General features: G+C 36.4%; 5 protein-coding genes across 8 annotated transcripts; 4 read left to right on the top strand and 1 right to left on the bottom strand.

The window, feature by feature from the left end:
• The first annotated feature begins 31,354 nt into the window (after positions 1 to 31,354).
• Positions 31,355 to 33,556, top strand: LOC113295358. The gene is made up of 3 exons (XM_026543699.1): positions 31,355 to 31,479; positions 31,645 to 31,851; positions 33,050 to 33,556. The coding sequence occupies exons 1-3, from the start codon at positions 31,434 to 31,436 to the stop codon at positions 33,370 to 33,372; spliced, it is 576 nt and encodes a 191-aa protein (XP_026399484.1). The 5' UTR covers positions 31,355 to 31,433; the 3' UTR covers positions 33,373 to 33,556.
• Positions 33,557 to 33,607: 51 nt separating this feature from the next.
• On the top strand, positions 33,608 to 38,582 carry LOC113295356. 4 transcript variants are annotated; one of them, XM_026543695.1, is made up of 14 exons: positions 33,608 to 33,712; positions 34,124 to 34,148; positions 34,240 to 34,293; positions 34,397 to 34,448; positions 34,547 to 34,620; positions 34,719 to 34,849; positions 34,960 to 35,092; positions 35,249 to 35,385; positions 35,463 to 35,588; positions 35,699 to 36,760; positions 36,886 to 37,599; positions 37,708 to 37,821; positions 38,016 to 38,074; positions 38,155 to 38,582. In XM_026543695.1, the coding sequence occupies exons 2-14, from the start codon at positions 34,124 to 34,126 to the stop codon at positions 38,156 to 38,158; spliced, it is 2,685 nt and encodes an 894-aa protein (XP_026399480.1). In that variant the 5' UTR covers positions 33,608 to 33,712; the 3' UTR covers positions 38,159 to 38,582. The 4 variants fall into 4 exon arrangements, with proteins under 4 accessions (XP_026399480.1, XP_026399482.1, XP_026399483.1 ...); XM_026543697.1 differs by having other exon boundaries at positions 33,706 to 34,148; positions 35,258 to 35,385; XM_026543698.1 differs by having other exon boundaries at positions 33,706 to 34,148; positions 35,490 to 35,588.
• Positions 38,583 to 50,561: 11,979 nt separating this feature from the next.
• On the top strand, positions 50,562 to 57,561 carry LOC113295354 (probable serine/threonine-protein kinase SIS8). Its single transcript, XM_026543693.1, has 14 exons — positions 50,562 to 51,469; positions 52,010 to 52,447; positions 53,270 to 53,373; positions 53,665 to 54,368; positions 54,532 to 54,822; positions 55,137 to 55,177; positions 55,277 to 55,345; positions 55,446 to 55,546; positions 55,764 to 55,842; positions 55,959 to 56,057; positions 56,231 to 56,299; positions 56,474 to 56,523; positions 56,625 to 56,801; positions 56,889 to 57,561. The coding sequence occupies exons 1-14, from the start codon at positions 51,011 to 51,013 to the stop codon at positions 56,968 to 56,970; spliced, it is 2,763 nt and encodes a 920-aa protein (XP_026399478.1). The 5' UTR covers positions 50,562 to 51,010; the 3' UTR covers positions 56,971 to 57,561.
• Positions 57,562 to 60,153: 2,592 nt separating this feature from the next.
• LOC113294053 (F-box protein At3g07870-like) lies at positions 60,154 to 61,356 on the bottom strand. Its single transcript, XM_026542479.1, has one exon. It carries the CDS (start codon positions 61,354 to 61,356, stop codon positions 60,154 to 60,156), a length of 1,203 nt encoding a protein of 400 aa, XP_026398264.1.
• Positions 61,357 to 64,355: 2,999 nt separating this feature from the next.
• Positions 64,356 to 65,523, top strand: LOC113294052. Its single transcript, XM_026542478.1, has 4 exons — positions 64,356 to 64,493; positions 64,578 to 64,642; positions 64,774 to 64,837; positions 65,041 to 65,523. Exons 1-4 carry the CDS (start codon positions 64,356 to 64,358, stop codon positions 65,521 to 65,523), a joined length of 750 nt encoding a protein of 249 aa, XP_026398263.1.
• Positions 65,524 to 72,089: the final 6,566 nt, after the last annotated feature.

Below are 72,089 nucleotides of genomic sequence, written 5' to 3'. Positions count from 1 at the left end.
TTATCCACACAAGATAGGTAGTATTTAATAAGAATGCAAGTTAAGGGATGAAATCAAAAGGCTCACTATCATACTTTAACTATTCACATAGGGTAGGTAGTTTTAGATAAGTGTACTTATCCACACAAGATAGGTAGTATTTAATAAGAATGCAAGTTAAGGGATGAAATCAAATTTATTGTTGCAACTTCTAATGTTTGTCTTTCTTAAAGCAGGTACTTTAATTCGTTTGACCATGACAACTTGTATTTAGCTTATTTTAATGTAGTATTGTTGTTTAGCCGTAGAAATGCGAATATATATATATGAGGAGCGTTAAAGGTATATCAAAAAGAAACATGCATTAAGCTTCAAACGTACTAACATTAGACAACAAGTTCATATTTAACCTTAACCGTTGGATTATCCAAAAGGTAACCAGTCGGCTATTATTTGTACCCGCCTTTAGGAATCATGTTACATGAACCAAAATACAACATATATCGTATATCCAACAATAATAGGTGACTCATCCTTGAAACCCCAAAACGCCCAACATTGTAAAAACCTCAAGAAAGTGAGGCCAAACATGTTGGAAAAAAATTGAAATGAATATGGAAAGCTCTGTATACTTTTTCTCATTTCCATTGTCATTATTTTTCTCTTTTAGTAATAAATTATGGGTATCATCGAGATGGATCATCGATTGAACAAGATGAATCAAACATAAATAATAAAAAAACACATGAGAATTAAAGTGGTTCGGCACTAACGCCTACGTCCACTAAGAAACCCCGAAGGGTGAAATGTTATTGATCTTCAACTCATACTGCGATTACTTTATATTTACACTAGAATTCTATTTATAGAGTTAAATAAATCTAAACCTAAGAGATAATACAATATCTCTTGTTTGACTAGATATACCGTAAATCTAGAAAACTAATTACATAATATTCAAGATTTAATGTTGGACTTGGTCTTCACTTCACGTGCAATGACCACTGTCACCTTATTTCCTCTTTATGTGTGTACGGTCTTCTTGTGCACACACGGTGTGATTTATGGGTATCATCGAGACGGATCATCGATTGAACAAGATGGATCAAACATAAATAATAAAAAATACATGAGAATTAAAGTGGTTCGGCACTAATGCCTACGTCCATTAACAAACCCCGAATGGTGAAATCTTATTGATCTTCAGCACATACTGAGATTACTTTACATTTTCACTAGAACTCTATTTGTAGATTCAAGTAAACCTAACCTAATAGATATTATAATATCTATCTAGAAAACTAATAACATAATATTCTAGATTTAATCTTAGACTTGGTCTTCACTCCACGTGCAATGAGAATTGTTACCTAATTTCCTCTTTATGTGTACGGTCTCCTTGTACACGCATGGTGTGATATTCCAATACGCTCCCTCAAGTTGGACATGGAAATGTTTGAAGTGTTCAACTTGAACAATCAAAGATGGAAGAAATTCTTGGAAACACACCTTGTACTTGAACTTCGTACGCAACACTTGATACGGAACTTGAACTTCAATCACGACACTTGAAACTTGAAACATGAAACATAGTATAATACAGTTACGGAGTGACGTAACTGCAAAAATAGGTCTTGACTTTTAATTGAAATAGAGTGAAATGGCTAGAACGGGCTTGACAAGGTGGATGGTAAGCCGGTAAGCGGGTTTTGACTGAAAAGGTAAAACAAAGCCCAAATTTTTGTTTTGCTTTCGTCCCTTTTTTTTATCGGTCAAAGAGAATAGATTAATAGGCACACAAGCCGTGTGTTGTCGGAAACAACTGTCAAGGAGTGAAACATCCCACACAAAAAGCAAGAATACAAAAACAAAGTTAAACTAAAGAATTTCGTAAGAGTACAACGAGTATCGTCCGAAGAAGACACTTGTGAGGCCTAGAATACAATAACGACTTATAAACCAGTAGACCTCTTCCTATTGTCAATTAGAAAACTCCTCAATATCTTCTATAGCTAAATCGTTGTGATTTTTTGCAAGATCTTTAAACATTTCTTCACGATCAGGCTTTCGAGTTGGGAAATCTAAGCCCAATGAATAACCAAAATCTAACAATTTATCTGCCGAGACTTTGTTTGGATGAATTAGAAATCTTTTTCTTTTTTAAACTTGAAAGAGAACCACTGGGAAACATACCAGTACCTTTGGACTTTATTCTTAATCTCGTACAAATTCCTGTAGATGGTTTGGATGTAAACGGCTTTGCGATGCTTACCTTTGAGTCTTCCAAAACTAACTGGGAAGTGGCTGCCTCACCTTCTTCTTCTTCTACTTCTTCGAATCCATGAAACCTGTAATGGGTCTCAAAACCAGGGGGATGGAAGGATCAGTAGATGAGGTGTTTGCATCATCTAAAACTGGTTGACTTTTTATTTCTTTATATCCATCTTCTTATCTTCTTTTTGTTCATTTTCCTTGATATTCTCTTGTCTAACTTTCCTTGGTTTGTTCTTTTTACTAGAGCTAACCTTCCAAACTCCATCTGACGTTTCAGTGGAAGAATCAAATGCATTCCCTTTGTCGCTGGCTCCGGGAAATTGCATAATCCTATTAAAATCACTAACCATTCAAATCACTAATTCCATTCAAATCACTAACCCATGCAACAGAGTTAACTCATGTAGTACTACATGGTGTTTCTGTATGAATCCTATTAGTCTTATATTCCGGAGCAATAACACACTTGGATTCCCAAAGCTTCTACAATTTAGAGAAAGCAATAGGTTTCCAAGGATACTTAGCCTTCACCTCAAACCTCTCATTATCAATTTGAAAAGGAAGAACACTAGGAAAATAACAATTAGCATCTATTTCCACATATGGGTTTGTTCATCCTAGTTTTCAAGAAAGTTTGTTCATCTGTCATTATGGGTTTCTCCACTAGGCTAGATATCCTTGATAACCCTAATTCATTCCATAGATGAAATGGGACATCACTAAGATTCATACAAACAAGGATAGTTTTAATTGATCCAATTTGTTGCTCAATAAAAGGTGACCAAGGTCTAATTATAAACAACTTATTAGCAATAAAAACAGAACATGTCTCTAGGATTCTAGCTCTATCTTCTTCCTGCATAAACTTGAAGAAGAATGCATTCTCTCCATGAATGGGCATTGAGAAGTCGCCTTTGGTTTTCCATAGAGATGTTAATCTCTCTTTGACAAAAAGGAAAAGACGGCTTGTTCCCCACAAAGTACCCTACTACAAACACTACACCAAATTCTGGGATTAGAAACAGAACTGAGCCGTTACTAAAACGGGTTGTAACGGCTTTTTTCTGTTGCAAAAATGGCGTTACGTTTTTTTTGTAACGACAATGGGGCCGTTACGAAATTTGGTTGTAAAGGCTCTAGTAACAAGTCACGGCCGTTACTAATTTTCAGGTGGTAACAGCTACGGGCCGTTACGATTTTTTTTGTAACAACGTGGTCGTGACATCCTACAGCCGTTACGAATGTTTTAGTAACGACAAAAAAATTACTGCTACTCAACATTTACCTGGTCAATATTGACCAATTTGACCAGGTCAAGGCTGACCGGCAGTTTATTTTCTGCCTGAAATAAGCCGGGCATTTCAAATATCCAGCATACACCTACATTCCATCCATAATCCACGTTCAATACTTTCTTCAATCAATTCATTTCAACATTCAATCAATTCATAAAAGAATACAAACTCAAAATGAATACAAATTCTTTCAAGTACAAAAAAAAAATCTGTTAAGTATCAAATTATGAGGGAAGTCATAGAAGCCTACTAAGTTCCTAAGTTCAGCTCATTCTCACTTAAATCACTATAAGAAGAAACTACATGGAAACTTACTCAAAACTTGCAGTTGCTAAGGGACATAATGGCTGCCATTTAATGGTAGAACCTCTTGCTTGAGATCTGCCATCGCATAGCTGAGGAGATATGAAAACAACAGTAAGACATCTGAGACAGATACAATGTGCCGTCAAATTCATGTATATTTCTAAGCCACGAGTATTTATAACAACTATGTTGTTGCAACCGAGAAAATAACCACAAAACTATACAATCATGTAAAGCACAGCCATTGAGAATCTACAACAAAATTATGTGACAGAAACTTGGCAGATATCAATTAGTGGCCAACAACGCAAGGATGAAAGATCGAACAAGAGTACATTACGTCTACCTAATAGCATTTTAAACTTTAAAATATTGGAAACCCAAAATGCCCAGTGACAATCAATGAAAAGAGAAAAATAAATGAGGAGTTTAGTAGTAGACAGTATAAGAACACTTACTATTAGAACCCCAATTGGAGCCAATCATTCAATCCCTTAAGCTTTGATCATTTGGTTAAGATTTGATCACTCCAGCTGCATCAAGCAATGCCTTCCATGCATCTCCTATGAAAATTGTAATCACATTGAATTAGTTTAAGTTACATAAAATCTCAAGTAAGGAATCAATATAACGGATAACTCAAACCAACATGTCATTTTAAAAAAGAAAAATGGACTAAAGCATCAAACGTACTAAATTTTTAAACAGATAAATTAGTTTCTATTTCATATATGTATCCCTGTAAACGGAATATGAAGGATATATCACTTTTCTTGAAACGTTCCTTCAAAGAAACTATTATTAACAACTATTGAAATGCATAGAAAATAGAAATAGTCAAGTAGAAGGTAGATTTAACATTTGTATAGACGTTTTCGAAGAAACAGTAGATGTGGTGCCTTAAAGAATTTCAGTAACACACAATCATCCAAGAGCCAAACATAATGCAGGAAGATGAAGGAAGCTATTTATACCTGTCCAAGGAGTATTTCACTCAACTCACTCATTGAAGGAGTTCTTTCAACAGCATGAACCAGACAACATATTAACATTTTTTTTGTCAACCACGATAAAGTATAAATGCAACAAAACTTAGACTGTCTTTTAACTCCATTGACGCGTGATTCTTTCCTACCAGCTGTGAGGTTCCTCAATTCCAAGACCTTTCATGTCAATTTAGTTGCTAAGTTTCTAATGTGTACGTTAGTTAAGTGGTAATAGATAACTTGCTTGTATAACATCCGTTGATTAGCTACGTGTTAAGGTATTTTCTCCTCTTTGGCATTTTAGTGGTAAAAGTAGAAGCATGCTCGAGCATTTCTAATACTTCTCAATTTCTTAGAGAAAAACACATATCTTGATGTCCCACGACGGTCTAAAGCTCTATCCACATGATAATCACCACAAAGCACAAACATGCATGCTTTCTTCTAAAAAATGTGTTGTATTGAGTGCACTCATGGAAATTAGGTACCAATTGAAAATTAAACAAAGAGTATATAAATTAGAAGGAAGTAGCCTAAGACAGAATGTCCTAATTCTATTATCGTAGGCAGGATAAAGTGAAATATACATAAGATTTTAGCTACCTATAAATTTGCACCTACTTACAAACAATCAGGCGAAATAAAATACATAAGAAATCTAATTGGATCAATCCTTCTTTACATAATAATAATACTGTGATTGTGTATTCTTCTAAAGATATATACTAGTGGAATAAAAAAAACTGCAATATTTTAAAAACAACGTACCAATGACAGAGACCGAAACCTTGCCCATTGTCCTTTCAAGCTAGTTAACACCTCTGGGTTGTAACTTGTAAGTAACTCTTTTGACCTCCACGGGTGGTGACCGTCCCTACAATGTTCATCTAGTTGCAATCCCATCTGCAACTGATTCTTCTATTCCCAACAATTCACAGCCGAACAACCACCATAACTCAGCCATCAGTAACACAACAACACCACTTTTTGACCTAGCCATCCTTCCTTATGATCTCAAACTGCATCACCAGAACCAACATCCTCTTACCTTTGACAACATTAGATTAAACCCATTTCCATCTGCAATCAACAATAACAGCTCAACTAATTTAACCAATCTCCGTCTTCTATTGCTTGAACCAATTACCGAAAACAACCAATCTCCGTCTTCTATTCATGAAACATACCTTCCATACTCAACCTTTCTGCAATTTCAGTTCACCACCTAACTCAGCTATAAATGCTCAAACAAGCACCCATTTCAGCTACCTCCTTCCATCATCACAGCAAACAACTCACTTCCTTGGAAGCCTCTTGTTCTTGACCATCTCCTCCATTTTCTTCTTCCACCACTGCAACAAACTCAAACCATAATTTCTTCTCAGAATCCAATTTACCTTCAACCCCATCAAGAACAAATATATACAAACTGAAAGCTATCTAAAATCAAATCAATTCTATGGGTACTAGATATTTAACGCTTCTGACTACAGATTTAAAGACCAATTTTTGATCAAGATTAAAGATAGAAATTTTTTCCAGATTTTAAGATCAAGAAACCCTAGAATTTTTTTTTGAAATTTTTCGAGATTTTGATCTCAAAAGTAAGATTGATATGAGATAATAACCGATATAAGATCTAACCATAATTTGATAGAGCATTTTTATATGAAATCAACGATTTTAGTTTTCGAAACTCTAAAAAAAAAAAAAACTGAAACCCTAAAAACAAAACAAAGAAATCCTAAAATCGAAAAACTATGAAACACTTACCCAGGTCGAAACACTGATTGTGATTGAACATCTTTTATGATTAAAACAAGATCTCAGCTGCAATCGAAACCCAAAATCTGAGAGGGAAGATAAGGAGAGGCAGGAGGAGAAAAAAGTGAGAAATGAAAATGAAGAGAATACTCGAGAGAGAAGGGGAGGAAAAAACTAACAGGGGGTTAGTCCTCGAGTGATTTCGGGGGAGTTGAGTGTATTTTAAATCTCAGAGAGTTTGAGAGAGTTTGAGAGAGTGTAGGGAGTTTGAGAGAGTTTGGTGTTTTTGAGTTCAGGGAGTTTGGGGGAGTGTAGGGATTTTGAGAGAGTTTATTAGAGGGAGTTCGGGGGAGTTTGGGGGAGTTTGAGAGAGTTTACTCCTAACTCATTCTCTTTTAAGAAACAATAAACCCTCATTTGCAAATAACATTGATCTTTAATCAAAAGAAAAAAATAAATGAAAATGATCATATCTCTGTATCAATAGTATATTATTTTGTGTAACGAGATATTTTTTTCCCTTCAATTTAACGGTCTCCATACAATTCTAACTCCCTTTGTTCACGAACATTTTCCCACATATCATCCGCTATACTCTTTCTCCATGCATTAGCTTCTTGACGTTGTTGTTCTTGAGTTTGTTGTGTCAAAATTTCGTCGTCATTTACAAGCGTTGATGGATGGCTATCTTCCTCTTCCTCTTCCTCGACCGGAAACTCATCTGAACGGCATTCTTTTCGTAAGAAGTTGTGTAGGCCTGCACAAGCTGTCATTATCTCCGCTTGCACCTGATACGGAAATGGAGGTTGAGACTTAAAGATCAAGAAACGAGACTTCACAACACCAAACAATCTTTCAACTACATTCCTCAAGAAGCATGACGCATGTTAAAATAATTCTTCAGCCTTTTTCGCATGATTACCCGTACCAGAAAATTCTTTCAAATGATAACGTTGGCCACGAAATGGTGTTAAACAATATCGTCGGTTTGCAAAGCCACCATCCCCCAAGTAATATTTACCTGAATAAAACACAAAAAGAAAACTTCGTCAAGTAGAACCCGAAAATAACTTAACCAAAAAACTCAAAACTTCACATTAGATAAAAGTAAAATTACCTTGCGATATTTTCAGTCCATTTCTTTTTGTCATTGCGTCGTTAAGTATTTTCGAATCATGAGCAGACCCTTCCCATCCACTGAGCACGTATATGAACTCCAAGTCGAAGTTGCAAACCGCTAACACATTTTGAGATGTAATTCCATGTCGATTCCGATAAACGGCTGCATTTCTTTTCTCTACCATTACTGGGATATGTGTACCGTCCATAAAAATCATTGTGTGATGGAATTCAACAAATTTGGTCTTGTTGCAAAGCTAAGAAACTCCTCTTTAACATAAAAATTATATCGCAAAGGAATGAGTTTTATAGATATGTCAGAATCATCTCGACAAACAGGGCGGAAATCACGTTTTCAGGACTTGAATACTTCTTCAGAAAATTTTAGATTTCACAATCTTTACTCAAAAAATCATACAAAAATCATTGTGTGATGGAATTCAACAAATTTGGTCTTGTTGCAAAGCTAAGAAACTCCTCTTTAACATAAAAATTATATCGCAAAGGAATGAGTTTTATAGATATGTCAGAATCATCTTGACAAACAGGACAGAAATCACGTTTTCAGGACTTGAATATGTCGTCAGAAAATTTTAGATTTCACAATCTTTACTCAAAAAATCATAAAAAAATCATTGTGTGATGGAATTCAACAAATTTGGTCTTGTTGCAAATCTAAGAAACTCCTCTTTAACATAAAAATTATATCACAAAGGAATGAGTTTTATAGATATCTCAGAATCATCTCGACAAACAGGGCAGAAATCACGTTTTCAGGACTTGAATACGTCGTCAGAAATTTTTTAGATTTCACGGTCTTTACTCAAAAAATCATACAAAAATCATTGTGTGATGGAATTCAACAAATTTGGTCTGGTTGCAAATCTAAGAAACTCCTCTTTAACATAAAAATTATATCACAAAGGAATGAGTTTTATAGGTATGTCAGAATCGTCTCGACAAACAGGGAAGGAATCACGTTTTCAGGACTTGAATACGTCGTCAGAAATTTTTTAGATTTCACGGTCTTTACTCAAAAAATCATACAAAAATCATTGTGTGATGGAATTCAACAAATTTGGTCTGGTTGCAAAGCTAAGAAAGCCCTCTTTAACATAAAAATTATATCACAAAGGAATGAGTTTTATAGGTATGTCAGAATCGTCTCGACAAACAGGGCAGGAACATGTTTTTCAGAAAAATCTATACGAAAAACACTATTAGGGTTTTGACCGAGAGAGAGTACGCCCAAAAAAAACTATACACAATCAATGTAAACAATTATGGAGATCAAAGATATGAAAAACAATCAAAATAGTACACAAATCAAACTATAAACAATCATGGAGATCAAAGAAGAAAAAAAAACATACCTGGAAAAAACGTTTCCTCTTCTTTCTCCTATGGTTTTCTACGCACCAAACTCCTTCCCAAATCTCTATTCTTTTGAGAGATTTGTTGTGAGACCAAAATACACTAAAAACTCCTTCGAACTCCCTAAAGCAACCAACTCCCTAGTATTGTAGGGTTTTATGACTAACATGGAGTTCAAGAGCTTTTTTTAAACTCCCCAACGACTAACAGGTGTTTTCTAGGGAGTTTAGGAGACTCCTCTAAACTCCCCCACGACTAACGGGGATTTGGAGAGACTCCCTCAAACTCCCCCACGACTAACAGGAGAAAACACAAATACATTAAAATCTCTCGAACTCTCCCACGACTAACCCCCCGTAAGTTAGGGGAAGAAACATCCTCTAGTTGAAATGAGCATGGGGTGGAAATTTTTTTCACGCATGTGAATGGCACGCGTACAAACTTCGGGTGTTACGATCCAGGTGTGACCAAGCGTGTGGCTGGCACGCCTATAAAAAATTTCGTAACGTCTGACGCGTGCTACGAATTATTAAAACATTCGTAACGACTACGGCCTGTTACAAAATTTTCGTAACGGTAATTTGTAACGGGACTTTTGTAACAGCCAATAAGCCGTTACGAATTCCTGTTACTAATCCGGGAATTTGGTGTAGTGAAAAGATTCAAATATATTTATCAAGGGTTTGAATTCACCTGATGAGAATAATTCCCTGGTTTCACCTTCAATTTATTTAGGTTCTTCATGAATCAGTTTCATTGATGTTGTTGGAGAGCTGATTCTTGGGGAGATACCTGATCAACACTTAGGATTTTGAGATTCAACATTTTTTCCACCAAAAGAACCAAGTGAAGGATGAGCCTTCAACAAAGGAAAGTTTCCAATCCCAAGATTGAAATCGATTGCGGAAGTAGAATTAGACGATTATGCACTCTGATTATTGATTGGAGATGAGATTAAAGTATGGATAGCGCCACCATCCGTGGTGAAGACTAGAGAAAATTTTAACCTAAAAAAATCGCCCCTGATTCCTTGCCACATCATCATAGCGTTTTTTTTTTGTTTTGCTTTCGTCTTAGACTAACAACAAGACATAGGAGTCCTTAACCCATTTTGATTAAGGTTTGTTTCAATCATGAAAATCAACCATGAAAGGCTTGTGGTAATGAAGAAGACTTCATAAATGATACACAAAAAATGATTATAGATAATATTTTGAGTAAAACCATTATCGGTTTCAATAAAATGTAAAACTAACATAAGAGTTCATTAGAAAACAACACAGTGAGTTGTTGCTTGTCTGAAGTTGAAAAACTGCACCATTTATGAACACAAAAATGCAACGAATAAAAGGCGTCACATACGGATGAGATGTAAAGTTGGCACAGAAAATGTTGGCTCGCCGGGCAAAGAAATGTTGAAACACAAGAGTTGATATCCAAAAAAATGGAATATCACTATTTCCGGAATTTCCAAAGCATCACCATTGGTTTTAGCAATATGTATGCAAACAGAAACAATGATTTTAACTTTTGAGGATAGGAAAAGTTAGAGACCCGCATCAAAACGATACATAAATATATAAATGAATTAACCTTGTTAAGGAAAAGGATTGTGACATAGAATCATATATCGATTAACCAGTGCAATGGATATAGATGAGGACCATTGCTGATCTGTGGTGGAACACCATGAATGGAAAGCAAATAATCGTTACTGCTAATTTAAATGCATAAATTAAACAAAAATGATATGAATCTGTGATTAGCCTGTGAAGATCAACAAAACAAAAAAGAACAAGTTCGACAGCACGAAACTTATGTTCTTCAAAGAATATAGTTTCCGAAAATTTTCAGAAATAAAAGATGGATATCTAGAATAAGATGAAAATTATAGAAAACATTTCCAAAAGAATTGATTGCCAGAGAATGGTAAGAATCGATGTTTAGTTGACAGTAAAATGATAACTAAATATTCGAGGAATATTAGCTCATAAAAACGGAGCAAGATGTGAATAGTAAGATAAAGATCTATAGAAAAGATATACTAATCAAAGAGAGTTTTTACGAGTGAAAACTGATTTTTTTATTTTATTTTATTTTATTTTTGGAAATTAGATCGGAAAATATCATGTATTCTCGGATACAAATGATGTTACCAAAAATAAATATATTTGGCGTGATATTAGTCGGCAATTGTTAGACAAAGAAAAGATCTTTGATAAGCTTGGACAACTCAACAATAATATATCTGGCGACCAGTAAAAACAAAAATCAATGGAATCACATACGAATGTGTATGAAGATTGATAAGATAATGTATCAAAGCATGATCGATAAACAACTTTGTTATCGAAATATATTCACGTTCACATAAGTGTTAACAAATGAACAAATAACAATGAGATTTTGTAGACAAAAATGAGTTTGAATAACTCATCTGATGACTAACTGGTCATGGAGCGAAATGAAAAACCAATTTGATTAAGGATATGATATACTATTACAACTGAGATTGGTGAGATAGAAAAAATCCACCAACTACAGCATTCCCAAACTTAAGAAGCAAGAAAGTAACTGATTTGAATTAGAACAGTGTGACAGTAAGAAAAAAACTGACTGATCGAAAAACAAAGTTTAAATCTTGTAGCGGAAGCATATCGACCAGATCTCCCCTCTCTGATACCATAATGAATTATAGGTATCATCGATACGGATCATTGATTGAACAAGATGAATCAAACATAAATAATAAAAAACACATGAGAATTAAAGTGGTTCAGCACATACTGAGATTACTTTACATTTACACTAGAACTCTATTTATAAAGTTAAGCAAAGCTACACCTAGGAGATAATACAATATCTCTTGTTTGACTAGGTATTGTAAATCTAGAAAACTGATTACATAATATTCTATATTTAATCTTGGACTTGGTCTTCACTTCACGTGCAATGAGCATTGTCACCTGACTTCCTCTTTATGTGTACGGTCTCCTTGTACACACGCGGTGTGATTTATGGGTATCATCGAGACGGATCATCGATATATTGAACAAGATAAATCAAACATAAATAATAATAAAAAAAAATGAGAATTAAAGTGGTTCGGCACTAACGTCTACGTCCACGAAGAAATCCCGAAAGATGAAATGTTATTGATCTTCAGTACATACTGGGATTACTTTAGATTTATACTAGAACTCTATTTATAGAGTTAAGTAAACCTAAGCCTAGGAGGTAATACAATATCTCTTATTTGACTAGGTATTGTAAATCTAGAAAACTAATTACATTATATTCTAGATTTAATTACATAATATTCTAGATTTAATCTTGGACTTCGTCTTTACTTCACGTGCAATGAGCACTGTCACCTGATTTCCTCTTTATGTGTACGGTCTCCTGGAACACACAGTGTGATATTCCAATATTTAGTTCACACGATGTTTAGCAGCAATCCTCAACTATGTTTTCGCATTTCACTGTCTTTAAGACATTTGACCATTCAGGTATGAGCCCAATTCTCATACCATGTAAAATGTTTGAGCTTCCGACTCAAAGCCAATAGGAAATAAATGGAGTGGTTCTTTCATGCTATGTAGTGTACAGAGGTTAGTGGTTTTGTCAATATGACACCATTGACATTAATCCGAACAGAATCTAAGCCACTCCATATGTGGAAAAACTGTGGAAGATCAAGTCTAATGGTCTCTAATAAGATTCACGATTTTCTTGTATAAACCGGTCAACCGTTAGTTCTATTCATGCTCAACACTAATACAGAGGTAGGTCAACAAGTCTCTCAACGTTCAGCATTATTTCTCTTCTTCTATCGGAAGATCAGATGTGACGGGACGTAAAATTTCACCTATCGCGCATCAATTTTAGTCTTGTTGGTTGCTTAGATTTTAAAAAGGTATCTTTTGACGAAGCAACGAAAGATTTGCATGATCAATACCATGCTTGTAGATATCAGGACATTGAATTCAAGAGCTTCTTTCAAACTTTATGAAGCCTTCAAAACATGTGTACACTTCTGAAACTCAAACTTCAACCCTTGAGCAGCATGCCTTATTAAGACTTACTTTTAAAGAATCAAAATGTAATTAATTTCCTTGAGCATTGATTCTCAGATTTATTTGATTTTTTTATCATGGACAGGAATGAAGCCACATTTTCTTATGCTGACAAAAAAAAACGTAACCGGGTGAAGATGTTACAAGTAAAATTTCGCAACGGCGTCCTGGCGATTGTAAATAAACTGCAACACCGTGTTTCGCAATCTGCCTTTCGCCGTTGCATGCACTTTCGTAACGGCAGTGAGCCGTGGCTAAACCCTAATCTTGGTGTACTGCATTCTCAACTTCAGACCTGGCCTAAAGTGAGACTATCTCACAAAACTGGTCCTACAAGCAAAACCATTTTTGGGAAGGAGTCTGATACACACTTTTACTATAAATGAACCAGGTTAATTATAGTAATTGCCATTTATGATTGCAAAATATGGCATTTCATTATAGCATACACGCATTTAAGTTTGCATTTAAGTTGTATATATAAACCATGTTAAATACATCGCATGATATGATTCATATATCATTCTCTCTCTCTGTTTGGGATCAAATCAAAGAATGATGCTGAGACAATAGAAGCCGGAGGCACCTGATTATTTAAGCTCAATGGTACTACCAAGAACGTAGTATACACCGTGTGTACCCATTTCAACATTTTTCAACTCACCAGATAGTGCTCTGTGGCCAATTGATTCTGTTGATCAGAAAGGTACGTTTTTCAACATTGATAATTAAGTTTGTGTAGTTTGGATTAGTATACAATGGAATTAATCATGGCACAACGTACATATATGATTCGGATGTTGATTTTAGTCTCCCTGACAGGCCTTTTTTTTCTTTCAATTTTTCCTTCTAGAAGTCTGAATAACAATTTCTCAAGGCGTATCCAAATACCCCTTATAAATAAAAAGCAAATCGAAAATCCTAACATTAGAAAGACGCTTTATTTCTTCTATAATGTTTTTATACTAGTCCAACTAAAGGAACCATCAGTGGATGATTGAATAACTAGTTTCGCACTAGCTTCTATTCAGGGGCAGAGCTAGGGCTCGCCTTCCCCTGGCTCAAGTCCCTCCCCAAAGTCCAAAATGTGATGTATCTACCTAAATTAATTGGGCTAAAATGCTATAGCCTAAAATTAGGCCTGAACCTACGTAGTGATGAAAATTTGCAATTCTGTTGTCGTTTATATATGTCATGATGGTGTAGATGAAGCCTAAGAATCAACATAAATACCTTAAAAAAGTTCCTCTCTCACGTTTTGGAAAAAAAGTGAAAATCACAACAATGATGTTGATTGTTACGCTTCTCTCTTTCGGAAAAAAAGAACAAAAACAAAAGACAACTGACTTGCACCCAACTTCTACTTCTCTTCGCCTTAACTCTTCGTATAACTTTTCCCTCTCTCTCTTTCCCCCTCATCAAATTATGAGATACTCCCTCCGTCCCAATTTAGATGATGTTTTGGAAGTTTTCACGCAGATTAAGAAATGGAGAGAGATACAAAAAAATTCTATTTATGCCCTTGAGAAAAGTCTTCAAACATTAATTACTATTAGCGTATTTAAAAATAAACTTATGGTTCCAAGAAAAATTGTGAGAGTATTGTTGGTAGTTTTGTGGGGAAAATATGAAAACTCTCAAGTAATATGGAACAAAAAAAATAATCCTAAACACTCATCTAAAATGGAACGGAGGGAGTATTATATTCGGAATTAAACAGCTAATAAAAGATAAAACTCATTCCGGTCACTCCACGATCTTGTGTTTATTTTTACTTTAAATGAGAGTCTTCAAAGATTATTCATCCATATTTTAACAGAAAGGTCATAAACAATTACCAATTTAACATATATAAACAATATCAATGTCATACATTTACAATCTTCCAGGTTGATTGTTGTTCTTTTGCCTTTCTTCTATCAACAAGACCTAATATGTACATTTTCTTGTTACCTAGAGTGCACAAAATAGCAAAATTGATGATCATCTGCAGAAATGATGTCATCTGTGAAAACTTCTTGTACATCCACGTTACGCTACTTGTTATTGTTAATTCTAATCAACAATTACGCATGGGACACATCAGCTTTGAGCAATCTTGAAGACGGTGTAAAATTGTATGTACAAGATAGCCAGGTGAGTAAATTTTACTTTTCCTGTTTTATTTTCTATTAGGATACAGTTTGGAGAAGTTCCGGTGTATTTTCTAGGTCATTCAAGAGTTTTTTGCTGCTGTTTGTTGAAGGTAGTGATGAATAATGGGTTAGTTCAAGTGAATATATCCAATCCATTAGGATTAGTCACTGGAGTTCAGTACAACGGTACGGATAACTTGCTAGAAATCGCCAATGAAGAACATAATAGAGGGTATACATATCTGTGCTCTGCTACCCTTATTGATCAACTACATTACCTACTGCTGGCTTTGACTTTGACTTTGACCTAGACTTTATTTTTTCTTTAATTGGTTGATGGATCTATAGGTACTGGGATCTGCACTGGAGCCAAAGGGGAAACAGAGGATCACAATTTTTGTAAGTTAAAAGAAAATTATCTTAGTGACATTATCAAAGTAGCAAAAGTAGTAAAACATTTGAATTCATGAAATGAAATGAGTTTTGCAGGATTAATGGAACTAGTTTTAAGGTAATAGTTCAAAATGAAACTCAAGTTGAAATTTCTTTCACAAGAACATGGAATTCCTCGGCTTCATCAGATTCAAACAGAACAGATTGGGCTCCCCTCAACTTGGACATAAGGTATGAACCGATCGATATTCTTTTGTTTTTCTCTATTTACTCTTTTTGATACTCAATACCAGTGGAGATAGTTGGAATATCAGTGGTTAAATAATTTTGTACAACTTGTAGATATGTGATGCTAAAAGGTTCCCCAGGATTCTATACATATGGCATCTATGAGCACCTAAATGGATTCCCAGATTTCAACCTCAATGGAACTAGGGTCGTCTTCAAGCTTCGGAAAGACAAGTAAGAAAACTAGCTAGCCTCGTATTCAACTGGAATTTTACAAATAGAATATTCTCAACTGATCTCTTTCCTCTCTGACTTGGTTTCTGTGCCATTGAGATCTCTGTGCGAATGAGTTTGCCGATCTTTTTCTCCGGCATCTATCTATAGAAGATCAATGGCTTTTGTGTATCTCTTTTCTTTTCTTCTTGTCCTTTCATCTTGAAAGTATCTCCTGTTTTTTATCTATTCTGAGATCATCTTATAATGCTTATAAGGGCCTGAGGGGTTATCGAACCATGGAGTCTCCGGTAACTTTCTCCTTTCAGGGTTTTTTTTCTTCCTTCCTTCTGCTTTTCCCTTTAATCTCCTGACTTCTCCGCTGTCCAAGGACGGACACATTTGTAGTGCTCCTTCCCCTTGGGGCCGGGATTTCCTGGGAGGTTAAGCTCTTGACTTCTTCGCCGTCCAAGGACGGAGCAAGTGGTGGTGGTTGCTCCTTCCCCTTGGGGCCGAGATTTCCAGGGAGCATGGGTTCTTAGCTTCGTTGGTATTAAGATCTATAGGGTATTCCTTTGAAGATTTTGGATTTTGATTTTCTATGAGATTTTCTTGTTCCTCTGTATGGTTGCTCTAATGAGTTTGAATCCTAGTCCCTTGCTACTTCGGTCATGCTTGGTGGGTATTCCTTCTTAATGGAGTTTTGATTGGAATCTGGTTTGTGGAAGCCTAGTCCCTTGCTACTTCGGTCATGCTTGGTGGGTTCTCTTCTAGTTAGATATTGATCAGCCGTGCTTTAACTTGATTGTCCTTTCTTTTTCGAATTTTTTTAAGGCTGTTCTTTTGTTGGTTACCATGGCTTCTACGGTGAAGAGGTTAGAGATAGAAAAAACATCTTTCCTGTGTACAAGACTTGATGGATCCAATATAGAGATTGTGGAAAGAGGTTATGGTTTCTTTTGGAAAGCGTCTATGTCTTTTGAATCTATCTACATGTTAATTGGCTTCCTAAGACATCACTATAGAAAAGCGTCTGTTGCTTATGATCAGATCAAATGTAATGAACAACAAGCGAGATGGTTCTTTGAGCGACAATCAAATAGTAAAGGGGAGATAATCAGAGCCACCAGATTCTTATTCTCCAACAGCAATGGTACAAGGAAATCGTTTTGCTTTCCTGCAGGTAAGGATAGATGGGGATGGGAAGCTCTGGCAGCCAATTTAGATATTTTGGTAACTAAAAAGACTTCTACATCGGACTATGCTCCATCTTCTTCAGACTTTCCTAAATGGGTGGAAAAATCAGCGGTAAAGATTAGCAAAAATTTTGCTAAAACTCTCAATGATTCTGTTGAAGTGAAACAAGGCAATACTTTTACTACAACGTGGAAACCTGGTTATGAGAGAGAAGAAATTGTAGATTTCGGAATTGTCTGTGCTATTTCAAGGTGGAATCCGGGATGGAGAAATGTGGGCTGTTGCGATCAAACAAAAATTGGGTTGGTCTCGCAACTTAAGTTTGAAACAAGTAGATTCCACTCATGCAATCTTTATTGCAGAGAATGATAATCAACTCCAACAAGTGATGCGTATTAAATGCTTCACATTCAATGCTAACAAAATCTCATTTCAGAAATGGTCCTCAGATCAATCACCTGATGTACCTAAATTATTCTCTCAAAATCATATTTGGCTAAGAGTAAAAGGTCTTCCTCTTGATATATGGACAGAGGAATCATTTATTCAAATTGGTCTTAGATGTGGGAAGTTAATAGCTATTTCAAAAGCTACCAGTGGTTTCTTCAAAATTTCTGAGGCTACAATATGTATTACGGGGAAAATAGAGAGTATTCCGGCAGCCATTCAAATTTCGCTTCAAGGAAGAGAAGTGTTTTTGTTGATTGAAATTATCAAAACAGGAAATTTAGACAATATCATGTGTACTCTGGTCAATTCAACAGAAAGTTTAAAGGACTCTTTTTTTAACAAGGACTGCGTCAAAGATCCTCCGTTTAAAACTCTAGTGGAGAAGTATGATAAGATGAAGGGCAACACAGAATCCACTCCATCTCCGGTAACTGAGCTCCGGCAAGCTAGGAATTTCAATGTTGCTGCTTCTACGTCAGGTAGACAGAAAAGTCCAGAATTTGAATTCTTGAAAACAATTCACTCGTCTAGTCCCATCAGGAAGCTGGTCAACAAAGCTCAAGAGGAAGACAGAGAGTTTTTTTCTGTTCTTTCGAGCAACACTAAGCCTTTCCTACCCTTGGTAGAGGGTATTAATGAGAGAGCGACTAGTCAAGAAGACCCACATGCTCATTTTGAGGTGGCGAATCAAGAGGAGGAGAGTATGGCTCCATCTAAAGAAGGTACATGCCAGCTGATCGTGTTGGAGTCCGAGACGGAGAGTGAAAAATGTGGTGTACAACATGTCACGCAATGTCTGAAATTAGCATTTAATGCTCCAGCTCAAAGCTCTGTAATCCTAGAAAATCATAGCAAAATGTTTTCTGACTCTATGCTACTAGGGAACAGAGTTATAACAGAATGTGCAATGCCTAAAGGTTTTTCGGTAATGTGCAAGGGGTTATGCGAAGATCCTTGTCATATTTCTAGGGGTTCTTATGCTGCGTTGGAGGGTGAATTAGAGAGGAAGGGTCTGTTATTTGATTTGAGTCTAGGATTGGGTGCTTACTTATCTGCTTCTTCTAAACTTGATAAGAAGAAGGCAAAGAAGGCGATATGTGATTTAAATCTGGAACCTGAAGAGCACGGGGTTCACTTGGGCTTAGATTTTGGGCCGACTAATTTTCTGCACGGTGATGTTATCAACAGCCCAGTTATTGCTACAAAAGCTTCTTTAATGGGTGTCGTTAGCAATATTAATGTTCATTCTCGGGGCACTCCATGTTTTAACCCTTTGCAGGGTGTTCCAGTAATTTTCCAGGGGAATGATAATCATATTCCTCCTTCTCAATTCGAGTTAGTTGATGATGAGCTTGCAAAGGACAAAATGTGGAAAAGTTTTACAGAAGACTTTGTTTGGAGAGTAAATCGAAAATTGAAAATTAAAAAGGTTGATAGGAATAGAAGATTCAAACAAAAAAGGTTTTTGAAGTTCATTATTCAAGGGTTCTCTACTGAAGCTGCATCGTCAATGGCAGAAGTAATTGTTAATCCGGTGGAAATTCCAGATTTCCGTGAGGTGAATGAAGACAGGAGACGAAGAATTGAAGCTAGTGGAATCGTGGACTCTCATGTGAATGCTTGCACGGGGGGTCAATTTCTAGAGGTAACATCTCTTCTAAGGAACAATCAGGTTCTAGGGTTTTCAGTTCTCAATTTTTTGGGATGATTGGCTAGACGATAGGTATTGTGACAAGTTCCCATTATCTGCTCAACTTGAATCAATTATAGTAGAGAATTTATCAAGTGAGATTGTTAGATTTACTAGGAAGAGCTATTTTGATAAGAAGGAAGATGCTGAAGTATTAGTGCCAATTGAGGGGGATAATTGTCTTAATGGATTTTAACATCCTAAGTTATAACATTAGAGGGTTGGGGACAAGGAAGGGATACATCTATTAGTTCTTTAGTGAAACTTGAAAAGGCTGCTGTGATTTTTATTCAAGAAACAAAAATGGAGGTGATGAATGACTATACAGTTAGGAGTTTGTGGGGTTCAACAGGGTATCAATGGACCGCAGTAAATTCAATTGGTGCATCGGGGGGGATCCTAACAATTTGGAATGATGCTGCGTTTAATTGTGTTGAAACATTTGCTCAAACTCATTGTCTTTCCATCAGAGGCACGAGAATTTGTGATGGTTTCGATTGTGTTCTTACAAATGTGTATGGTCCAACGGGAGATGCAGACAGAATGTTAATTTGGTCCGAGCTTGATGAAGTGAGAGCGAAGTGGCCTGAATTACCTTGGTGTATAGGTGGTGATTTTAATGTTATTAGAGTCCCGTCAGAAAAATATTCCGAGTGATTCCGATGAATAGAGGCGCTTTGATTTTTTCTTACGAAGACCGAGCATTGTGATTTACCACTGAATGGGGTTGTATCACGTGGACAATATGCAGTCTAGTCCTATTTTGTGCAAGCTGGATAGATTTTGGTTAGTGGTGATGGGAGGACAATTCCCTTTGATGGCGCAATGTCTTCCTCACGATGACATGTTTCCGACCACTCGCCTCTGTCACTAAGATGGTGGTATTGTCTTTGGTCCGTTTCTGTTCAAGGTTGATACATTCTGGTTTGAGCATCCGAGCTTTAAAGAAATGATGCCTTTTTGGTGGAATAACATGTTTTTTGAAGGGTCGCCGAGCTTTATCTTTGCTAAGAAGTTGCAAATGTTAAAGTCAATTCTAAAATGCTGGAGTAAAGAGGCTTTTGGTAACCTGGATAAGAAATTGAGGGAATTAGAAATATTGATTGATGTTTTGGACAAAAAAAGAAGAAGCAGCGGCTCCTATTTCAGATGTAGAGTTTGTAGAGAGGACGAGTCATCGTCAGGCTTACAATGAAGTGTTAGTACTGATTGCTAAGAGATGGAAGTTAAGGGCTAAAATTCGTTGGCATGTGGATGGCGATAGAAACACAAAGATCTTTCACAAAGTGGCCAGTGGGAATAGAAGGAACAATGCGATTTTCAAGTTAAAGATTGGCTCAAATGAGGTGGTTTGTCAGGATCTCATTAAGAAAGAGGTCATTGATTTATATGAAAAGCTTTATTCTAAGGATCAGGTGGAGTATGTGAACTTGGATGATCTTTCTTTTTCAAAAATTGATGCGACAGAAAACATTTTACTGGAAAGAGCTATTTCAGAAGAAGAGATTCTTTCGACTATGAAATCTTTCAAGCTAAGTAAGTCCCCAGGGCCTGACGGGTTTCCAATAGAATTTTTCCGAGCATCTTGGGAGGTGATAAAGGACGACTTCATGAAAGTGGTGGAAGAATTTAACGAGAAAGGGTTTGTAGATTGGCGCTTAAATTGCACCTTTCTCTCCTTGATTCCTAAGAAGAATGATGCAGTTGAGTTGAAGGACTTTCGGCCTATTAGCTTGGTTAGTACCATTTATAAAAATTTATCTAAAGTTCTTGCGAATAGATTAAAGTTGGTAATGCCAAATCTGATATCCCAGTCCCAGGGAGCTTTTTTAGCCGATAAACAAATTCTGGATGGGATCTTGATCACCAATGAGTTAATTGATTCGAGGAAGAAAGAAGGAAAAGAAGGAATTGTTTGTAAACTGGATATGGAAAAAGCTTATGATCATGTTCTTTGGGGGGCAGTGGAGGCTGTTTTTAGGAAGATAGGGTTCGGGTGGAAATGGAGAAGATGGATACGTCATTGTATCTCTTCTGCAAGGTTTTCAGTTATTATTAATGGGGCAGCAAAAGGATTTTTTAAGTCTTCTCGCGGGCTCCGACAGGGAGATCCACTTTCGCCGTTCTTATTTTTATTAGTGGCTGAAGTGTTTAACAAGCTCATGATTAATGCAAAAGCAGATGGTTTTCTCAAAGGATTTTATGTTAAGGAAAACGGTATGGAGATTTCGCACCTTCAATTTGCGGACGATACAATTGTTTTTTTAGATGCAAAGGCAGAAGAGGTTCGGAAACTCTTAGAAGTTTTAGAGAGCTTTAAAGATAAGACAGGGTTGAAAGTTAATCTGACCGAGAGTTCCATGATGGGTATAGAGACACAACAAGATATCATTCAAGAGTGTGCTGGTTTAGCGAGGTGTGTGATTGGTGAGTTTCCTTTTTCTTATCTAGGAATTCCTATTGGTGCTTTCACACCGAACATCATTCCAAAAATTCGTTTTGTTACCTCGTCCCACTGAAATTTTTGATCCATTTCTAAGGAGTATAGACTGATTAAGAATACCACGCCATAACCCCAATCCGTAAGTTCTCTTTGAGTCCTTTGGTAACCAAACCTCTTCAACTCCGCCAAATTTCTCATATATAAGTTTTCTCCATAAACTAGTCTTCTCTTCTCCATATCTCCACAACCATTTAGTTAATAAAGCGTCATTTGTTGTCTTCAAATTTCTTAAACCCAGACCACCTTCTCTCTTTGGTACACAAACCTTTTTCCAAGACCTCCAATGTAATCTTTTCTTAGAGATAGTGTAACCCCACAGGAAGTTCCGCATGAGTCTTTCTAACTTCTTTGCTACTGACACCGGAATCTGAAAAAGAGAAAGATAATACAACGGAATAGACGTCAACGTACTGTTGATGAGTTCTAATCTTCCGGCTTTTGAGAGATACCTTCTCTTCCAAGGCGCAAGTCTAACTGTCATTCTCTCAATTATTGTAACCCATACACCAATCAATCTTGTGGAAGCATGAAAGTCGAAAGAACGACCGCCGTGAGTTACTGGCCACATCGCTAAAGTTCTGGGTTCCACTTCATGTTCGGCTTCACCGTTGAGCTTATTTTTGTCATTCTCCATTGGTAAAGCCAAGAACTCCAATACGTTGATACTAATTGTACTAAAACGATGCGACAATCTGTGAGAATCACGCCCATAAATGTTCCCCGTTTCAGCGGTGAACATTCTGTAAACTTTCTCCCAGAAAGTCAACGTAGGTTCGGCTATATTACTTAAGACAGCTTCTTGTGTGTGAAAAACAAAGGCTTTACAAATAGCTAAAACCTCTAGTTGAGTAAATCTAACACCACGAACTCTGGGAGGCATTTTTGGAGATGATTTGAGAGTGAAGAATGTATAAAATGTGTGAATTTAGAGTTGAAATGAGGAGTATTTATAGAATTCAAAAAATGTAGCCGTTGGATCACAAGATTTTTCAGCCGTTCAGATTGAGTCGTTAGAACCTTGGATTCAGACGCTGGCGTTTCTAAGATGCACGTTGGCGCTTGAAGTAAAACTGCGCGTTGGAAGTGCAAGAGCTGGCGTTTTAGCTTCACACGTCCGCGTTTTTGGCAAGATCGCCTGTCCTTACCACAGGCGCGCACTGGACGGTCCATCTCGATGTTCATATCAACAAATATATTGATTTGAACATCCATTTTTCATGTTTGTTGATTCCATAGTGGGAGAAAAATGAACAAACTTGGAGTTTGTTCGCTCCATAGGAACTTCTCTAAAGCCTCGAAAATTTATAATCCCCTTTCTCTCTGCTCGAAAGCAGGTAAGGTGAGCGAGGATTTCAATATAGGCGAGGAATAAATCCTCGCCATGAAAAAAAAACGAGGATTAATCCTGGCTCCCTAATTTTTTTTCACTGTTATAATATTTAAAAATATTAAAATTTAGAATGAAAATATTTAAAAATAGGAACACTCTTTAAAATGGGATATATTTGGGCCTAATTACTTCCCTCGCCACAATACTAAAATCTCCCTCCTACTTAACGTGGTGGCACTGTACAAGTCACACCTTACCTCCTCCACTAGACTCAACATGAGGAGGAAGTCAGGGGTTCAATCCCCATCATAAAGGTTTTTAATAGATTAATTATTAGTTGTATAGGGGTCTGGGTCCAGTTTTCGCATATCAAAAAAGAAAAAATATAAAGGAAAAAAAATCCTAGTGCAGCAGGTCTGTACGAAGTAAAATCCAATACTCAGTATCCACATATTTTCGTTAAGGTCAATTGTCCTTATATTATATTAATAATTATTTATTTTAAATATTTAAATTTCTTTTTTATTAAGTTTGGTTCGAGCAGGTTCGCTTTATTTTTTTATCCGAGTTCGGATAAGTTTTTGTTTTTTTATCTAGCCGACTTCAATGGACTGTTCATGTATAAAAACAATACAGTGGTAATTAAACCTCGGTTAGTCTGGCTGAATTTCAATAGGTTGGTCGCTTTTTAAAACCAGCACACAAATTCGTCTAGGAATTTCTTCATGGACTACTCGGCTATTTCTTTTTCTAACCGAAATCAATGCTTGTTCATTTTTTAAAAGCAACATACAGGGTCGACCAAGTTTTATTTATTTTCTTCCTAGCCGAACTCTACTAACGAATTTAATAGGTTGTTATTGTTTGGGCAAAAATTGGTCTTCACCACAAACAATCCCAATTGAGTTTGATGCTCGATCTTCTCCTCCTGACAAATGGAATGGGGGTACCTGCAAAAAAACCCTCCGCTGAAGTTAGTATAGAGTTTTCCAAATGAGTTTTTAGGGTTCGGAGGCATACCTTAGTTACGATTTTTTTTTTCTTCCTTTATAGGTTAATCGAGTCTCTGGATAAGTCTCTTTTGAGACATTTCCGCTCATGTTACTTATCTAACCTATGATAAGATTGGATCAAATACGAATCTTCCATAGGGTTTAGGAGAAAAGTTCGCACACGAAATAACAACCATGACTGGAGGCCCATAACTGCAGCTACGACTGGTAATCTGGACTGTATATTGAACTTGTGGCATGGCCCATATGCACCATAGTTTGCAATTGGTTACACACATAGCCCCTCTTAACCCTTAATAACATTAAGGGGTTAAGAAATTAACGTATGATTTAATATTCCCAACAGGTTATCTTGTTATGATCCATGTCGCCCCCATTTACAGTAATTGTAGTTATAGTATGGAGTATTTTCTCTCCATAGTTGCACGCAAGTGATAAATTCATTGGAATGATGAGACATGCTCTCCTGCCCAAAAGCTTTTAGTTACTACCAACACTTGTACCGCTAAATCCAGTGCAAAGGCATAAAGCGATCAAGGGAATCAAATTCAAGTTGGTTTTGGATATAAACTATAAGTAAGGAGTCATTGGACGCATATGTGTACACACGTGCCATTGCATGTATATTAGCTCCAGCATCCATGCATCTCTCAGTAAGATACCTATCGTACCAATGACTAAACATCGTAGATACGAGGTTTTAATCGAAACAAAAAAGTTGAGGCAAGAATATTTTGAAAGAGATATGAGTAAGATAAATTCTTACGCAATTGCTAGTGGTTGTGGGCTGAAGGTCCTTAGTGTATCCTGCTCATTGGGCTGACTTACTTTGCTGGCTTTTATGTCAGCTGATACACAAGGTTACTATTCAGCGCCAAAGATGATGTTCATAAGAGTTGCGTTAACAGGAAGCAACTTGAGTCTCGAAATTCTTTATTCCCATGCAAGAACTCGCGTAGGACAAGGTCGCCACTGTTCTGAACACATACAAGAAGGTTGATTATGTTACGTTTTTTAGGGGTGAGATGAAGTATTGACTAAGGGGGAGTGATACACATCACCATAGTATTATTGTCAGAGGTGTGATACAATTGAACTTTGATGCTGTGTAATAATACTATGACATTGTATACCAGTGATTGAGAACAACTGTTTTCTTATTGTTATGGTTATGGATCTTCAACAACTATGATGATGAGTTGAACACATTCAGAATCACTGGAGTACTTGGAAGTGACGAAGATTTCTAATAATGTTGAAGAACCAAGGAAATCAAGCATTTGGATGAGAAGCTACAAATTTTATTCATTTTGTAATCCATATGTATTGATAGTTTTGTCACTAAAATTGGCAAAGGGGGAGATTGTTAGAGCACTGCTTGGTCGAACTCGCAAGCGTTGTTATCTCAAGCTTGTTTGTCAAGTTTAGTTGTCAAAACTATAAGTCTTAATTTCTAGTCTACTTTTAGCTAATTCTCGGATTAGGATAAAATGTGTAGTTGAGGTTTAGACTTCACGACGTTCATCGACTGAAGACGAAAAACTACTAAAGGAAGCTTGTGGAACTTCATCAACAAAAGGTATATGGAGACTTGAGCTCATCTATCACTCAGAAGTCTATTTATATTCTATCTACTATTGAGACAAAAAGTCGTATACTTATATAGACTTTACTTTATACACATTTGATATTTCGAGCTGAGTTTAACTCGCTTACATATTTCTCGAAATATGTGTTGTAAGCTTTCACTTTAACCAAGTTCATCTTATATTATTGACAAAAGTCAAAATATGATCATGTGAAAAATCGCCTGGTAACATCTTTCATGATTTGTGTGAGACAGTCATTTGATGCAGACTCGGAATGCTTCGTATTGATTATTTTATCACTTGAAAATTGCTTTGAAGCTAATAGTTTTTGTGAGACAGCTATTCTCGTCTTACAAGAATGTTTCAATAATTGAATTGGGAGTTTAGAACAAATGTGTACTTGTATGCTAACTTTGCAAATATATTTCAAAACTTGAAACTAGGTGCGCATACCCATATGTGTACTGTTTCAACAGTGGAAGTACGGGAACTGTAGTATGCATACCCATATGTGTACTGGTTTAACAGTTGAGGTCCATGAACCATAGTATGCACACCCGTATGCGTACTAATTCAACTGAGGTTGTCGTGAACGACAATATGCGTACCCGTTTGCATACTGGCGAACAAAAACCAAGTCTGACAACTTAGATATGCATACCCATTTGCATACCTGAGTGGATTAAGTTCTAAAATCAGTTTACTCATGAACTAATATAATTTATATAATAAGGAATGCAATCTTTGCAAATCGTGGATATAATGTTCATGATTGATTTAAGTGAATCAAAACCGATTTTGTTTCCATTGTGTCTTGTATAATTCTATGAAAATATAAATAATTGAACAACTCCATAACTAGTTTCTTTCGAGTCATTTGAACTAGTTTTGTTTAAGAAGAAAAAATTTGATATGAAAGTGTTCATATGGATAACTTCGGTTAACTATTATTGAGTCAACCAAGTGTACACGTTTAAGTACGGTTACCTATATTTAAATAAAGGTAAATTCCATATGTGTGTAACAAGCTAAGTTCGATCTGACGGTTGAAAGATATTAGCATGAATCTAATCAGGTTTTCATCTAACAGTGAATAGTGAATGCTTTGTCACCAAGGTAACATTGATTGCAAACCCTGATTTGAAGACTATATAAGGGAGAACTCTAGCAACTGCGAAACCTAATATCCACACCTCATGTGTGATACTAGTTGCGACTAGAGTCGAATCTCCTTTAACCATAGGTTTTTCCAAAACCCTATAAGTTAACAACTCAAAGACCTAATTCGGATTCTAAAGCCAGATCCAACTATTTTCTCTGTAGTTCCGTATTCTGGTCTTACTTTATTCTATCGTATTGAGTACTATCTTCTATAAGATTTTCTCAAGGTTTATCTCCGACAGGTTAGTTATACAAATTAATCACAAAGCTCTTCGTCTCATTCTTTGTGATTTCACAATATCTTGTTCGCTTCCATACGATTAAGATTATTGTGAGGTGATTGATATTACTAGGCTGTTCTTCGGGTATATAAGTATGGTGTATCAATTGGTTCATGTCCCTTTGATTTATCAAAAGACGGAATGAAACGCGTAGGTATTTCTGTGGGAGACAGATTTATCTATTCAATAGGCTTTTCTGTGTGAGACAGATTTGTTTATCAAGTCTTCGACTTTGGATCGTAGCAACAATTAATTGTGGGTGAGATCTTCTAAGGGAATCAAGTGCGTAGAATCTCGCGTGGTTCAAGAGGCGTAAGGAACGCGATTGTACCTTAATCAGTGTGAGATTGTTAGGGATCAACTACATTCCAGTCCGAAGTTAATTTGTAGTAGACTAGAGTCTATAGCGACTTAATACAATTTGGTGTCCAAAACTGGACTAGGTCCCGGGGTTTTCTGCATTTGCGGTTTCCTTGTTAACAAAACTTCTGGTGTTTGTGTTATTTCTTTTCCGCATTATTTTTTATATAATTGAAATATTATAGGCTGTGCGCAGTTCAATCAATTAGATAATCCAACCTTTGGTTATTGATATAAATTGATTGGCACTTGAAAATTGGTCTTTGGTACCGTTCAAGTTGTTTATCATATTAATTCGTCTCACAGATTTCTGTCTATTCGATTGCAGATTGATTTGAGAAACTTAGGTATAACTCTTGAATGTATTTTTCTTGATTGAGTCTGACTTTCTAGTTGATACGGATTGCCTAAACGAAATATTGGGTGTGGTTGTTAGACCCCCGTTTTCACTTCCAATATCAAATACATTGCCCCACACCCCATGAAAGCATTGGCAGTTCGTTACTTTGATGTTATTAAGAGAGAATTTTCTACTGGGTTTGCAGTTTCTGCAAGAGATGCAGTTCTTTGGCAGAGAAACAAGATGGCTCATGATATGGATTTTTTAAAGGCAATTCTTATCGATGGGCTCAACCAAAATATTGGGCCGAGACAGTTTAGGGATGTATTCCAATATCGTCTTGGTGTGCCTTTTTTTTCTAAGGATAAGTGTGTGCCCATGCCGTAGCCGTAGTATATATACATTTGGTGATCATGCCATCCAATATGCGAATGAAGTCGGCCTCAAATTCAGACACGATTTGGTTCGTGATGTGGTCATGGATATATGTAACAAAGTCGGTGTAGCTATTAGGAATGAGGCTTCTTTAAGATTTTTGGCGGACGTCAATGGCTTAAAAACAACTGACATTCTTATATATAACTAGGAGAATGGTCAAGACACTTGTATTGACGTTACAGGGATTTTTCCCTTCACAAGTGAAGGACTTCGTAGCGTCGCTCCGGGACGTGCCATTTCTGCGGCTATCAATCGCAAGCGTGCCAAATACTTGGACACATGCACGTTTCATGGTCATAGTTCAGGGTTTTAACCTTTTCTACATTAGGAGAATTAAGAGATTATTTTATTGTTTTTCTGAACCGGATGAGAAATTTCTTAGCTAATTATGATGTTAATTCTAAGATAGGAAGTTTTCTTTTTCATAGGATAAGTGTAACTATCCAAAAAAGAGCTGGGGCACAACTTGTTTCCAGGCTTCCAACTAACCCCATGTAAACTCTTACTCTTTTTTTTCTTCTATTTTAGTCCTAGTGACGTTGTTTTTTTAATTATCGATATTATTATTATTATTCAATCAATAAAATAATAGTTTACAATATTGTCGATAGTATAATATCTCTTTAATATAATGAATTTCCTTGGTCCAAAGCGATTTTATAAAAGTTAAATATCCTTGCGTTTTTAAGGGAGACTCAAAAATAATTAAATGTGACTAGTAAAACAAAATATGGTCATCATGAATTAATATGAATCCACTCTTTATGGGCATATTTTTCCTAAATGCTAATTTACCCTTCACAATCGGTGGTTTGTTGATGTTCATAAAATCTACTGATTGTGAAAGTATCCCCAAACTCAAACTTTCAAAACCTAATAAAATTTTGAATTTCTCTATTTTTGTATAAATGGTAGTTTCATGATGTTCATTATTTACTAATTGGGACACTAGCCCCAAATTGAAATTTTTCAACTAATAAATTTTTTATTTTTCTACTTTCACAATAGGTAGTGAATGATGTTCATTATCTACCGATTGTACATCGGTAGTATTGTGATGTTTATTGCTTACCAATTGTGAAAGTAGCCTCAAATTCAAACTTTCAAAATCTAATAAAGTTTCAAATTTCTCTACTTTTGTGGAATCAGTAGTTTCGTAATATTCATTATCTACTGATTGTGAAAGTAGCTCAAATTGAAAATTTTCCCAATCGTTAGTTAATGATGTCATTATTTACCGACTGTACAATCGGTAGTTTTATGATGTTCATTATCTACCGATTGTGAAACTATCCTAAATTCAAAATTTCAAAACTTAATAAAACTTTCGAAGTTTTCTAGTTTCCCAATCGACAGTCAATGATGTTCATTATCTACCGATAGTGAAAGTAGCTCCAAATTGAGATTTTCAAAACTTAATAAAATTTCAATTTCTTTTACTTTCACAATCAGTAGCGAATGATGTTCATTATCTACCGATTGTGCTTAATTCCTAGTACAAAAATTTGAGTTTGTTGACGTTCTTAAGAACATCAACCATAATCTGTAGGTAAATACCATAATCGATGGATAAAATCTACTTTATACACCCTGTAGCAAACCCTAAAAAGAAATTTGTACCAATTTTTTGATTTCAAGCAAGTAAATCCTAAGTTTGGATCACAACTACTATCATTTATTTTTTTTGTTTGTTTAACTCGATTTTTTTTTTTGATGTTCTAAGTTTTCAACTTTAAGGCTAATAAATTTTGGGTTTTATTTTCAAACAACTAACCTGAAATTTGTTTGGTTAACTTTCTTTGGTTGAAAATGATAGGAAAAAAAAAATTCAAAGATAGATGAAAATAAATGACATGGGTTTAGATTTAGTGCAAAGATGAAAGATGGTATAGACAATTTCTATTTTAAGACACCCTGTAGCAGCCTTTCTTGGATGGGACTTAAGTAAATCTCCCTTAATGCTTTTTGAGTCGCCCGTAAAAACGTAATATTAAATATACTCTCTCCGGCTTTTAAAAAGAGATACTTTCACTTTTACAATTTTGCCTATTTACTTTTATAATTGGGACATTTTATAAAGTATCCCTGTTTTGAAATGTACACTTCAAAAGTACCCCCGTTTTTTAAAAAATTTCTAAAGTACCCTGTTTTATTCAAAAGGAAAATCCATCCAGTTAAGTGTTAGGTGGCAGTTATCTTTCCAATTAAAAGTCATATTTACCCCTGAACTACATCTCCTTGGTAGAGAGGTTAAATGATTCGACGATCCTGAAAGAGGGTGTAACGATCCTGAACTAGGCTCGACGAACCTGAAAGTGGTGTAACGATCCTGAACCGGACTCGATTAACTGGAAAAATATTGTAGAAGATTGATTCTCCACCAACCAAAAACCCCAAGACACATGGGAATGATGAACGCTTTCAGGGAATGATGAAACGAACTTGAAAATGATGACACGATCCTGAACCGAGCTCGAAAAATTGGAAAAATGATGTAGAAGGTAAACATACTAACAAGTAAAAGGTAAAGAAGTAAACTTTAAAGAAAGTAAACTAGTGTTGACTACATAGGATGGAAAAACTAAACAGTTGAGACACTTTAAAAAATTTATAATAAACGGAGATAACAAAAAAATGAGGTAAATAAAACCGGGGGTACTTTATAATTTTGCCTAAAAATAAGCAAAATTATAAAAGTGAAAGTATCTTTTGTTAAGAATCGGATGTAGTACTTGTAATAAACAATCTGAACATCTGACTTGTTGAGTCAGATTCAAAATGCTAATTAAAGCCAAACAAACAAGGTACAAGGAAAGGAGTTAAAAAAAAAAGAATAAATCTAGAAACTAACCCAAGTGAAGTAAAAAAGAAAAATGACAGTACAGTACTAGACCTCAAAAGTTTAGAGAGCAAACAGGAAGAATCAAAAGCTAAGAGACATGAGCGAAGGAGGTCCAAAACTTTACTCCAATAAACCTAAGAAATGTAAGTATCAATTCTCCTTTCATCATCACCATCTTTTACTAGATTCTTTTTCAGCGTAAAAAGAAAAATATCTTGTTTATATAAAAAAAAAATTTGTATTATTATTAATTGAAGATTTCTAATCAATTTTTATTTTGGGTGTGACTGAATCATTGAAACGAACAGCGCAGTTGAAGAAAACAATGTCTTCTTTACCAACAGGAGGACCAAACCCACCACCACCACCACCATCGGCAGCGGCAGGGGGAGCAGCAACAACAACTGCATCAACATCAGGATCTTATTCTGGGTTTCCACCTCATAAGGAATCGTTTGCTAGAAGATATAAGTTTGTTTGGCCTATTCTCTTAACTGTGAATCTTGGGATTGGGGGTTTGTTCTTCATCATCCTTCCCTTCTCTGAATGTTATTTTGATTTGAGTGATTTTGATTGTGATTATGTTTTTTTTTTAATCAAATTGAATGAAACCCTAGAATTTTGAATTGATTTTGAAACTTGGGTTGTTGTGAATTTGGGGTTTTTTTAGGTGGTGAGGAAGTTTTGTGTAGGTTTTTAGGGTTTTTTTTTGTGGGGATTTCTGATTGGGGGGTTTGTTGAAGATATCTTAGGTACAGATAGAAAATTCTCATTTCGAAGCTACTATGATTGGTGGTATTAGTCTTCATTGAGGGATTTCTTCAAATGATTGAAAGTTTTTATGATACATCAACTTGCTAGTTACTAGCCGCTGGAGTTATCATGAAAGATGTTTTTTCCTTGCTGGGGATTGGAGAAAATATGAATCTGAGTATTAACAGCCCCGGCAGATTAAGATTTAGTTGCCATTTGGATCTGAGTATTGATGTTGGATATTTGGCTTTTGTATGAATGTTCTTGGTTGCAGGCTACAAGCTGATTTTTTCAGTATAGCTGTAACTAAGTGGTGATTGATTAGAAATGTAAGCGAAGGACGAAGGTGTATTAGGTATCAAATGACGTTTTGCTAAAATTGCTATCAAATTCACACAGCCAAATTGGAACTGAGAAATTACAGCTCCTTTCGTCATTTCCTTATCGCATAACAGAGTGATCATGCTCAATATTGTTTAGCAGTCATTAATGTTGGTACTGGGTGTGTCGAGATTGCAGGACATGGTGTGGTACTGTAGTGTCTAGTATTCGCTTCTAGTGTAAAGGCGGAGATGGAATTCCCAGGAAGTTATTATTTGATGAAAAGGGAGAGCTAGGACCTAGGAGAAGCACCTAGGGAAAGCTAGGGAATGCTCAGTATGATGAATTTGAAGCTCTTAGGATATTATTTGGGTTTGAATCTGGTGATGTTTTGTGCTTACAGTGACTAGGGCCTCCTGATGGTTAGCAAATTGGTTTTTCATATTCTTGCGTGTAACTTTTTGAGCATGCTTTACTTTACATGGTGTTTCATTTCATTCCTGACTCGCTAGAGTTTTATGTCACTTTTGGTCCGAATTCTTCTTTGTGTAGGTTTTGATTCTTATTTCAAATGCGTGTTAAAAGTTTTCCGTTTCACTGGTTGATCGATGTTTACTTGTCTGGTTGCATCTTTTGTAGCATACCTGTTTGTGAGGTCAGGACAAAAGAAAAGACTAGTTGCAGAGGACGATGAAGTTGCCGCTTCTGCCCCCTCCAGCGCAACTTCAACTACAACTGCTCCAATTTCTGAACAATCCGTCACTGAGCCTGTGAAGCCTATTGCACAGCCTGTGAAGCCACAGACTCCCATCCCAGCTGAACAGCAGCGCGAGCTCTACAAATGGATTTTGGAAGAGAAGAGAAAAGTCAAACCCACAAGTGCAGAGGAGAAGAAAAAGCTTGATGAAGAGAAAGCAGTACTCAAAGCGTTCATCCGGTCAAAAACCATTCCAAGCATTTAAAGTTTGAAATTGAATAGTTCTTGTTCCACTAACTTGGAGATTACTTATTGTCCAGATTACTAGACTTTCGTCTCTCTTTTCTCTGTCCCTGGTGTTTATTTGTGAATGATTGTGGATTTTCTTTTCTTCTGTGGGATATCGACTGTTACGCTTTTGTGAATGAAATTTGCCCCTTTCAAGATTACATGTCCAGAATACTAATTGTTGTTGCTTTTACAGTTTTAAGGTTTACAGTTCACATTTCATATGTCAGACTCAGAAGCTTTTAGATTGGGCAAAAGAAAATAAAGAAGATGAGGATATCTTCACCCCAAACAAAGCCAGAACTCCCAAAACCAGTGTAAGAGTATCCTGACCGTAAATCGAGACTCTATCCTGATTTTTTCTACCCTTGGTTAGGTTCTATTCCTATACCCCAGAAAACCATCTCCAAAATCCAAAGTGAACCCTAAACTTAGAACCCTTTGTTCCAACTTTTGAAAGAGAATGAGACAAAGAGCAGAGATTTCTCTTGCATGTGTTGAGAGGTTGGTAATTTATCAAGTGGGATAGACCCCACAACAGAGAATTCCCTCCAACCAACCAAATCCACTCATACAACCCTCTTAATTCCTTCATTCAATCACTATTACCATTACTTCAACACTCTTAATTCCTTCGCTCAATCACAATTGCCATTACTTCACTTTAAATTCATTCACTGACTTTTCTCATTTTTTTAGTTTTTTCTCTTGGTTTCTTTTGTTTTCAGATGCCAGGAACAATTCAAGTTTCAGGTACTGCTACTACAACTGATATCTCTCCCCTTGCATTCTTAGCAATAACTCAATTTACCAGCTAATTTGTGCTTTTTAATTCTCTCTTCAGTGTTCGATTTATTGGATTTTCCATCTTCCTCTTCTTGGACGATATCAATTAAAGGTATGCAATTTTCTTTTGCTTGATAATTTGAGCTTAATTGAGTTCGATTCTTGCATTTTTCAGTTCTTGTTTAATTGGGAATTTTTGGGGTTTGAAATTGCAGTGTCAATTGGGAAGAGAGAGTTCCGGACATGGGATAAAGGAGAATTTTCGTTGTAAGCAAATCAACCCATGAATTCATGTTTTTAATTTCCTTTGCATTTTTATGAATTCTTCCTTCAATGTATGTGTAACTGAGTGTTGATTTGTACAGCCCATTAATGACTCTCCGTGATAACATTATCGTAACAATCCATGATGCTGAGGGCAAAGAACTGTCCCGAACAGGTTCTTCCTTCAATTCGCCTTGTTCCTTTTGAAATTGGGTTCTTTCTTTTATCTGCTTTCAAGGTTGCTTGCCTTTTCTCTTCCTCCCTGTCAAGCAGGTGTGGCGAGCATGTCGGTAGTTGAGAAAGGAATTGTGGATGATTTTTTCGTCCTTGATGGAGGTGGGAGACTGCACATGAAGTTGCAGTTCATTCTCAATAGTGCAGAGCGCAAGAGAATCCAAGAACTGGTATGTTTTGTGTTTCTTTCTTTCATTAGATCTCGGAACCTTCTTGTTCTACTTTGGATAGTCTTCGAAGTTCAAAACATTCTCTGATTCATAATGTCATATTTATATAGAGAGAAATTGCGATGAAGAAAAAACAAGAGGAGATTCTCATTGATAGGGCCAGACATTCAGAAGCTGCTGCATTGGCTAGCTTTCGTAGTAACGCTGGGTCGTCATCTATGTCTCTCAACCACGAGGTCACAGGTTCAGTCTTAGCTTAATCAAATAGAATTTGTAAATACGAAACTCAAAAATTAAAGAACGAAACAATGAAACAAGTTCTTAGTTGCATTTATGATCTTTTTATGAATTTGTCCTGAATAGATTTTTGTTGATATTGGAGTGGTGCATTTTCTCAAGATTCATCAGAAAGGCTTGTGCAAAAAGAAGCTGAGAGCAGTGGTGCAGAATTTCCCAGAAATGCTGATAATCGGAGCAAAGACATGTCTGATTCATTAAATGAAGATGGAGTTCTGGCTGCTCAATTAGCGCATCCAGTTAAGGATCTGATTGCCATTTAAGTTTCATTTCCCTCTCCTTGTACCCTTTCTCAACAGAACGTAAATGAATACAGGATCCCAAATCTGCTTTTATCCTAAAGAATCCATTGCAGACTCCTAGTAGTCACAGGAAGGATTCAATACCGGGCATAGCAGATAGCCAGGAAATTATCCTCGATCGGTCAGAGGAACCAATTCTAGTTAAGCATTATTTATTATCTCTTTTCTTTCTTCTATTTTACTATTCTAGTCGAATTGTTCATCGAAAACTTGTTGAATTCCGCTGACACTGTATTTACAAATATTGTAGAGTGATGTAGATGGAGGGGATGATTTGTCAACAGTTCTGGTGACAGAAGAGCCTCAAATCCATCATGCTAAAGCCGAAAAGCAAGATATTGACAAGATGAAGATTCAGGTACCTCCTGTTGAAGTTCCTACAAGTTCTGGTGAAGGAACTTTATCAACAGTTCTGTTGTCAGAAAAGCTTCATATCCCTCAGAAAGTCATCGACAAGATTGAGACTCCGCTAACTTCGGTAAATATTCCTACAAATTCCGGTGAAGGAATTACTTTATCTACGGTTGTAGTGTCAGAAGAGCTTCAAATCCCTGACGGGAAATCCGATGAGAAAGTTATTGATGAGAATGAGACTTCGATGCCTCCTGTTGCTATTCCAACTAGTACCAGTTTATCGAAAACATCTTTAGGTCCTGATGTAAAAGAAGTACCAGAGAATCGTATTGTAAAGATTACTGGTACTGAATTAACTTCGTCAGATACTCTTATGAGAGCCATTTCTTCATTGGAAGCTTCAGACACAATTGGAGTAGATCGAGACTTAAACGAGAGCAAGTCTACGTTACCTCCTGCTGATATTCCAGTGAGGCCAATTTCATCACTTGAGGAGTTAGATTCCCGTTCATCAGAGGATTCAGTTTCAAGCAAATTCGAAGAAGATCAAATCCTGAATGAGAACAAGACTCCAGGATCTCCCACTGATATCCCACTTAAGCGCATTTCCTCACTTGTGGAGTTAAATTCTCATCCGGGTAACTATTCTATTTCAACCAAATCTGAGGTAGAGCGAAGTTTGAACACCAACGAGACTCTGATACCCCCCACCGATATCCCAGCGAACCTCACTTCATCACTTAAGGATCCTGACAACCATTCAGATTCAAGCAAATTTGGAGAAGTACAGATGCTGAACAAGAGCAAGATGCTGGTACATGGAAATTTTGGGGCCCATTCACGTTCTAGCAAATTGGAAGAAGACCGTGTTGTTATTCCTGAGAAGCCTAGTGTAGTGAAAAGAACTCCAAGTAACGTAAGGAAGATGATAAGTGCTTTCGAAACTAGTCAAGCTAAGGTGATTTTCTATATATTTCATGAAAGCTTACGATCCATTATATCTGTGAAAGAAATAGTAATTTCTTCACTACAGTTCTTTTCATTGTTGAGAATCTTGAGATTGTGAGGAAATTGTCTTTGCAGGGACAGGTGATTCGTGCTGATCCACCGATTATCAGAACCCAGCCAATGAAGAGTAAATTTAACATTTCTCCAGCAGAACCAACAGTGAAGGAAGTTATGAAAGATCTGAATTACATTAGAGAAACAAAAGATGGAGGTTTGCAGCAAAATGGAAAAGAAGGTAGACATGCATATGAAACATCACAGGAAGAGTCAAAGACATACAACACACAAATAGCTGCAGAAATGGGGTCAAGGTTTTCGGCGGCAGTGAAGACTCAGGAGAGGAATTTGCAAGAAAGTGCAAGTGAGATCAGACAACAAATTCCAGTTAGTTTGGATCAGGATGGAAGAGATAAGTTATGTGAACAAGACCCGTCTCAGGAACAGCTAATAGAGGCAACTACTTCTCCAAGTCAAATGCCTGCTGCTACCAAGCTTCTCGAGACGGATCAACATCCTAATATCGCGTACCAACTGAGAATGTGTGCACAGCATATAGAGAAGCCGATATTAGTTGAATCTGGATGTGGCAAAACACAACTGCCAGAAGATTATAGGGCTAAAAAGTATCCGGTTAGTAATTCAGGAAGTTGCATACTCACAGATGAATCGAGGCCTGTATGTATTACAACTGGAAGTAAGCAATTAATGAATCTTTTGGGAGGTAGTAGTAACTTCTCAGAAATTGATCGGGGGGAGAATAATTCATACCAAACAGACATCACAAATGAGGTTCAAATTTTGTTACTTTTTGTTTGGACTTTATATTTTCAATTGAAGATCATATTCGAATTAGTTACTCATTGAATTGTTTTGATTGTTGATGCTTATTTTGTTCAGCAAAATTTGCACAACATTTGTGGTGAGGTGCAGAAAATCGGGAAACCTCCTGATGATACGAGAAAATCCAACCTTGAAGGGCCACAAAATGTTATCGAAGGACTCATTGGACAGGTTTTTCCATCTCTTTATCTCAGTCCCCATCAACTTTTTACCTACTGATTATAGTGGTCTCCGATCATTATACACTTTTTCATAAAAATCCGTATGAGATAAGAATCCTCAAGTCTTCACAAAATGTAGTCAAATTTCAACAAGCATAATCAGTATACAGGATATGAAACATGTGTTCTTTATGCATCCTGCAGGCAGGAAAGGTTGCAGCCATAGTTGCATTTGGGGCCCTTGTTATTTTTGCTAGAGAAAGGTATGAACAACTTTCTCACATGTTTCCCCTGCATTCAGTGCATTTCTGAATCTTTGATAGCTCCACAATCCTGCTTACAGATAAACTACGTCGGCTGGTGGATATCCGATTACATATCGTTTTCAGCTGCACGTTGATCACAATCATTTGTCCTTACGGAATTCACAGCCAATGTCTTCCGAATATGCGTCTTTCTTAATCTTTTTGTATAGATTTAGACGAAAAATGCAATAATAAGAAATTTTCCTGTCTAGATGAAAAATGCACACATGTAAGCTTAAAATGGAGCAATTTCTGGTTCTAGTACACAGCTATTAGGTCGTCCATTCATTCAAGATCTGGTGCATGGTCCACAAAGATGCACACATTATATTTTGTCACTTAACTCTATCTTCTTGTACCCATATCCGTCTTTGGTTAGGTCAATGTCAAGAAATTAGAGTCTATTCAATGAATGTAGTAGTATTATCTTTCTTTATACACCACACTGTACTACTTTAAGGGAGTATATCTTTTGTGCAACTTGTGCTCTCTCTTTTAGGTGAACCAACAAAAGGAGAATTTGACACAAATGGTTAACCAAAAAATCCCATTGTTTTTGTTGCAATTGTTTTTGGTGTTGCAAGGAAAGATACTTATTTTTCACAAAACATGTGGTTTCAGCCTTTTGGTGGATTATCAATTCCATCCAAGAATATGAAGTTATGATTCGTTAAAAAAAACGTCACGTCACTTGTTAGTTAATTGTCTGTTTTTGTTAATATAATGTATTTTCAGCTGTTCATTTCTTTTAAAGAAAAACTTAATCTGCTTTTAGCAAAATAGGTTCCACATTTAAAAATGTAATCATGCCACTTTGGTCCTAAATTGCATTCTCTGTCTGTCCCCTCTCTCGCAGAGTTGGAATCCTCGCCCCGTGGACGCAAGGGTGTTTCGGATCATGTGGGTCCCACTTTTCTTAGGTGCACCTTACCATGTTCACGACTCCCCCGATGGATTTGAGAAGTCGTCTTCTGAACAGCCTTTGCTCCACTAGGAAGATTCCACTTAAATTGGAATAAATAAGTTAAATCAAAACTTGGGATTTACTTAAGAAAGAAAACACAAAACTCAAATGAAAAATCTAAAATATAGAATTATAGATAAGCTCGAAACCTTGTTTTATTGTCCCAAAATTTGGTTTGGAATTGCTTGTTTAGAGATGTAATGCCCAACTCTTTTCATCATTTTGGGGGAGAAGGTTCACTAGAAGTAATGCCCTATGTTTTAGTACAACATCACACGTTTTTCCATACATAACCAAAAAAAAAAAAAACAATTTATTTATTTTTTGAAAAAAATTAACAAAATAAAATATAAAAAGTTTTGTGATTAACAATAAGCAAAAGGGTCTGGGTTCTTAAACAAGAATTCATTTTCTAAAAAGGATGATGCTTGAGTGCGACTATCCCTCTAAAAAAAACAAATAGTGACATGATAAGTCAATTTCACTGGCAAGCATATGCTTTCCATCTCTATCCAACCAATATAATTTCTTCTTCCTTATTGTTTCCTAAATTTGCAACTTAACCCACAAAATTAATTTATGATAAATGGATAAAGTCTTAAAGATTAACTTATTTCTTTGCCAAAAGTAAATTATCTGGTTCAAAAACTTTAAGTACAATCTGAAAAATTTAGGGTTCATATCCAGTGTATGTACTACAAACATCCATCCAAGTACTATATAATTTTACATGGCCTACCAATTTGTAGTGCATTTTTTTTTATTATGGCGTTGAAAATTTCAGCGGCTTTTCAATGTAGTTGAAATGGATTAACACATGTTAACTGGTTGACATTGAGAGAAAACAATAGAGAAAAGACATTGTAGTCAACTTAACGAGAATGCTAGATAGTACATGCAGTCAGCAAGGACATTTCTCATAATCTTAACCCTTAAGAAACCACCTTGGACTGCACTTCAGTCGGTGCGATCAAGTTATGCTAAGATATAGAGAAAAGAAAAAAAATGTGATCTTCTCTCTCTACGTCAAAGTTATAAAGGTAGAATTTTTGAATATCTTAAGTTAAAAATCCCGTATTTCGTCTTTAAAAAAACTCATATTTGGGGATATTCTAACAAATTCGGAAATATATTAAAAAAGAACTCTACTGTTTGGGCTTAAAGGATTGACCATTTTGGAGGCTTATTTGCTTTGGGTAGGTAAATTATAGATAAGGGGAATTAAAAAGTCAGATTTACCCTTTATAAATAATTAATTTAAAATGGTAGCAAGATCAAGAGTGACAAGATCCGGCCGGTTGAATCCTGATTCTGAATCAGGGAAAGTTATTGATGTTCCTTTTCATGGAGATGTGGTGAACCAATCTCTCCAAACACATGCAAATCCTCATGTGGTGAACGAATCTCTCCAAACACCTGCAAATCCTCCTGTGGTGAACCAATCTCTCCAAACACCTGCAAATCCTCCTGTAGTGAACCTATCTCTCCAATCTGTTCAAACACCTGCGAATCATCCACAAATGGCTCATACTAGGTAAGAATCGAGAAACCCACCAGTTATTTCACCATTAGATTGAAAAATAGGTTCGATCATCGTTTTAGGGTTTTAAAAAATGATTTTCTGAAGCGTTTACGGCCGAGATATCATATCGTCTTGGCCGTAATGTACACTTAACGGTTGGGACATCAATAACTCCCAGCCGTTATTGTCTCACGCGGTTAGGAATATTTTGAGAACCCAACCGTGTAATACTATTACGGATGGGACTTTCCCAGTCGTAAGTTGTCCTGTGCTTGCAGAGTAAAATTGAGTGATGGATGTTTCGGCTGGTAGTTTCCTAACTGTAAATAAATATTCCTAACCGTTATTTGTATTTTCTAGCCGATACTTTGTTTACGGTTTGGTTGATCGCATATTTCTAAGCCGAGACTATGTTTACGGTTAGGTTGTCTCACTTTTCCCGGACGATATTGTTTCTAACGGATGGGTTATCTGTTATTTCCAATCCGTAATCCTATCTTCTGATATGTGTTTTATCATTATTAAGAACCCTGGGAAGGAGAAAGAACCCCAGGAACTACCAATGTGTGATATTGCTACGATGATGGTACGTAGCCTAAATATATGATTCTTTTTTTGGTATACGTTTCTCAAATTATGTACCACTATTAATTGAATGATGTGAAAATAGGTCAAGAGAGCTAAGTGGATTGGCAGGGCACTGAGGCGTAACATTGAGGAGGTTTTATATTTGGATTGCGAGGAACAAAGAAAACTGATTCTCAGGCTTCTGGAGTTATATAATCTAATGAGGGATGATCTATATACTGACGAAGTAATTGATGATTGGATTAGTCTTTCCCAAACTCCCGACAGTTCTTCATCATCTTCTGAGGATGTTCCTTCGATTGTTGGTCGTAGTGGATGATTGTAGATAATTTACTTGTTTAAGTCATTCCAGCTTATGTTTATGCATACTTTTAGCATGTTTAAGGTTATGGATTTGGGTGATTTACTTTTCAGAGTTACTTTTCATTAACCTTGAATGAATGGATAATAGTGTTTTGATTTTTAATTTATGAGATTCTTAAGTTACGTCCAGGATTACCAGCCGTTGAACTCCCTGTACCGAGAATTATGGGCAGAAAACATACCCGAAATCGGGTTTACGGTTTGGTGTCTCAGCCGTAACTTAGTAAAATCTGAAACTGGGATTACAAGAAGAGTTACGGCCAGGATTACCAGCCGTAAGTTTTACATTACCCAGAAATACGGGTTGAATTCCTAGCCATTACCGAATGTTCGGTTAGGTTTCCCAGCCGTGATTATGCGAATTGCTCACTTGGGTTATTACGGCTAGGTCGTGTCAGCGTATGACCTGGTCGTAAATACCTCTAAGTAACCTCATAACTTTATCATATTATCATTACAAACAAATAATAAGAGTAAAACTAGATTCTTCATATATAATGAGTGATTCAAAATACATAGGTTCACCACATTGTTATCATATTATCGTTTTAATCACCACCCCACAAAAAACATTGTTATCATATACCTTTACACCACATTTACTCATACTCATCCTCATCGGAACTCATTAGTACACACAACGGGCTACCCCTCGATAACTGTAATGCATCCCAAAATTGAAATCTTTCCTCGAACCTATGACACCAAGTCACTGATATTTCACCGTCACATCCATCTACCTTCCTTAATGAAGGTAATGGGCATCCATCTTTCAATTGGAGGCCGATATAATGGTTCATGCTCACGAACCCCATGATGACTATCTTCGGAAATTCTTTTTCGGTAAAAACACGTCTTGTTGGTGCGTATGTAACACTATCTGCATATGAGATGGAATGAATAACACAATGGAATGCGTTGGCGAGTAGATGGCGACATATTGGCATTCTCATCCAATATTCACTTGTCAAACAGTTGTTGCCCATTAAACGCCGTTCAAATGCTTTGAACTCCTCGTTTAGCATCGCCTCCGTGTCATTTCTTTCGAATTTCATCACTGGCTTGTAGCAATCGGGAAAACCACGTAGTTCAAGCAAACACTTTTGCCTAACATAAGTAATTTGGTCGTCACCCCAAACTTTTGCCTACTCAAAAGGTCCAAGTTGATCTACGAACACATGGTAACCACAATTTCCGTCGCCGTCAACATCGTCGGTGGACCTGACGTAGTTATGAGTAAAATGTGGTAAAAAGTGCATGTAATTTTTGTATATCGTGTAAGTAGGTCGGATATAATTACCTTCCTCATATATAGGGGTGATTTCATCAGACCTACATCCAAGAAGACCGTCTCTTTATCACCATCGAGGTTACTAACAACTCTTTGTGGGGTGATTAGCGATGGTTCGACCATTGATGCTTTTCCTTTGACATCATTACCTCGGATTCTCGCTAATTTCTTAATACCAACCGCACCACCAACCTTTTTTTGGACATTACTAGCTTCTTTGGTTGTTGAACCTTGTTGGGATGGAACAACCGGGTCTTTAATTTTGACTCCACTATCAACTTTTCTTTTTGAACTTGATGCAACAACCACATTCTTCTTGCGGTGTTTTCCCTTCATTTCACTAGCTCCGCTTGGTCTGCCTTTTTCCATTTCCTTTCTTTTAAGTGTGTACAATTCGTTCAACTTCTCATAAGCACAAGGATCTCTTCACATTGAAGGAGTCAATTGTGGACCTTCTTGAACCTTTCTCTTAGCTTCTGCCCTTTCTTGTTTCTTTAATGTTTTGTTCGAAGGCCTACCCTTTCCCTGCCCCTTCTGAGGTTCTAAAATATCTTGTCTAGTCTCTGGACGGTTGAATATCCGCAATTCATACAACCAAAGTCGTCTTTGCGCCGGTAGTAAAGAAGCATACTTATCAAAAAGTTCCTTGTGTACCTTCGTGTCGCAAAACACTTCCCCAAGACCTTGATTTGGTGATGGATCTTTAAATGTTAGTTGTTGCCAAAATGGATCTATATCTTCAATCGAAATCATCCTTGTGAGATAATTTTCTATTAAATGCCTACATGGGAGCCCGAAAGCCGACTTAATTGGACAATTACATATCATTACCGGTGGAAAATTGTGTTCCTCCCAAGCCTCCACTTCCGTTATCATTTTTAGAATTACCCATTGAGAAAAATATAAACTTATTCCCCGGAGCCAAGGGCTATCCCGGTAGTTGATAACAAGTCTAGATCGGCTATTTTAAAAAGACCCTTTAATTCTATCAATATTACGCTTGAAATACTCAACCATAGATTCAAAAATAACAACAAATCCACCATCACAACTATTTAACTTAGTCTTGAACCGATAGTGAGCCGACTCCACCGTGCTTGTGGCTTGATTGTCATAATTTCTATAACGGTTTACCCATATACTAACAAACTTTTCTTTGTGGGGATCCAATAACTCGTTCTTCAAATATGTTATAACATCCGAGTAGGTTGACCATTTTTCCATTAAAAAACGCTCCATTTGTAAATATAATGGTTCCGTGAGCGACCATATTAGTTGTTCCCAATCACTTTGAAAATCCTCCCAAAGCACCTCGGCTATCTTGTTATTCATCTCAAACTTTTCTTTCTCTTCTTGTTGTATCTCCAATGGTATATTTTTGATCCTCTCCATTTCGGTCTTCTTTGCTGGCCATATAACCCTCTTGCAATTAGTTTGCACATTGTTCCATATATGAAACGTGCAAAGATGATGACGCGCATAGGGGAAAGCACGTGGTATGGCCCACATCAATGCTTGCTCCTTATCCGTAATAAAAACCGTAGGAGTATAACCTTCTTGATACAATAACTTGACCTTTTGCAATGCCCACAAATAACTTTCCTTCGACTCGTCTTTCAAGAAACAAAACACAACGGTAAATGTCGACTTGGTAGATATTTTCCCAACAAAGTTCAATATCGGCATGTTGTACTTGTTCATTTTATACGTGCAATCCATAAATAGAATTTGATGAAAGCATCTTGACAATTGTACACATTTCAGATTCACGACGAAAAGATATTCCACTTCGTTTTCTTCATTCCTTTCATACGCGGTAGAGTACTTTTCCTCTTCAAACAAAAACAATAATTGTTGCATAACCACTCTCTCTTCCCATGACTCTTTTCTAAATTTTTCTCTTTCGTTATAGATAGTTGCCAATGAGGATGAGTTTTGGGGATTTAACACCTTGACGCCACTAAGAATATCAATAGGTCTTGTGCGTTTTTTTACTCAACACACATACTAAATCCTTTTGTAAAGGGTTAAGCCTTGCCGAATAAGGATGGTTGATCAAACTTTCCGGAATAGGATGATTATGATAATCCTAGACGACTTTTTCCATATACCACATTTTGTTGTCGTCGTTAAATTTAAATTTAAGCTTAAAAGGGCATCCGGTCTTCTTCGTATTATATACTCCCTTCTTCCTCGCAGTTTTTGGTTTATACTCACTACCCTTTTTCTAGTGGCTCTCATACTTTCCACTACACTCGCAAACCATTTGAAAGCTCTTGTCTGTAACTTGTTTATTCTGGATTATGATGCACATCTTTTTCAACCCTTGTGATCGAGTCCACAAATTTTCATTTTTCTTATCTTCCACTCATAGTTGTTTGCATAGTGAGCACTTGTGTCCTCGGAAACTTGCACAGGTGGGGGTTGATCTTCCATAACCACCTCTTGATCTTCCACCGGAATGTACGGTACAATCTATAATAAAATGACATATGTCACATAATTATTCACAAAAGAAATTTAAACACAGAGAAACGGATGGGTTCAAGAGTGATATTCCAGCCGTCAAAGTGTACACGGCTAGGTCGACAAGTGATATTCCAGCCGTCAAAGTGTACACGGCTGGGTCGAAAAGTATTATTCCTAACCGTAAACCATTTAGGCCAGGAATACCAAGACGTATAGTTTCCTGTAACTGGAGGAGTCAGCTTACGTCCTAAAAAACGAGCCATAAAACTGGTTACGGCTGGGTAACCCAACCGGCACTGCCAGCATTAAATAGCATTTAATATTTTCGGAATGGAAACCTAACCGCCGCCGACAGCATTAAATACTTCCCATGCAAGTAGAAAATACCAGGTCGTAATTGACTAGTTACGGCTAGGAATTTTACATCGTTTCATCCGTAAGGTTTAGTAACGGCTGGGAGTTCATGAACTGTGAGCCGTATAACTCAATAACGGCCAGGAGTTCATGGTTTCCCAGTCGTGATTGTACCTGGCGACTGGAAATCTACGATTTTAGGAAGGAAAAAAATCGAAACTCTGAGCTTCAAAACTGAAATAGGAGTTAGAATAGAGGTATACCTGGTAATCTTGAGAAATTGTTTCTTCGATTTCTTCTTCTTCTTGGGTTGGTCCTTCGAAATCATAGTAGAGTTCATAAGGGTTATTTTGAGTTTGAGAAGAAATTTTATGATTTTGTGAAAAATCAGCAAAGAACTGATCGTTGTTGATGGGTATTAATATGTTATCGTATTTTGAAGATGAGGGTTTACCTACATCAAAATTTTTGCTTGAATCACTGATTTTCATTTTTTTCTCCAATTGTTTTTCCCTCTTCTTCTTCTTCTTCTTCCCTCTGTTTTTTTTTTTGTTTTGATTTTCAACTTCAACACTTAACTTAAGGAAATGAATTAGTGTTGATTAATTAGATAATCATGATTAATTAGTAACATTAATCAAGTTTATTATGTAAAATCAGTGAGGGGTCATATTAGTCATTTATATAAATATTTGATGGGGGTGTCCCAATTACTATTTGGCATCCCTTGACAGCCCCCAAAAGACCATGACTTTTCAAGCCCCAACAATAGGATTCTTAAAAAAACAAAAGAAAAGGAAAGCATTATGAAGTAATTTAAAGAACCCTTACCTAAATAGATTTGATAATGACTAAATTACCCTTGATAAAGTAACACTAAATTCGTGTTAATAGATTAGTGTGTTAAGATTAATCTTTTTAAGTTTTAGTACCGAGAGTATATAAGAAAAAGAATTGAAGAATGAGTGGAAGATTTGAGTGATATGAGAGATTGCAGTGAGGAATTTGATGTTGGGGAATCCTCGTCTTACCAAGAAGATGGTGATTACACTGATTTAAATGACTCTAAATTGCAACTTTTTGTGGAGAGTCAAACTTTCATCCATTGAAAGACCGAAAATTAGACCATAAATTAAACCCTAAGTCTTCTGTTGATTTATGTGATTTTGTATGTTTGATTCGTGAAATTACAGACCATAATCGGCATTGTTCTATGATGAAGGAAATACTGATTTAGTATTCACTCAATATCCAGGTATAATCGACATTGTCGAAGAGTCGGCATGGGTAAAGATCACAGTCGGCATTGAAAAGTGTTACTCGACAATGTCAATTGTGGTCAATTTCGGAACAGACAAATGCAATTTTGAAAACTATACAGTTGACATTGCAATTAAATTTTTAAGCAATGTCGCCAAAAATAACCGACAATTGGCATTGGTAGAATCGACTATGCCGATTCCTAACATGCATAGTCGGCATGTTATCTAACATGCCAGTATCGACAGTTACTTCGTAACTCTTCGATTTGACCTACTTTTTATTTAAAAGCTAAATAATTCAATCACAACACTATGAAAATTAGTGGACGAAGATTTTTCTCCTCCTCCTCCCCCCTCGCCTCCTCCTCCTCCTCTTCAGTTTAACCTACTTTTTATTTAAAATCTAAATAATTCAAGCACAACACTATGAAAATTAGTGGACGAAGATTTTTCTTTTTCTTTGGGGTCCTCAAGACTAATTGACAATGAATTGGATAAAGGAGGAGGAGGAACACCAACTTAAATTGATTTAGGTTTTTTTAGTTTTTATTAGGGTAAAGGGAAGTATTAAAATTTCATTAAAAAAACCATTAACGAAAATTGAACACCATGTAACTATTAGTATACCAAAATTTATGGACGTATCCCCAAATATGGGTTCCTTTATAACCTGCAGGAAAGAAGTAGATATGACAAGATTGCGTATAATGATAATAATTTTACAAATTAGAAAATGTATTAAATTTTTTTAATGATAAGTACAGAAGAGTATCCGTTTAGATGGTAATTCTTACACCATCTCATAATTTCCGCACCAATTTTTCATAGAATCCAAATGACAACGCAATTAGAGATAATGTTTTGATAATATGTTCCTTTTATAAAACGTTACATTCATATATAAAATGAGCACCATTCAAGACACATTACATTGCCATGTATTACGTATAAAATTACTCATTGAAATTTAACAGTTGAAATTAAAATTAGCAAGGTTTAACATGTCGAAATGCACTCCTTATGGTAAGAATGTAGAGATCTGTAAAAGTGACACATCAATAAAAATTTAACTTCAAATGAATTTTTGTTAAGGTTTTACTGCAAAATCAGTAACTAAATGGTGAAGTATTGTGAAAATTACCATGTGAATGAACCCCTCATAATAAGTACACCGAAAACGGAGTACCATTTCATCAAGAAAAATAATAAAAAATTATTTCTCGAAAGTAGCTAAATAATTTGGTTTTTTATGCTTCAAAAAATAAATAAATAAATAAAGGTAAAAGTAATTTGACTTTATCGAATAATCACTATTCGACCCTAAAACTAATTTTTATGGATGTCAATATACAAGTTCCAACTTTCTATCCACGTAAAATTGTGTTGAACAAATCAATTCTTTCAAGTATACCCATTTTCAACATGGGTTGTTTTTTCTGCCTAAAAAATTTACTAAAAGAATAAATGATATTCAGAGGGATTTCTGGTGGGGTAAGTACACAAATGCCAAAGGAATATACGTAAAAATTTGTTGACTTCTTATGCAATCCAATAGAACAAGGAGGACTAGGATTTAAAGAAGCAAACAAGGTAAATCAGGCAATGATTAGTAGGCTAGCGTGGATATTAGTTAGTCGACCAGATGACCCGTGGAAAAATATATTAAAAGGAAAATATTTCAAACAATCAGGAGATTTACACTCTAAGGAAAAAAATCTAAGGCCTCTTGGATATGGAAGTGTATCCTACAAGGTATTGAACCCATTAAGGAATACAACATCTGGGAGGTGGGCGATGGAACCTCTATAAACATATGGTAGGATAGATGGCTTCCATCTAGGAAGGAGATCTTAGCTAACTGTGTCACTAGAAGTAACACTAATATAACACTTTTGTCTGAATTAATCAACTCAGAGTCAGACACTAAAAAGTGGAACATGGAAACATTACAATCTATTTTCGATAACTCTATAGTGCAGGAAATTATGAACATCAAACTCTACACAACAAAAGAAGGAATTCTGAAGACAGATAAACTGAGATGGACTCTGACAAAAAATGGATAATCCTCTGTCAAGTCAATATACTCTAAACTCTTAAATCCCTCCAATCGAATCTCAAACTCTTCCAAAAAGTTTTGTAGAGGTTTACGGAGCATCGAAACTTCACATCGAATAAAACTGTTCATCTGGAAGTGCCTACAAGATGCACTACCAACTAATCAGAAGCTGGGTTCAGTTATGGATGTGGACAACAAATGTTCTTTCTGCCAAAATGCTGTGAAATCTGTTTATCACTTATTCTTTGATTGTGACTATGCTAATGCTGTCTGGAATTTACATCCTATGCCTATACAGGGAGTACACTCTACCTCTAATACTTCAGCTAAGACTTTCTTAGATAAATACAATGAATGAAGAACAGGAGATCCCAACACAGTTTCTATGGCACTTGCAGCTACCAAATGTTGGTTCATATGGAAAGAAAGGTGCCTTAGAGTTTTTGAAAATAAAGCTAGGTCATCGGAACAACTGGCCTTAGATATTCCTGGACATTATGCTTACTAGCACCCTGATAACTTAGCCATGATGACAATGACAGACTGCAAGAAAAAAAATTATTTGGGAATTAGCTATCACAAACACATATAAAATAATCTGTGATGCATCCTGGTTATTTGAAATTACTGATGCTGGTTTTGGCTTTATCTTTCGAAATTGGAGAGGCACTTTTCAATCAACTGAAATGGGAAGATGCAGGACCTGCTCAACTGAAGAAGCAGAAGTTGTAGCTTTGCTACAAGCTACTAAATGGGCCAACACATACAATGTTCAAAATATGGTGATAGAAGGGGACAATGAAGCTACAATTTGGTATTTACAGGGCGAGGAATCATCAATCAATTGGCAATGCATCGCTATTTTGGAGGAAGTTAAAGTTTTAGTAGCACAACCGCTTTCTTTTCTAGGTTTTCAGTATGTAGATAGAAGAGCAAACAAGGTAGCAGCCTTGTTGGCAAAACAGGGAAGAAAAAAAATCAAGTTGCAGCTTCTTGGAATAGTCAGGCACCTAGTTTTTTAATTTCCTGCAATTGCTTTTGACACTGTCAAAACTTATGATATATGTAATTTCAATAATAACAACTCTGTAACTTCTACTATCAATGTTAATCCAAAAGGTTAACATAGGCTTTTTTTGGGCAATATATTTTATCTTTTAAAAATAAGAACTTTTTATCCACGTCATATTGTATTGGAGACAATTGAATTAAATATATTTAACTCGATACTTTTCGGGGAAAACATGGACTATTAGATAATCAAGAATTTCCTTATTGGACGTCTTAGATTTTTGCATCAAACAATTGGACGGGCAGAATTTGATTCAACTTTCACTTCAACCATTTGCTTGATTTGCAACATGAATATTGAGTTTAGGCAACAAATTTCAGATTCAACACTTCAAATTAGATAAGCATAAGAATATCATAACCACTGGATATCTGCATTAGTACTCCTCCCTCTGCTAAAACTGACACACATATGCAATGGGATACTAATTAGGCACAGCACACTAGCAAGTGAATAAAGACAATATAACTTTGATGCAACTTGAACTCCATAAACAAACAAAAAAATACTCTTCCATTTCTCGTCTCATCTCCTCCATTTCGTCCTTTTCTTGCCATTTTCTCCCCAATTGCACCTTCCCTGTATTCCTTCTTTCACCATACCCTTTTCTTTTCCCACAACACAAAATTCCCCCTTGACTCCCTCCATTTATTTCAATTAAGTAATATCACATATCATTTATTAAAGTAATAAATTAATTTCTTCTTCTTATTATTATTCTATCTTTTTAACTTTCTCTCTACAAAGTTAATCAGAAGAAAGAGGTTTATCAAAAATTCCCCCAAACCCAAAAAAAACAACAAATCCCCACTTGGGTTTGATTTTTAGCTTCTTCACCAAGTTGTTTTTCACAAACCCTAGATTCTCCCACACCCCTTTCTCCTTCTCCATCTTCAAAATTAGAGAAACCCATAAAAGTTCCATCTTTGGGGGTAAAAATTTGATCTTTGATGTCGAAAATGAAACATCTTCTTCGTAAACTTCATATTGGGAATAATAATAATAATAGTACTGATCATCAAAATCGATTGGGTCAGAATAATCATACTAGTAGTAGTGGTGCTGCTGACGGTGGGACGAGTTCATCGACATCTACACCATCATCAGTGTCATCAACGAATTCGACATTACCCACCACAAGAAATGATGTGAATTTGGGGAATAATACTAATAATACAGTTGATTTCAATTTCTTTGAGGAAGAATTTCAGGTGCAATTAGCATTAGCTATTAGTGCATCGGATCCAGATGGTAAGTTTAGAGGCGGTGGTGGTGGTGGAGAGGATATTGAATTAGATCATCAGATTAAAGCTGCTCAAAGGATTAGTCTTGGGGTTCTTCCTCGTGGGGTTAGTTCTAATGTTCCTGTGCTGGAAACTCCTGTTGATATCCTTTCTCTTCGTTACTGGGTTAGTTCTAATTTTCTCTAATTCTCTTTCATTTTTGTTCAATTGGGGATTTTTGTTCGAATGGGCTGTAATTGTGATTAGGGTTTGAATTAATTTTTGGAAAATTGAATTGTTTGAGTTGTGGAGTTGAATTGCTTGAAAATTTTAGTGAAATTAGATGAAGATTGTAATTTTGAGTCAAAACATTGTCGGTCGGGGTGTTTTAGAAACTTACCCGGCTTGAGAATTGATGGTATTTGAGTTTTTAATCATCAATTGAAATTGGGGTATGTGGGAAAGGAATGAAATGGTTACCTGGATTTCAATAGATGCAATGTAATGAATTTTCGGTTAAAAATGGGCAAAAGATGTATATGATGGTATGATCATTTTGTAGCATAGATTTGTTCATTGTGTTGTAGAGTTAAATTGAAATATTGAAATGTTAACGTTAGGATGATACTATAGCGTTTGCATTTCATAGAACGTGAGGAGCTAACTAAGATTGTTGTTGAAAAAGTGTTTTGGATATGTCTAATTTTAGTAAATTTTATGGTGCAGAACTATAATGTTGTAAATTACGATGAGAAAGTTGTGGACGGATTTTATGATGTGTATGGAACCTCATTTTCAAGTACACAAGGAAAAATGCCGTTGTTGGTGGATCTTCAGGCTGTGTCTACTTCGGATAACATCGATTATGGAGTGATTTTAGTTGACCGCTCTGTTGATCCTGCACTACAACAGCTAGAGAGAAGAGCATTTTCTTTGTCTATGGAGTGCCAAACTTCGGAGTCTGATCCGACTGCAAGTGGTTTGGTACAGAAGATTGCTGATTTAGTTGTGGAAACCATGGGCGGCCCAGTTGCTGATGCTGATGAAATGATGCGAAGGTGGATTGATAGAAGTTACGAGTTACGGAGAACTCTGAACACCATAGTCCTTCCTCTTGGTTGCTTCGATATTGGACTTTCGCGCCACAGGGCTTTGCTTTTTAAGGTTTCTATCTCGAGCCTTTTTATTTACTATATTTGAGTTTACGCTTTTTTTCTTGTTCTGTTTTCACCTTCCTGTACCATTGGGCCGCAATTTAGAGCAATTACTTATTAGTGGTTTTATTAGTTGATATAATAATAGTTGCAACTTCTAAATGCAATAATGAAATTCGGCCTACTCATATGGTTATTGTACATTACCATTTTTCCTTTTCTCGTCTAAGTAAGTTTTTTTCATGGATTGCAAACTTGACATGGTTATGAACTGAATAGCTTTAGTTGGTGTTATTAAGTATGACCCCATGCTCCCCACATTTTACAACTTGTGATGGTATTTTTGGACCTGTCTGCTGGTAGACATAAATATGATTTATTGTCTATAATGCTTCATCATTTCTTATAATATGACCTGGGTCCTGTTCCAACTCAGACATGAAGAAAGACTATTTGCATTTACCAATTCAAGCTTGTCACAAAGCACAAGGTCATAAAACATTGGTACTGTAACAGAAACATAGCTAATGAATATGACTTGGCTGTATGTACCCCTTTTGATGCACCATTAGTTCACAACTTGACTTAAAAGTGAGAGAGGAGTCTGGATATTATGTCGCCCTTTGTACACCATTAACCCCATTTAGTTTTTCGTCATAATTAATCACTTATTTATCCATTATAGGTCTCAAGGCTTTGGAATCTGAAAAGCCTACTTATTCTTGGTGTTTTCATTAATTTCTAGTACTTCAGTATTTTCATCTGTTTGTAATTTTGGTAGTGATCTTTCAGCAACTTGAGTTGTTAATACATCTTGTATCCACGTTGCTAGGTACTAGCAGATCGGATTAATCTTCCATGTAGATTGGTGAAAGGGAGCTATTACACTGGTACAGATGAAGGAGCTGTGAATTTGATTAAAATTGGTTATGGATGGTAATTGCTTCATCCTTTTTACATTTTAGTAGTATTAATGCGATAGCTTGACATTGAAAAAATTGGGACAAGCTAAGTGGTTTATGACCGGTCTTGTGTGTTAGAATTCGCAAGTATAACTCCCACTTAGAAATGGTTATACATCTGCAAGCATACTTTAAAGCGCTCGTTCTATCTTATCAAAGACTTGAGATTCCTGATTTCAGATTATCATTTGTACTGAATGTATATGCGACTAAGATGAGTGTTTGATGTTGTTTAGCTTTGATATTTCATCGTTGAATGATGCAGTGAATACATAATCGATCTAATGGGAGCTCCGGGTGCACTTATTCCTGCTGAGTTACCAAGCAATCTTGAAGATTCCCGAGCAGATGCAATAAGCCATGTGACTGCTGTAGAAACTGCCAGAGATTCTTTTCTGGCGCTTGACATGATCGACTTGCATTCTGAAGGCAAAAGTGGAATACTTGGTGCTCCAGAAGTTGGTGGTTCAGAGTCAAACGAGGCATCAGGTGTTGGCAGCCACTTTATAGGGAAGGATGTGAGTCCTGTACAGAAGCAACAAACTGAAGTGTTTGAGCATGAGTTCGGGAAGCTTCTTCCTTCATTACGTAAACCACGTGAAGGTGTATCAGGAACCAAAGGGAAAGCTTCATCTGCCCAGAAAATGAAAGTCAAGGATGTTTCCAAGTATGTCATAAGTGCAGCACAAAATCCAGAGTTTGCACAGAAATTACATGCTGTTTTGTTAGAGAGTGGTGCGTCACCCCCGCCAGATTTGTTTTCTGATATAGCTCCTCTTGGAGAATCTGAAAAGCAGAAAGTCCATGCTCACACCCCTTTCACTGAAGGAGAAGCAATGGATACCAAGGATAGGTCTGGAAGGCAAAAAGAGGATGGAGCAGTACATTCATATTCTCCGTTTACCGATAACTCTGGTTTTCGAAGCTCCGAACCTCGTTATGCTGGTGTCACAGACACTGACAATCAAGGTGCTTGTTTCCCTTTTGTTACTAAATATGAGAGACTTGTGCCGGTTGACAATGGGCTCGTTGAGGCAGTTGAATCTGATTTTTTTTAATGTGGGTGGTGATCCTTTTTTAAGAGGTCCTTTAAATGAAGGACTAGTTCATGAGCATTCGATGTTATATGCAGGTGATTCATGCCAAAATCAGAAGGATGGTGACCATCATGTCGGTGGTGCCCAATGTTGTCATGGAAATGCAGGAAGGATTGTGAAGACAATGGAAACAGTAGAAACCATATCTTCACAAGATTGTCAAAAGTGTAATGCAGGAGCTATGCTGAGACATACGGAAACAGAAAGTCATGACTTGCATATGGCAGTCAGCAGTCAGAATGAGTGGAACAGTCCAGTGATGGATGAAGTTGCAGAATGGGAGATCCCATGGGAAGATATTCAGACGGGTGAGAGAATTGGTTTAGGTAAGCATCAAAGTGACTTATTCTCTTGAAGTTTGTTTTTCTTTGCTTGAGCATGCTATCCTCATGTTGATTCTCAATTCTATCATATCATGTAATGCAATGGGTATTATCGTTACTTGTTTCTTGTACCTTCCACCACCCCACGACTTATGTTTATGGGTTCATCTTACTACTAAGAACAGCGAACTGGTTAGTGAGAATGATTTTCATTTTATTGATAGCATCTCACTTTGGATGGGCTCTGCACTATCCTCCAATGCCACATCACATTTTGAACACTGGGATATAAAGTCTATATGTTTTATACGTTGCAGGTTCTTATGGAGAGGTATATCACGCAGATTGGAACGGCACTGTAAGTTATACTAGTTGTGGTCAATTTGTATACTTTGTGGTTTATACAAGTTTGCTTCCTGGCTGTCTTTAACATGATAGTATCTCTACTGCATGACAGGAGGTTGCTGTGAAGAAATTCTTGGACCAAGATCTATGTGGTGATGCACTGGAGCAATTCAGATGTGAAGTAAGAGTCGCACCAACTTTTAGATGAGCATTTGCGATGTTACTAGTCTTTTAATGAAAATATCAGGTTCAGTATCGTATTAATTTGTGGCTTTCTGCAGGTGAGAATAATGCTCAGGCTGAGGCATCCAAATGTTGTTCTTTTCATGGGAGCAGTGACACGCCCTCCTAATCTGTCGATCCTAACAGAATTTCTTCCAAGGTTTGTTGGGCTTTCTCAGTTTCTACGCCAACATATTTCTCCTCAGATTTTCTTTCTATATCTCTCATGTGACTGTTGTTCTTATGGTTATACTGCTTATTTGAATTTGTTGACTACATAGTTACTACTTAGAAACACTCAAATATTGCTTTGAAATTTGCAAACCAGTTTTCTGGATGCATACATGTATCTTTATCAATCCTTTTGTTATTTCCAGGGGAAGTTTGTATAGGTTATTGCATCGTCCCAACATTCACCTTGATGAAAAACGACGGCTGAGAATGGCTTTGGATGTGGTATGATACTAAGATTATTCTTTTGATAAGAGAAAGTGGAATTATTTGGTCAACCCCGTAAATTCTAATTTCTTGTTTCCCTCATGTTGTTCTGGTGTGCTATTGGTTGTTCACAGGCTAAAGGAATGAATTACTTACACACAAGCCATCCTACAATAGTGCATCGTGATTTGAAATCCCCGAATCTCCTAGTTGATAAAAACTGGGTTGTCAAGGTTAGATTTCTCATATTTGCCTCGAAAACTATGAGATTAAAGTTAAACTGTTGTACAAGACATATATTTGGGTTTAGAAAACACATTTGTTTTTTTAGGGTTTTTTCTGTGGGAAAATTTGCAAGTGATCCTGCAATTTGAGAAGTACTTACTCTTCTGGCATGTCTGCGCAGGTTGCTGATTTTGGTTTATCTCGTTTGAAGCATCACACGTATCTGTCTTCAAAATCCACTGCTGGAACGGTAATCCTCTAAGAATTGCAAAACTCGCTCAGGATCTTATCTGAGCTATCTCCTCTATTTCCGTGTATTTGCTTTCGTTATAGTTCATTATGCTTCCTTATTTTCCATTTAGTTACAGTCGTAAGACTACAGAGTCATGTATGATTATTCATGTTTGTTGTTGATGAACTGCAGCCTGAGTGGATGGCACCAGAAGTTTTACGAAACGAACCATCCAACGAAAAGTAAGGAAATACAGTTGAATTCCATTTGATAACCATTCAATTGCGGAAGAGGTTACTTCATGATAATATTTCAGTCCTAACATGTCTCTTTCTACTTGCAGGTGTGATGTGTACAGTTTTGGTGTGATATTGTGGGAATTAACTACGCTGCGTATGCCATGGAGTGGGATGAACCCAATGCAAGTAGTCGGAGCTGTAGGATTCCAGAACAGACGCCTTGAGATACCCAAAGAGGTTGACCCTGCAGTTGCAAAGATTATATGTGATTGTTGGCAAAAGTATGCGCATTCTCCTCGTCCCTCCCTTTGTCTAACTTGCTCAAATTTATAATCCCCGGCTGAACGAATTCTTTTGTTCTTCTGCAGTGACCCTAATTTGCGGCCTTCTTTCGCACAGCTTATGGTTCTTCTGAAGCGTCAACAACGCTTGATTGTTGAGAAATCATAATGCCCCAGCAGACTCATTTGTGTTGGGGGTAACTACACACCATTGTATCTAATAGAACATTATCATTTTGCCTGGGCTCGAAGAGCACAGGGGGCAGTAAAGCTCTTGCTGCAAAATCCATTGCCAAAAGCAAAAAAGAAAAAAAAAAATCAAAAAAGAAAAAAACAGAATTAGTCTGAGAAAAAGGTTGTGTTGGTTCATTCGAAGTGGGAGCCAACACTAAAAGGTCGAGGATGGTCTGCCCGTGTTGACGTAGAAGATGCTCTATTCTGATGACACTACGCTAAGCGTAGAAGATGTTAGAGAATTTTTTTTTTTCAATTACAATTAGGAAAAAGAAAAAAAAGAAATTTGTAAGAAAAGAACAGAAGTAGGTTTAGAGAACAACAAAAAGAGAGAAGAAGGAAATAGAAGGATGAAATGTTGTTTGTTTATGTGTTTTGGAAATGGAGCTGAACCAGCTTCACAATTGTATACATGATGTTATTGTTATTGCCATTGTCTAAAGAGATCTCTGCTGAGGAGAGACTATTCTAGAAGAAAAAAACCTTAAAAGAGTGGGCACAAAAATATTGCTCCTCAATCCTGCAATCCATTCCATTTTTCTTCCCCTTATTGTTTTCTTATGTACTCAATGTTTAGATTCAGTGTACTTGGCAAAGAAACGTTCACACTGACCGACTTGCAACGTTCACTATCTATATGGATCCTACTGTTGCATGAAAAAGCTAAACAAAAGCAAAGAAACTATCTACAACCACAGACTGTCAGGCACTTCCAGATTCCAACTTGAATACAAAAATCCAGTCTCCCAGAATACTGCACCAGCTCCTGTAGCCTTAATCTGGACCTTTTCTTTGCCCACAAATCAGCAGAAAAATTCAGATCTGCTCATACTGGACTTCAAAAAGCAAAATGCACGGCTTGATCCATCTTACATGATTTAGAATCAGAATTTATAATGATTTTACTGCACCCAAGAGACGGCACATTCAATTGCCTAAACCACAAACATACTTCAGCAATATAATTCGTAGCCACCGCTAAACCACCAGATGGTCTCTAGCTGCAACGCAGAAACTTGCATTACCAGGGTTTCCAAGAGCTGCACCATCACAGCACAAAAGCACACACCCATTGCCAGGATCAGACCAAAAGCATTCTTTGATAGGCCTGAACTCGATGTTTCTTTGAGAAACAGCGAGCAGTCATCCAAATCTCCTTAATGATTGTGCTTTTCTGTTTTGCAAACTTCATAATATCCTAAAAACAATTTGGATCTAGAAATCCAAAAACATTACCCAACCATTTCCAGATTATTTCTCCAAACTTGAAAAACCGCAACAGGTGAGCCATGTCGTCCTGAGCTTGTTCACAAATGCAGCACTTAGAAACCATACTAAAACCTCTTGTCAGCATTGTATCATCATCCAAAACAACACCTTGGTTGAATATTCTAGACATGACTTGCTATATTTGAATGAGGAAAGGATTCTAAATCTTTAAATGCCAACGCAAAATAGGACTCCTTACCCTTATCTTGTTTGCTTCAGCAGCAGTAGAGAATTTACCTTCAAATATCCACTACATATAAGTTGATCCTTCCTTCCACACATCACTGGTTACGTAGTAGCTGGCAGCTGAGAGATTAAAGCATTTGGAATAGATCAACCATGCATTTTGACACAAATATGCAGAACATTGACAGAAAAGCCAACAGAATTTTATCAAAGGAGCGTCCCCAATTTAAAAGACGTGCTATTTATAGCACAATTTGGCGGAACCCTGGCAGTCATGCCTTGGTTTGTCCATCTTATACACCCATGTGTTTAAACTAGCAAGTTTCCCTAGAAAAAAACAAATTCAAACAGTTCAACAAACAGGTACTTACATTTCTCTCTACATTCTAAAACTTATTTTCAACATGAAAGCTGAAAGTAGGTTCATCCTAAGAAGACTGGTTTTGCATCCGAGAAGGATGTTAACAGACCATGAGGGAGATGGTAAGCCTAGATCTGGTAATGAAAATCCTCAAGGCCATACTTGCAAAAGTGTACGCACTAAAGGTTTTTGAAACCCTGCCAAAGATTCAACCACCTAAATTCACACAGGCAATGTAATCCAAGCAGCATCTAAAGGTCAAACCGATACATGAAAGTTGATATTCACAAATGCGATGCGTACCATTGTCATTCGCGTATATGCTAATTTGCTAGGTATGATCAACTAAACTAGTATTTATGGAAGAGATAGCAAATGCAACTGAGCTAGTAGCGGCAAACAATGTAGATTCGGATCTAGCTCAATCAAAGTTAAACCAGTGGAAAATTTACACGACTGTGGAAGTAGGCATAAAGTGTGTAAGGTACACCTTTGCTATAATAGTCTGCACATGTAATTGTTTTTCATAATTTCGTTAGTAGTCTGCTAGTCTATGTTGTAATAGGCGCTAGGCAAGGCGGGGAGCCAAGCCTAGCGCCCCAGGCGAGCGCCCAAGACTTAGAAAACAACATATGTAAGCATAATTTGGCGCCTTAGGCGCCTTTTCTGCTAGGCGCTAGGCCTGCGCTTAGTGCGCCTTTTACAACATAGCTGCTATGTACCTTTACTCATCACAGAGAACTCTGTCTAATTGATTCTATAGTTCTTGTGATGTTTTATTGACGAAGGAAGAGAAATTTTAGCGCAGTTTAATATTCTAACTAGCATTTTCTGTGAAATTCCAACAGTAACATGCGTAATTGCAGTATTAGAATACCATGCAAAAATCTACAAAATTTTAAAGATTCCTATAAGTATCTAACAAATAGAGTTAAGAGGTTACATGAAAATATATATTCCCTCACTTTGGTAAGCTCTCACTTTCAGCAATGGTGCCTGAATTTGCTGATTCGACTAAACGAAGAAGCCAAAAGCATACATCATACTCTCATAACTCTCTTAATGAGATAAGGTCAAGTCAGCAACAAAATGCAGAGTTTGCAAAGCAATATAGCTAAACCTAGAATAAGAAACTAAGAACCACTCCCACAAGATTGAAACGACGCTATAAAGACATCGTACTCACTAGAACAATGTCAACAACATTTAGGTTTACATAAACTTGTTATCAAATTCAAAATGAAACTTAACAAAGATTACCAGTTTATCCGGCATGTCATCTTTGTGCAGCTGGTTGAAAGGCTAATCATGGCTTTCTGTTTCCTCAATTTTAAAGCATTCCATTATTTTCACATCCTTTTCTCCCAATTCTGTCAACGAAACTAAGGTGTTCTTGTGAGGGATAACTGCGCAAAACCGTTCTTTAAAATCCACAATCCTTTTCGAGGTTGAAGCTTTTGTGTCGTAAATGTTTAGATAGTTATTAGTGTAAATTAAAACACCGTTACTCTTGGTAACCCCAAACAATTCGACATCGTCTACCCTGAACTCTTTATTCCAAACCAATGACTGATGTTGGTCTCGCTCTTTGGTTCCATGTTTACCATCCTTCTTTTTCAATAACCATATGTCAAAACATTCGGCTCCTTCAACAACTAGATGAATAGCGTAAAATAAAAACCCATTCAAAACCCCTATTCTATTATTCTGCCAAATACTGTCTGGTGGCAAAGGAGGCGGTGAAAGAGCTTCACTGAACTTTTCCTCAGCCAAATTGAAGACTAAGATAATTTCTAATTCATTGCACATCCAATATATAACACCATTGACAAAGGCACCTTGATCCCAATGAATTGTACAGCTGAACTGAGAACTGAACTTTCCAACATTTCTCCAGCCATTCCCACTGCCTAGAGTGTATATGTAGACTTCCATATGCCTGGGCTCCGACCTATAGATTCCTACAACTTTGTACTCATTTGTCGAAGAAACGTAACCGAATCCACTAGTGAATTCAACACTCCAAGGAGGATCACAATAACCTGTCTTAATTTCTGGAAGCACAATGTATTCTTTGGTGATAGGGTTACAAATACAATGAGGTTGTGCTCCTAAAAATGGATGGCGATCAAGACAGATCAAACCATTACATGAAAAAACATTCCGGAAGGGCTTAAATGGAGTGTTCAAATTAATTCTTCTAATCCTTTCAATGGGTTGTGTTGTTGACTGATCATGATTCTCGTTATATTCGAAGAAATAAAATTTTGAACACCCAATCTCATTATCAGACAAAGCAACAAAACTCAGCTTACCAGAATCAGAATCAGCATGATTAAGATGATGATCTAGGTGCATCTTGGAGAATGATGGGTGATAAGAAATAAGATCTCTCCAGGTTTTGCAGACTGATTTGGAATCCAAGACTGTCTCTGCCTGTAGACGAGTCAAAATGTCCAATGTTATCTCCACAGGGAGAAACTTGAAATAATCCATGAAACCCATATGTTGTATGATCTTTAGAGAGAGTGATAGAAATACTTGGTAGGGTTTGAGATATGGTGATGAAAACCAGGGGGAAACCGGGGTTTTGTTTGTTGAGGAAAAGAGTGAAGTTGGCAATGATGAAAAAGATAAAAAAGAGAGCTTTGTTTTAGGTGAGATTGGGTTGGGATTGAGAGATGCCAAAATGGTTTGTTTTCTTCGCCCACGTTAAAAATGAGTGCCCACGCTAAAACCTCTGCATCTGTGCTACGACTGTCAATGGGTCTGATTCCTTTCGGGTATCCATGGATTCTGAAACCGGACACGATAAAATGAAATGCAGGTCTAGGTCATAATTTAGGTGACCTGGAACAAGACCTGATAAAAATATCTAGACCGGTCGAATCAGGAACCCGTTGAATCTCAAAAATAGATTCTAATTTTTGTTAATTTATTTTTTATGTTGGCTTGAATTTAATAATTTTCTTAGTGTTATATCTATGTTCAATGAACTTATAACTTCGTCAAATATATAATTTTTTCGTTCACGATTTGGGCAAAGAGACTAAATGAATAATCTCGATAAATACATTAATGAAAAAAAAAAATACGAGACCTTAAAGGCATATGAAAACATAAATGAATAATTGTTAAATTCCGTACAAAAAGTATATATATTAGAGCAAAGCAATTCATCAAGTCAACAATGCTTATACAAGAATTCATTTATTTTTTTCAAAAAATGCACGCAAAATTGATTAGTTTTTCCTTCCAACTAAACCAAAATGCATCTCTATTATTCGGATCTTTGGACCATAACATCTCTATTGGTTGTAGATTTGTTATATGGTTTGGGTATGTTACTGTTTTTCCAATCAAGACCATTTAAACTTGTTACGATACCTTGGAATCGACTAGGAATGATAGTAATCTCTTTTCATTATTAGTTTTTGGGATTATGGTGTAAAATGGTACGAATTTTAGTGTCTGTCTGAAAATTATGAATTGTTGTAATAGCTGGAGACAAAGTCAGTCCAATAATCACTCTTGATCTTAAATCAGAGTTTATATAACTAATGCATCCGAGGCTTGCCTCTTTTATGAAAAAAAATGCGTCACGTCATTAATTTTTGGTCATGATGCACAACTTTTAGAGTATTTTGCTACGTGTAAGAAGTAATTTCTTATGGCAGCCCTAGACTTGGATAGGCATAAACGTGATACGGTTCCGGTTAAATTTTCTTCCCTCATAGCTGATGAGGTATCAGTTTACTGGAGAGCGTACTAAATCACATCTCGTTTTATGTGGATTTTGGAATCTTCCATCATCTGATACCCTATTATCATTATCAGCCAATTTGTCACACAATGTCCTGAAACAGAGTGTAGGGAATAATAAATGATAAAACTGTTGACATACAATATAATTCCTAAAAAAATGATAGCGTCCGGACAGGAAAACTTTATTACATTATTAAATTATCGTGATTGTACCTTAATTTATTAATAATAGATAAAATAATAAGTATTTATTTTTAGTTTTTTGTTAATAATAGTAACATTTATTATTTTAAATTTTTAATATTTTTTCGAAAACTAATTATTTTAAATAACTGGTCGAGTACTTTGTCACTAGCTGGGAACCAACACTCTTCTGTATGAGAATATCTAATAATCTGTGAAAAAGGAATTACATTTCTGTGCGCTAACATCGAACGTAGACAATTTGATCACAAAGAAATGTAATTTTTCTTTTGTGAAATGTTAAATTTTATTTTAATTAATAATTTATTAATTTATCAATTTATTTTTTGATTCTAAAACATGTAATCGACAAAACATAGCATTGTACCTTCTTCATAGTACATATTATTGTGGGGATTCAATAGCTTCTATTAATGATTAGGTATGAAAGCTGCAAAGTATTGAATTGTTTTCCACCGCATTATGAAACAACACCAACAGGGACGAAGTCGGGACTTACTGCTTTGGGGATGAATTTTGTTTCTTTTTATTAATATGGAAGTTCACATGATATAGAAGGTTACCACTCTTACGTTAACACCATAAATCTCATTATGAATACATTAACAACATGGAATGATAGAACACTTTAAGATTTCGTATTTTGTCCCTAACCACGGTCTACATCTTTTTTTTTTTTTTAGTTTCTCTTACGCATAGTTCGCGATAACCACGGTCTTCAATCATCTTTTTTTTTTTTTTTAGTTTCTCTTACGCATAGTTCGCGATAGTAAAGAATGAAGAAAATTTAAAGGATCAGTAAACACTTTGAACATATTACCAAAATAAATTTAAGTTTTAGGAAATTTTAACAAACTGCCATACTTGCAAATCCCGATTCAAGAAACTGCCACCGTTTTTTCAGAGTTTATTTAATGCCACAACCGTTAGCACTAACGCCTTGGACCCACATGATTGGTCAATTTTTTTTGACTTTGTCAAGATTACTTACACGTGTCTTATATCTGTTCCAAAGGTTTTCCCTGGTGCAAGAGTTAGATATTGCTTCAGGTATTTAAGTTTAGTTATTTTTTTACATTAGTTTACATTATGTGTTTTGGGTTTAGAGTTAGTATAAAATAGGTACTTACTCTTTCTTTGCAGGCACTTGTACAAGAACTTCAAGAAGTACCACAAGGCACCAACCTTGCACAACTCACTGTGGAATGCATGCAAAGCTTACAAAGTGAGCCATTTTCAGGTTTGTGCATCTCTTTTTAAATATCCCTATGTTTTTTGATTCATAGTTAGTAGGTTATATAATAACTCAGGTTACTATAATGTAGGAGCACTTTGACAACATATGCAAAGAAAGTCCGGCTGCTGGTGAATATCTTAGGAAAGAAGATCCAAGTACTTGATCTAGGGCTTATTTTGATCCCCTTAGCTGTTGTGAGCATATGAATAACAATTTCTCAGAATCATTTAATTCTATGAGTTCTAATATGAGAGATAAACCAATAATCCAACTAGGCATGATGTATGGTCAGTTAGTAATGTGTTTGTTATTTAAGAGAAGGGAAGAATCTGCTAAGTGGAATCAAAATTATTTGGTCCCTGCTGTTGTTAAGTTGATAAATAAGATACTTGACTTGGTTGGGAAGTTTGATACAGAAGGAAGTGTGGTTGGACAGGTTTATTTGGTGACTAATGTGTCTACCAAGAAAATTTTCACAATGAACATTGTAGACAAACAATGCACTTGTTTGCAATGGCAGCTAAGGGGATTACCTTGTCAACATGCTGTATGTGCATTTAAACTGCTCAGGCCAAACTGGAAAGAGTAAGAAATTTTGTAATATGCTATTACTTTTGGGTTGTAATATGCTATTACTTTTGTTTCTGTAAACTGACACATTTGTTTGATGGGTTGAACAATTATTGTGCTCCTTACTACTCCGTGGAATATTATAGGACCATATATACAGATGTTGTAAATCCACTAGAAGACATAAGTGAATGGAACTGGGAAGATAAGGTACTTTTTTCAGCATTAAATATACTATTGAATGTGATGCATTTACTTTTTTCTCTACTTTATTATATCCTTATTTTTCTCTACTTTAACTTTCTCATTTCTTTTAGGGTTATTGAACTGGGAAGATAAGGTACCTTTTAGGGTTTCATTTCTTTACTTTCACTTTCTCATTTCTTTTCTCTTCTTCTTATCTTAATTGGCAGGCATCCATGGACATCAACTTAAAGCCTCCTCCTTATCAAAGAAAAACTGGAAGACCAGCAAAGAAGAGGAAGAGGAGCTATGATGAACCTGAAACTGTGGTGAAGAAAAGGAAATGTGGAAAGTGTGGATCTACTGCTGGTCATAATAAGAGAACCTGTGCTGGTGGTGATGTTGGTAAAAACCCAACTGGATTCATGCCAAGCACCGAGTATGATGCTGCAAACTGCACCTTCACTAGTAGAGATCATCCTGAAAGTAACACTGCAAGGGGTAAAGCAAAGGTGAACAAATCCAGAGGTACATCTTCATTTGTTGGTGAGTCAACAGGACCTAAAAACTTTGGAAGAGCACCAGCAGAACCTAGCACCCATGGATCTACACAAGATGTTCTGAATTTCAGTCAGAACTTTACTGGTATTGGATCTGTTAGTCAACATATTCCTGTCACAAAGGGAAAGCAAAGCAAGGCTAAGAAGAAGTAGAAGCGTGTGTGTGCTTTTTGTTGTGTTAGATCTTTTTTTTTTTGCTTTAGACACTGATATCATTGTGTTAGATCTGTTTTTTTTTTATGTACCAGAATTCAGTTTTATTTTGATGGATAATCTTACTTTATGAATGGAAATGATATTAGTTAAGAACTAATTACATGTTAATAATCTTTTGAAGTTCCTTACATATGGCATTGAGATTGAAACTTGAATGGATAACCCTATTTGCACGTTTTTCTCACGTGCACCGAGTCGCGAGTTAACTCACTACTCTATAGCCGGTTAACTCAATCCCAGTTAATTGATTAACTCAATCCCTGTTAACTGATGCAAGGACTTCTATGTAATTTTGTACAGGTTATTTAATGCCACGTATGCACTAACAGAGACTAACACCCGTTAACCGTTATCTCAAAAAAACGGGATGAAATAAATCAAGAGTATGGTATTTAGTAAACTCTGAAAAAAATGATGACATTTTCAGAAACTGCATATTGGAAGTGTGGCATTTTATTAAAATTCCCTAAGTTTTATTATCATTGTTTGAACCCATAACCACTAAAATGAAGTAAAGAACCCTCAAGTGTTGGAATTCAAAACCTAGTGGCCCTCGGTCCCTGAAAATTAGGGGAGAATAAGATAAGTGGGTGTGAGTCTTGTGACCCCTCCATAAAATTGCAGAAATCGACCTCGAATGAGGTGTTGGATCTCACCCACAATGAGTGTGGGACAGACACGAGGTTCATCTACTCCATCTACTTCAAAATATTAGTCTTGTTTTATGTATAATTTAAATATGAAATTAATCTATTAATTTAAAATGGAGGGAGTATCATATATCAGTATTGTTTCCAAATGCAATAGGACATGTTAATTTGGAATTTGTTCATTCTAATAAATTTGGGGGTGCGGTGTAGATCATAGCTCACAGAGCCGTGGCACAAATTTTGGGTTTTGGGCCTATTTCTAAGCACAAGGTTAAAAAACATGTTTGACATACCAGGTGGTATGGTAAATGAATTACGCCACTATGGTAAAATCATGGGGAGACATAGATTCTATCGAATGATATTATCAACAGCGCTGGCGATATTATGAATATCGCTAGCGTCATAAAATCCATCACTCGACTTTCATAATATTGCCAGTAATATTATGATTATCGACCAACAGTTATTTTGCAGCGGCTATTTCCCCCTGTTGTTTCCTATATATACGTCTTTGTACTTCTTCAAATTACTCACACCTACTTCTACATATATTTCACCAATTTCTCTATATGTATTCTCAATTTTAAATTTCGGAATCTGCAATGGAGAGATCCAATGAAGAGATGAATGTTATTATGAATCGATTTAGATTACATCAAGAAATGTATAAATGGAGGTTGCAAAAACTTGGTGATGAGGAAGCCGAAGATAATAAACTAATCGGTAGTCTGATGCTCGTACATACGTGCACAATACCTAGAGTTCTAGAGCTACAAGAAGTATTCTCAAGAATATATACGTATCGAGGGAGGGAATTTTACCACCAAAAGCCGATGCACGATTATTTTCTTCCTAATTGTGTGTACTCTGATCAAGATTTCCAACATCGATTCTGCATGCCTCGATATCTGGTAAAAAATATCATTGACGAGCTTTGTCTAGTAGAACTTCAATTTAAATTATCAGTTTGATGCACTATATATATTAGAGGTCATAGTCCCGAGCAAAAGGTTCAGGGCCGGCCCTGTGATTTTGCTTCCCTGAAGGGAAGGATTTTTTTTTGCCCCATCCCCATGATCTCTACTGCCGTTACCTGTATTCAAGACAAGACAGGCGTATACTTCTCTATTAGTGCATGTGTTAAGCAATCGATAGTATCAAAATGTTTATTGAAACAGAACGTACTTCGTAGTTTTTACATATATCAAACATGAAATAGCTGATAAAGTACTAATAACAAAAGTTCAGAGGATATTACATGATCAACTTTAAGCTAAGAAATACTTCTTCCCTCAAAGATGATTGCGACTAAAATCATAACCAACCGCATTTGGAAATCATCCATTCTCAGTAAAACTTGTATAACTTCTTTTGGCTTACTAAAGACATTAGCTAATACATTTCTCATGAACATTGATCCCATATATAATTCCCTGCATGCCATCAATATCACTAGATGTTGGTAATACACTATTACTAACGTCTCCAATTGTTTATGCAGTAATATATGATCCATCAATAGTTAATAATCTTGATATACCAAGTTTTCAACCACATGTACATGGAACCTTCAGCTCTGATTCCTTTGCACATGAAACAAATTTCAATGGAAATTCATTGTGATCTAGAAACTGCTTTTGTGACTGTTATGAGTTCATTTTGTGTTCAGCAGAATCAAAGTTGTTTTTGTCGGTTCATCTTGTCGATGACGTAATACTATCTAATTCAATAACCTACTGCTGGTGGTATTTGCATATAACACTTTCTTAAGAAGGACATGATTTTGGCTAACAGGGTTCAGTTCTAGCTAGGTGTTGATGTCGGTGTTATTAGAAGATGGAAGAGATACACAACTAAGCTACCCATGAAAGAAAATATGAAGACTGTGAAACAAGAGAAATCCCACCTCCGAGATGGTGGCTCAGGAAGTCATGTAGAGTAAGAAATTGGAAACCAGAAGGAAGAAGGGGAAGAATTTTCTCAACAGTCGAGTGAAAAGGATTAGTCTCAAATACATATGTGACTTTCATATATTTAGTGTTAGGGAAATTGGTATCTAACCTAATGCTCTGTTACCAATTGTTGAGAAAATTGGTATCCAACACAATGCTCTGATACTAATTGTTGGGGTTCAAAGCCATCTACGTGTTAATCTTGCGGAAACATATTAGCTAACAAGAAACACTTGGTCTCTCGGATTGCTCCATGAACCTTACTGTGATTTAGGATAAGAAGAAAAGAAAGAGAACCACATAGATGCAAGCCATAAACAAAGCAACAAGAAGTAAGTACTCACGGATTTAACGTGGTTCGACAATATACACAATGTGTGTAATATTGTTTACATCCACCAAACGGCTACGACCTCTTTATTCATTATAGAATCACCATTGAGAATTACACAACTGATTGAATAATTTAATCCATCGACTCACCATAACGTGACCGAACATAAGAACTCTCACAAGCACCCTATAAGATCCAAAGTAGCGTCTTCACCCATACGAGATAATGTTTACCATATTATCTACTACAATGAGACGATCTTCTCTGCACACCCTGATATAGATTATCATGGACGCCTTTAGCTCAACACCAATAATCTAATCCAGCACCACCAAGATGATCTTCTCCTCAACAAGATGTCTTACCAACATCTCCATACGAATACTCCATAACGACATATCTTCCAACATCGATAACTATCCCATAAGCACCATAATGATGTACTCCTTCCACCATTAGGTCTCTCACATAACCACCTCAAAAGGTGGGATGAATCCCTCACATCTTACATTGAGGATTGCATGACTAAAACACTTAGCCTAGAGCTCCTTATATAGGAGTTACAAACTTGGTTCCCAAGTCTTGGCCTCCTTGGATTAGGAAACCGACTCATACTAGGAAACCATGATCAATTTAGGTATCCCATCTTAATATGGTAATTAACTCAAACTAAGAATTTAACCTAAACTAGGAAACCCACGTTTCCTTACAATTTTCCACCTCGGATCATGCATTCATGCATGAGACGATCAGCTGTTATCCCTCCATCTTCTGATCATCGATTGCACCATTACTGGTTGCCTACATATCCTAAATAGGAATCAAACCGAAATGTAATTCACCCAAACTTGTTCCATAGAACCTCCACCATAAGAGAGAAAACCAAACTTGAACGTCACCAACTCAGACTTAACACCAAATTCCTAAAGCAACCGAACTTTGTTATCTCAAAGTTCGGTTTGTTCGCAAATTTGCCATATAACCGAACTCAACACTTCCAAAAAATTAAAAAGTTACAGAGTTGTATTCGGTGACCTGGTAAAAAATGGCAGGTAACCGAACACAAGTTCGGTTACCTGCAAAAAATTGGTATGTAACCGAACTCAACACTTCCAAAAAATTCAGAAGTTACAGAGTTGTATTCGGTAACCTGGTAAAAAATGGCAGGTAACCAAACTTGTTTGTTCGGTTACCTGCAAAAAATTGGTATGTAACCGAACCATGGGGTTCCAAAACCAGTCATAATAAGCTGAAATTCGGTTACCTGCAAAAATTTAACAGGTAACCGAATAAACGATTTCGGTTACCTACCATTTTTTACCAGGTTACCGAATACAACTCTGTAACTTCTAAATTTTTTGGAAGTGTTGAGTTCGGTTATATGGTAAATTTGCGAATTAACCGAACTTTAATTTTGAATTTAGAATGTACTTGATCTGACACAAATATCAAGTAGCGGCTATTTTTATAGCTGTTATACACCTTAGTGGTATATATATGTGTGTCATAGTTAACATTTTGTTTCAAAATATTCTAAAAATGACATCTGGTGGTCATAAATTTAATCTAGATGAAGATCTTTCTCTTTGCAGAAACTACATACTATACTATCCAAAGAGGGGTGAAGAACGAAGAATGAATGGTATTATGAGTCAAAGTTATTGGGGTAAAATTCATGAGAAATTATGCTCCGACATAGGAACCGTCATATAACCTTGACCATTTAGCTTTTTTCATTAGATTTGGAAAGATAAGATATAGAGTTGTGGAATTTTTGGCTTTATTTCGGATTGTAAGGAGGTATTGACTTAGGGGTGAAACATTCGAGGAAATCGTTTTAACATCAAAAAATAAATGGCGAAGATGGAAAAGAAAGGATTTCAAATATGAAGATCATTTCTGCATCCTTAAAGACTTTTTCATAGCGCGTTTGGGATATTAAGTGTTCTGTAATTTTATTTTCGGAAATGTCATGTAATAGTTCAGCAATGGACAAGAAATAATTTTAAATATGAAGCTCATTTTTATGTTCTTAAGGAGTTCTTTTGTGTTCGTTACGGATATTAATTACGATGTACTATCAATATTTATACTGAGTGTTAGAATGTTTAAAATTGCTTCCAAAATTAACAAGAATATAAGTATAGTTCGGTTACCTCCGAAATTGTGCCAGGGAACCGAACTACACACTGTAAACATAAAAAAAAAATTGTAATACACTAACACTATAAAACACCAAAAATAAGACCAAATTCCAAAAAACACTATTTTAATTCATAATATAATGTTCAAAGCATACTTAGTTTAATTAATGATACATTTAATCATCCTCAAGGACAACTTGACCTTCGCGTATAATTTCGTCCGACTTCTTCAAAGCTTTCCACATCTTCATGTTATGTTCATACATTAGACACCAACAACATTGTGTCGGGGTTAAATCCATTACAATAAGAGGTTCCACATATATGAGGCAATGGACAACCGGTTTTTAACCGGAGGCCTATAAAGTGGTTGTGCTTAATCAAAGCGATCACCAATCTCCTACGTTTAAGTTGCTCGACAAATATAGTTGTTTTCGGAGTGTAGGTGAAACTAGCATCTTTTGAGAAATAGTGAACCACGTAATTGAAAGCGCTGGAAATTAAGTGCCCACATATCGGCATGCCCATCCAATGGTCCCTTGTGATTGGGGTTCCGCCGTTAATATGACTTTGATACCTAAAAAAATTGCTCGTTGAGACTACAATCCCCATCGTACAACATTGTTTTATAAAATTGCGGGTTCTCCTTGAGCTCCCCTAACAACCTTTGGCGAATATAAGTGACTGCAGACCCTTGATATTGTTTGGCACGTTCAGTGAAAGTCCCTAGTTGTTGTACGACAACGTGGAAACCGCAATTACCATCCGTGGGGACGTCGTCGGTGGATATGACGTACTCTCGGATGTAAGGAGGTAACTCTTTCAAGAAGCTTGTATCAATAGGAGGTGGTGTATCATCGATTGGTCGACTTCTTTCTTGGATGCGGCACATTGGAGCCTTAAGTTTCATGTCTCGTTGAGTTGGTTGGCTAGGTTCCGATAGAGTAGGCGGGGTTGGTGTATAGTGTAAAATCGGTCCTTTTTTATTCATATCCCGTTCACCTGTTTCGCCATTTTTCCATAATATTCCTATACCTTTTCTTAGAATCTTCTTGGTACTTCGCCGCGGTATGCTCATACCCCGAAGGATCTCTAGTAAAAGGGGTCATTTCACTTTTCCTCTTAGCCAACACCTTTGCATATTCTCTTACTTGTTTTTTGGTTTCTTTGGTGCTTGGACTACCTTTACCCTTGTCTTTTTTCGGTTCTTGCACATTCTCCGAAGTTTGTGGATAATCGATTGTCCGCATGTCATCCTAAAATATTTTCCTTCGAGTTTGTTCATGTTCTGGTACATCTCGATAACGATTCTTTCCATTTCATTGTCACCAAACTCATCTCCGGCATCGCCCTTTGGAGGAGGAACAAAACTTAACTTTTGCCAATATGGATCTATATCGCTTAAAGGGATTATGCCATG

This window comes from Papaver somniferum, chromosome 7 (assembly GCF_003573695.1).
Source record: "Papaver somniferum cultivar HN1 chromosome 7, ASM357369v1, whole genome shotgun sequence".
In the NCBI taxonomy this organism is placed as follows: domain Eukaryota; kingdom Viridiplantae; phylum Streptophyta; class Magnoliopsida; order Ranunculales; family Papaveraceae; genus Papaver; species Papaver somniferum.
The sequence above is the reverse complement of the archived record's forward strand: the minus strand, read 5'-3'. Positions and strand labels throughout refer to the sequence as shown.

Bases quoted from the DNA above. Each gene is read 5' to 3' on its own strand.
- LOC113295358 (XM_026543699.1), top strand. From the start codon at position 31,434: ATGAGCGAAGGAGGTCCAAAACTTTACTCCAATAAACCTAAGAAAT. The intron at 31,480-31,644 runs GTAAGTATCAAT...TGAAACGAACAG, and splicing joins CTCCAATAAACCTAAGAAAT to CGCAGTTGAAGAAAACAATG. The intron at 31,852-33,049 runs GTTTGTTCTTCA...CATCTTTTGTAG, and splicing joins TGTGAATCTTGGGATTGGGG to CATACCTGTTTGTGAGGTCA.
- LOC113295356 (XM_026543695.1), top strand. From the start codon at position 34,124: ATGCCAGGAACAATTCAAGTTTCAG. The intron at 34,621-34,718 runs GTTCTTCCTTCA...CCTGTCAAGCAG, and splicing joins CAAAGAACTGTCCCGAACAG to GTGTGGCGAGCATGTCGGTA. The intron at 35,386-35,462 runs GTTAAGGATCTG...AAATGAATACAG, and splicing joins CTGCTCAATTAGCGCATCCA to GATCCCAAATCTGCTTTTAT.
- LOC113295354 (XM_026543693.1), top strand. From the start codon at position 51,011: ATGTCGAAAATGAAACATCTTCTTCGTAAACTTCATATTGGGAATAAT. The intron at 55,547-55,763 runs GTTTGTTGGGCT...TGTTATTTCCAG, and splicing joins CTAACAGAATTTCTTCCAAG to GGGAAGTTTGTATAGGTTAT. The intron at 55,843-55,958 runs GTATGATACTAA...GGTTGTTCACAG, and splicing joins TGAGAATGGCTTTGGATGTG to GCTAAAGGAATGAATTACTT.
- LOC113294053 (XM_026542479.1), bottom strand. From the start codon at position 61,356: ATGGGTTTCATGGATTATTTCAAGTTTCTCCCTGTGGAGATAACATTG.
- LOC113294052 (XM_026542478.1), top strand. From the start codon at position 64,356: ATGTGTTTGTTATTTAAGAGAAGGGAAGAATCTGCTAAGTGGAATCAA. The intron at 64,494-64,577 runs GTTTATTTGGTG...TTGCAATGGCAG, and splicing joins AAGGAAGTGTGGTTGGACAG to CTAAGGGGATTACCTTGTCA. The intron at 64,838-65,040 runs GTACTTTTTTCA...CTTAATTGGCAG, and splicing joins AATGGAACTGGGAAGATAAG to GCATCCATGGACATCAACTT.